Source organism: Geotrypetes seraphini, chromosome 5, assembly GCF_902459505.1.
Source record: "Geotrypetes seraphini chromosome 5, aGeoSer1.1, whole genome shotgun sequence".
NCBI lineage: Eukaryota > Metazoa > Chordata > Amphibia > Gymnophiona > Dermophiidae > Geotrypetes > Geotrypetes seraphini.
Window position 1 is genome coordinate 222,285,523 of NC_047088.1, and position 72,089 is coordinate 222,357,611.

A 72,089-nucleotide genomic window follows, 5' to 3' on the forward strand; every position below is an offset into this window, starting at 1 on the left:
CTATGCCTCCAAGTCTACCCTGGCACATCTATACAACCCATATTCTCCCTCTATCAACCAATCTTCAATAGTCTCATGAGGTGAAGAGTGGCCTAGCAGTAGAGTTGCTGCCTCTGCATCTAGAGCAGTGTATCGCAAACTGTGTGCCGTGAGACACTAGGGAGGTGCTGGCTGACTGCCTACAGGATGTTGGAGGGGGGATGTCAGGTGTGGGGGGGGGGGGGGTGTTGGGGGGTTTGGTGGGTGGGAGAAAGGAATTGGGGGGGATATCCCTGCCAGGTGTGTAAGGATGTCAGAGGGGGGTATCGAGCTCGGCAGAAGGAGGCTCACTTTGGAGAGGGCTGAGGGGAATCAGTAGGTATGAGCAGGGCCAGTTTTAAACATGCTGGGGCCCATGGCAGAAATTAAGGAGGGAGGCCTCTCTTCTACCTGCCCCTTTCCCAATTTCCTCAACCACCATTACTACCATATTCGTATAAAACAATTTTAAATGACTTCACGCATAAAACATAGAAAACCTTCACTAAATACAGAACAATGGATCACAAATTAGAAATAGAAATATGAATACCAAAACTGAACTGGAAACCTCCAAAAATTAAACTCAGTAAGCACTTCATTTTGTACTAAACACAATCAGTGACATAACCATGAGAGGGGGGCTGGGCTTCTAACTTTGACCTTAGGCCCCCTCAAAATGAACATCTCCCTTGCTTTAGCAGGAGGGGATCCCTAAGCCTCACCAACTGATGACCACCTTCTCCCCTCCTCAGATCTAGTGACCAGAACCTAAGTTCTGTAGCTTGCAACAATATTTCAGAGCTGCTGCTGCCTCTCCAATCCCTTGGCTTTCATGTATGCATGAAAGCAGCGGCAGCTTGAGGATACTGCCACTAGCTTCAAAGCTTGGAGATTTCTGGTTGCCAGACTGGAGGCTATGTATATTGCAAAGCTAACAATAAATTCAAAGTAAAACATTTTCTTTAGCATCTCTCCAAACCGGTACAGTTCACTGATTGGTAATTGCTCACCATGACCAGCAGGTGGAGAATGAGACAAAACTTTGGCTGTAATACTAATAGCTGTGCTTCCCTCTTGTCCAACCAGTCTTTGCTTAGTCTCCAGCAGGTGTGGTAAGCCTGTTCCAGTCTTCCCTAAAAATGGTTAGTGTAGGCCTGTTGAAGTTGTTTACTGGCCTTCTTGTCCCTGTTTGGTGCTGGATTGAGCTTGGGGGAACCCTTTCGGGGGTCCATCCGAATTCAGGGGGGTCATACTTGATGGGTCACGAGTCCCTCCCCAAAAGTTTTTTAGAGGTGCCTCAGCTGTAAGACTTGCCACCGATACCGGCAATGCATATGGTTTAGAGAGCCAGCGTAGTCATGTAGGGTCATGAAATGGTTAACTGTTGTTTAAAATATTGCTCTGGCCTACATAGCTGAAAACAATGTACAATCTACTGACCTCATCTGCCTGAAATGTATGTCCCTGCCTTACCACATTGTATGCTAAATAGATAAGAGTTTGAGCCATGATGTACCCTGCCCTTCTGTACATGTAACATTTAGACCTGTAAGATTTAGATAAGCAGAGAAATGAGCTAGTTTCCTATAGGACTACAAGTTGTATCCCTGAACCTATCATAAGTGCTGGCTTAGGACCAATAATAATTGTAGAAAAGTTATAGAAGTAACAAATGAAAATTGTAGTTTTTGCATATATTAATTAGTGAAAAGGGCATAAAAGTCTGTGTATTTCCTGTTTCTGACACTCTAGTAGGCAGGCTGTTAACTGCACTAGAGTCCGGTATGCTGTAATAAACCTCTCTTGTACTTTCTTCACGCCTCTGACATTGTATGTCCAAGTGACCTTTCAGTCTGTTCTGATATTAAAAAAAAAAAAATCCTGAGGCAGTGCCAGTCTAATGGGAACCTTCAGTTCATTGTTATTGCTATTTATTGCAAAACGTAAATGACTTTCACACTTTAAACAGGGCATAGAGGCGTATAACTTGCACGGCATGGCAGATACAGTTTTAGTCTTGTTAGGCAGACTGCATTTCGAGCTCCTGCCTGGTTCTGCTCCCTGAAAGGCTGCTGCCAGTTCTTGGGAAGGTGGGGAGGCAGAGCCTGGCAGGGAGTGAGGGGGGCTGGGTTCAGAGCCTGGTAGGGAAGGGGGCTGGGTGCAGAGCCTTGCAGGGAGGGGCTGAGTATAGAACCTGGCAGGGGAGGGGACACTGGATGCAGATCGGCAAGACATGGCACTTGAATATTAAGCCCCCGTCACAGTTGAGTCAATCATTTTTCCTACTTGAGGAGGAAAAATAGGGGTCTCGACTTATATTTGGATCAACTTATATTCGAGTATATACGGTAATTGAACTGCAAGTGTCAAGTAGATTTAACAAGAGGCCAGCTACAAGCAATACAATCATTGGCCCAAGACACAACAGTGATAAAATAAGCTGATAAGGGTGGGGCCTTAAACACCTGGGCCAATCAAAGCCTTAGGAAGCTCCATCGTCAGAGGGAAGGCTTTCAGTTCAGCCGTGGGACACGGCATTGTGCAGAGAAACGATAGTGGCTGGAAAGAGGAGGGAACCAGCCAGAAGGTAAACACCTGTGGGAGGGAGACACATACTTGGGGCACAGAATGGAGGGAGAGGGGCGCGTTGAGACTCGGGATCACAAACTTCGGACAAAGGATGGAAGGAAGGAGGGAGGGGGCAGGAACTTGGGACACAGAATGGAGGGAGGGAAGGATGAGCCAAAGGATGGAAAATGGAGTGGGTGAGGGAAAGAGATGCTGAGGTGGGGAGGGAATAGAAAGGGAGAATTGGGTGTCTGAGTGAGAGGGAAAGAGAAATGGTGCACATGGGGTAATGAAGAAAGAGAATTGTTGGGCACATGGAGGGAGAATTATTGGACATGGTGGTGGGACAGGAATGCATGGGGTAGAGAGATGAGGGAGTAATGTTGGATGTGGTGGTGGTGGAGAGGGAACAGTGGGATGAATGGAAAGGGATGCAAGGGGGGCCTCAAGGAAGTGGAGAAGGTGGTAAGAATTCTAGGATCTGAGTTATATACAAATTCAATTTAAGAACTGTTTAAAAAATGGAACCCGTTTTTAACCGGACTGCCTGTAGTTCAAATCAGTTTATTAGCCAACCTTGTTCACAGCTTTTTGGGATTTTTCCTGAGAAGAGGGCGAACCCACCTGCTAATACTTGTTTTCCCCAGGTAGAGGCACCCAGCACTAACCGAGTGAGGGACCGATGGAGATTGCTTTTGGGGGACTCCAGTTAAGTCAGGCCCTAGACCCAGAGCTGCCCTGAAGGGGGTATTACGTGTTAATAAGATCTCCTTATATTAAAGGAGACCCTTTAGTAAATCTAGCCCTTGGAGGCTGACACTCAAAACCACCACTGGTGTTGTTAACATGCAATTAACACTGGATTTGCATGTTATACAGCACCAAATTCTCAGCGAGCTTGATTGCCTGTGTTAATGTATGTGCCAAAGATGGCCATAAATTGTATTGAAATGGATGTAAATTAGGTCAATATCATTCCTTCCCAATGCTCACATGGAAGCGCTACAATGCCCAGAAGCAAATGATGGCTTAAATGCCACATCAGGGGTTGCAACTGCACCCTTAAAGGATAAAGCAGAAGGAAACCTGAGCAAGTCTGAGCTAAAGTGGCATCTGTTCTGTGATTATATATGAAGCTTTCAAATATTTAAGTGCAAACAATTTTTGAAAGGCTCGAATTTATAGGTGCAAAAGAACGGTACCAATGTGTTTGTGCTTCCCAGTTTTATCAAGGCGTGTGCACATGAGCAGCGCTTACTACATAACATTAAGAGCATGGTCCAGGCATGTTCCTCCCCCCTACTTTCAGTCTAATCGCACGAATTTAAGCGTGCGCGTTGTTTACACCTTGATTCCTCAAGCATCCCGGACCTATTTTTGGACGGTGTTGTTATATTGCGAGTTTTAGCCCTTAGTTTATACCCGAGGCAATGAAGTGCAATTTAAGATTGAACAAAGCATCAAGGGAATTTGAAGCCCCGCTTCACTGGTTTTTCAGCTTAGTGCTTAAGATCTGCATAAGGTTTGGGTGTGGGGCAAAAAATCAGTATCGGGCACTTTATTCCCACCGCCGAAAAAAACCCCACCCAAACAAACCCCGACCATGTTACTTTACTTGACATCAACCAAATAAAAGTGTAACTGAATGACATATTACAAAGCAGAGAAGCATATGCAAGGTACTGTACAAGGAGAAAATTCATAAAGCACCTGCGGCCCTGCCTCTCTTTCAACGCTACGCTTGCGTCCCCTCGACCTGTCCCGAAATGTTAACGCCCCCCTCCCCCCCCCCGAACGTCACTGTAATCTAGGCCCATCGGCCGGCACGAACGAAAGCAATGAATGGAAGGCGCAAAGCCGCACGCGCTACGCCGCTGTTGCTACCGCCAGCACCCAAGGAGTCAGCAGGTTGAGGCCAGGGCGGCTGTGTGAACTGCACGGGTCCCGCCTGCCTCCAAAATTTGGCTGAATGTGAAGGTTGCCATCCCGCGTACGCGCAGTAGATCCCTTCCAATACCTGTGTCAGAGCAAACCTTGCTCAGCTCAGGCAGAGAGCAAGTGCGGCTGCGCTGAATTATTGAAAGGAGGAGGAAACGGTGCTTGCACGTCTCGGAGGACTCTGGGTAGGGGAAGGGGTAAAAGGCGGATCATAACCGCACGTCCTTAAAAATCCGAGGTCCGTGCCACTTTTAGTCTCAGCCTAGGTTATGATTCTGACAAACGTCCATGACACTTTAATGTTTTTCCCTCCCTAGGCTGAGACTAAAATTGCCACAGACCTCAGGGTAAAAGTTTTGCCCCTTTTAGTCTCAGCCTAGGGAGGGAAAAGCATTAGGGTCCGTCAGAGCTAAAGTGTCACAGAGGTCTGTCAGAGCCATGACCTAGGCTGAGACTAAAAGTGGAACGGACCCTAATGCTTTTCCCTCCCTAGGCTGAGACTAAAATTGGCACAGACCTCAGGGCAAAAGTTTTGCCCCTTTTAGTCTCAACTTAGGGAGGGAAAAGCATTAGGGTCCGTCAGAGCTAAAGTGTCACAGAGGTCTGTCAGAGCCATGACCTAGGCTGAGACTAAAAGTGGCACGGACCCTAATGCTTTTCCCTCCCTAGGCTGAGACTAAAATTGGCACAGACCTCAGGGCAAAAGTTTTGCCCCTTTTAGTCTCAACTTAGGGAGGGAAAAGCATTAGGGTCCGTCAGAGCTAAAGTGTCACAGAGGTCTGTCAGAACCATAACCTAGGCTGAGACTAAAAGTGGCACGGACCCTAATGCTTTTCCCTCCCTAGGCTGAGACTAAAATTGGCACAGACCTCAGGGCAAAAGTTTTGCCCCTTTTAGTCTCAACTTAGGGAGGGAAAAGCATTAGGGTCCGTCAGAGCTAAAGTGTCATAGAGGTCTGTCAGAGCCATAACCTAGGCTGAGACTAAAAGTGGCACGGACCTTAGATTTTTAAGGACGTGCGGTTAAGATCCGCGTTTTACCCTCCCCCGCCCCCCCCCCCCCCCGGGTAGGGATTCTATTCTGTCACTGAGATGGTCGAACGCTCCCCCGTGAACGCCGCAGGAATTCCTGCAAACCCTATATTTCCGTCATTCCGTGTAGCAGTCCACATCCCAACTCGTCTTTCTGAGATCGTCCGCTACAGACCCGCAGCTTTCTTTCTCCGGGGACCCGCCCTTCTCTGACGCAAATTCCAGTTAAAGGGAAAGAGAAAGCGAAAGAGCGGTGTGGGTGGTGGGGACGTATCCAAGGAATAGGAGTTGCGTTAGAGAGGACGGTGTCGGTGCACTAGAGAAGAAAGGTTGAACCGGTGGTGGGCGACGTCAGGTATGAGTTTGGCGGCGGATTAGAAGGAGAGGTGGCAGACGGGGAGGTACAGCTGGTCCCCGAATGCGTGTGAGAGTGTAAGGCCAAGGGCACCGAATGCAATGCAACTTGGTATCTCTAAGGTCCATTTCTCTTTCACTTTTTGAATATACAATCTTGGCATACACTGATTCTTATAGATTATCTCTTGGAAAAAGTTTCTGATTCTTGCACTCAGTTTTTCAAGATCTGTGGGAGGCCAGTCTACTGTTCCAAAGTTGTATGGAAATATGGACATTGCAAGCTAAATGATGGCCTGTACATTATAGTTTGTCTCCTGTAATATTTGCAGATTTTTTTTCTCTCACTAATTTGTGTTGGATTGTTGCTTCTTAACCTTTTCCTATCGTAATAAATTTTACGTTACGCCGGTTCCAATCGTAATTATTTTAGCAAAGTTTTGTATTATTCACCATTATCTTTTACGGCTATTGTAAATAAAATGTAAATAAGTCTGTAAATTCAAATATTTTGTGTTCCTGGCTCTTTATTAGATCCATACAGACTGTTTATCCAAGATGACATTTTTGGAATGTCCCGTCATACGGGACACATGATAGGAAAAGGTTAAAGTATCTGCACACACCCCCTCTCCCCAGGAAAAAGGTAAAGGAGATGGGACATGATATACAGTACTGCTTTTTCTGTGAGTGGTTTACATATTTTAGACAGGTACTTATTTTGTACCTGGGGCAATGAAGTATTAAGGACTAGATTTGTAAAAATTTGCGTTAAAAACCGACAGGCTGCTGTCGCAGCCATTATAGTAGAGATTTTGAAAAAGCAAATCATTCTCCCAAAAACGCTCAGGTAAATGAGGTTGGCGGAGAGTAGCGAAGATTCGCTAAATATGCATGTGCTCATTGCTGCTGATAGTGATGGGCACATGCGCAGAATAAATGCACAAAAAAAAACCAAACCCAACAACAAATTGAGCCGCTGCAGTCGAGCAACCCTCCATCCGGCAGCGGGAGAGATGCACACTCTCTCCCACCACCAAGCAACAGAGCTAAAGTGTCATAGAGGTCTGTTGGAGCCATAACCTAGGCTGAGACTAAAAGTGGCACGGACTTCAGATTTTTAAGGAAGATTCTCTGAGATAGGTTAAAACCATAGCTAAACTGTATCCCATGGATCTGGGATTCCGTATCGAGGTGAAAGAGGACATCTTCTTTTTCAAAGGCCCCACGGCAACAAGAGGGCATCCGTGGAAAATCAGGGGCGGGAAACTACACGGTGACACCAGGAAATACTTCTTCACCGAGAGGGTGGTTGATCACTGGAATGATCTTCCACTGCAGGTGGTCGAGGCCAGGAGCGTGCCTGATTTTAAGTCAAAATGGGATCGCCACGTGGGATCTCTTCACAGAGAAAGGTAGGGGAGGGAGGGAAGACTTGGTGGGCCGTGGCCCTTATCTGCCGTCTATTTCTATGTTTCTATGTTTGTTATACCAAAAGTGACCAAACACACTTACTTCCCTACCCAGTGAAGGAAAGGTGTTTTTAAAAGATCTGCAGGACTGCAGAGTGGATATGGTCCTCAGGAGGCACTTTGAGGCTTTGACCTTAGGGGTCAAGACTGCAGCTGCGGCCTCCTCTGTGACATGTGCTTCACACTCTAAATCAGAACCTGATGGGCTCTGAGCCCCTGCCTCAGTTTGTGCTAGGAGGAATAGATTACTTAGCGGATGCCCTCTTTGACATTATCAGGTCATGGGGAAAGTCTTAGGCTTTTTAATTGCCGCCTGTTGCTTTGGGCAGGTGATATGACCTCTAAAGTGACCCTGAGTAGAGGACAGATGTTGTTTGGCAAGGGCCTAGATGATTTCTTGAACAGTGTAATGGATCACCGGCCTAAATCTTTATCAGACAGCACAACCCAAGCACCTTAAAGGCCAGAGCTGGAAGTCCTTTCATGGCTTGAGGCACTCTCGTCAATATTCTACAGGAACCTCCACTCGGAGATCATTTTCAGGTTCTAGACAGAAAATTACAGGGTTCAGGAGGAACCAAGGTACAATTCCTCGCTCCGCAGTACCAGCCAAAATACTACATTGACGCCACCTCTCATGACACTCCTCTGAATCACCTGGCCTATCATATGGGACAAGTGATTCTTGTAGCACCAGATTGTCCCAGGCACCCATAGTTTGTAGATCTTGTACATCTACAATAGGAGCAAAGTCTCAGACTCCAGATACATCCAGACTTGCTCTTGCAGGGGCCAATTGCCCTAGAAGATCCAGAACATTTTGGTCTTACACTTTTGAGTGCAAAGTGCTAGTCCACAAAAGGTACTGCTGAAGTACCGTAGTCATTGCTACTCTGCGTAAAGCCAAAAAGCCGACAATAGTTTCGGTATATGCTAAGGCATGGGAGACGTTTCAGCACCGGGTTAAAGCTGAGTGATGCCTCCTTTTTGTCCATTCTGGTTTACCTGCAGGAAGGCCTTAACAAGGGATTGGTGGTGGCTAGAGAGTTACGCAAGGACAAAAAGCAAGCCTGTCCCCACCCATCCCCACTGGAATCAAAAGTAATCTCTCCCATCCCCATAAACTTCGGAAGTAGTTATTTCATTTAATTATGCTACTCACTTAAAGGCTCTGGTAGAGACCCATTTACAAATAAGCAAAGACACTTTATTAAATTGGAAATATTAATTGGAAAGAAAACATACTTTGCAAACGCTGCCAGCTGAGGAGGACCCTCAAGCTATGTCAGCTGAGGACTTATTCTGAAGGCGGCTGGGGGTCCCTTTTGCCAAACTTGGCAGGCAGCAGCAGCATCCCTGAGTCACAGATGCTTGTATCACAGTGGCTCAGGGATGCTGCTAGTGACTGCTATGCTTGGTGGGGGGAAATTCTGGCTGCCTATGGAGGAGGTCCTCATCTGGCAGTGCTTGGGGAGCCCCACTAGCCACAGCAAGGGTTAGCAAGCATTTTAACACTGGAGAAATAAAACCAGAAATGCATTTCCTTTTCTATTGAACACAATACAAAGACATCTACTATATACATTTCCTAAAGTTAACATATTTCATTCAGTTTTACCTTTGTTGTCTGGAGATTTATTTTTCCATCAAGTTGGTTCCAGTTTCTCTTTTTTTTGTGCTGTCATGTCTTCAAATTCTTCTTCAAGCGGTTGCTGTCCTTTGGTTCCTTCTACCATAGTCCAGCATTACTCTCTTCCCTCCCTCCCACTGTACAGCATCCTCTCTCCCTTCTATCCTAGATCATTCTCCCTCTTTTTCCCTTCCCCTCCTCTGCACAGCATTTCTTCTCTCTCCTCCACCCCAGGTGCAAAATATCTCCCTTTCGCTGTCCACCATCTCTCTCCCTCCCTTGCTGCAAAGGGACTACCGTGTTTCCCCGATGATAAGGCAGGGCCATTAAATAAGACAGCCCCCCCTTTTTAAAAAAAAATGTAAAATAAGGCGCCACCCACCGATACCTGCGCTTACCCGAATCGGGTGGTACGGTGGGTGACTCCGTGTGGTCCCTCCGTCTACCGTATTTGCCTCCATGGCTGCGTGCCGCGCCTCGTCATGAAGTGAAGAGGAGGAAGTGACAGGACTGCAGCGCGCACGTGACTCCACGCAAGGAAACACAGGCAGCTTCCTTCATCCCTCCCTAACGGAGACTGCAGGAGTTTGTTCACGGCCAGAACATCCAATACAGGTAATAAAATTCTGGTTTTTTTCAACAATAACTGTGTACTGTAGTCTTCTTCATGGGTAAATAAGGCATCCCCCCGAAAATAAGCCCTAGAGCATATTTTGGCCTTCCAAAAAACATAAGACAGTGTCTTACCATCGGGGAAACAGGGTAGGAAAGCAGAGAGAGAGAGAGAGGGATCCAGGGTGCCTCTCTCTCTCCCCCTCTACTGCCACATCCAACATTTCTCCCTCTTTTCATCCCTTGGCCAGTATCTTTTGCTCATCCCCACCAGCCCCATGCCCAACATTTCACCTTCTATCATCCCTCTCCAGCACAATGCCATGTTTCTCACTTCATTTCCTCCACCATGTCCAACATTCCTCACTCTTGTATCCCTTTTCATCTGTTCCACCCTTCTCTCTCCACCACAGCATCTGACATTGCTTTCTCCCTCCCTCCTTTCGCAGGTCTCTGCACCTCTTTTCTCTCCCTCCAAACCCATAGCCAAGGTTCTTTCTCCTTTCCTTTTTTCTCTCTCGCAACCCACGATTTCCCCTCCCCCAAAGGAGACCTGCAGGCACCAGGTCCAGCGGGGGGGATCTTGAGGGTAGGAGCGTGGCCTTATGAGAGATGCTACCAACTTAACCCTAAAATGCCCCTGCCCCTTTCACTCCACCATATTTAAGGTAGTCCCCCCAACCTGCCGAAGTAGCTGTTGGTCCAGCAGGGGTCTTTGAGGTAGGAGCATGGCACTTTTGCTCCTGCCTACTTATGGTTGCCTTATAAAATGGCTGCTGCAACCGTTCCCAGGTGCTCGCGACATTTCCAGTAATACCGCAATAGGTCATGGCAGCCATTTTAGAAGGCAGCTGCGAGGAGGCAGGAGTGAAAGGGCCATGCTCCTACCTCGAAGACCCTCACCAGGTACTTCAGTAGGTGTGGGGGGCAAAAGAGCCATAGGTTTCTGACCCTGCCATAGTCCATGCAGCAACTTTACCCTCCCTACAACCCCTCCCAACGTATATAGCATCTTTATTTTCCCTCTCTTCCTACCCATCCCGAGCCCGTGCAGTGTTTTACCGGTGCACTCCCTCTTTTCAGGCCGCTAGCAGCATTCCTTCTCCACGCAATCGACAGCTGATCCAAAGCCCTACCTCTGATGCAGCTTTGTCAAGAGAAAGCAAGTGTAGCTGGAAGGAAGAGAAGGGAACCAGCCAGAAAAGATAAACACCCGCGGGAGCAAGGCACAAACTTGATACACAGAATGGAGGGAGGGAGAGGGACACATTGGGACATGGGAGGGAGGAGGCGTGTTGGTTCACAGAAGGAAGAGAGGGAGCACAAACTTCAGACAAAAGATGGAAGGAGGGAGCAAGGGAGGGGGCATAATCTTGGAAAACAGAATGGAGGGAGAATAAAATAACAAATAGTAGTGCTATAAAAGTTTTTCTTGATTTTTCTTTTCAGAGTTTTCATGGATTTAACAACCCCACCAACTTCCTTAGTTTATGATTTTGTAGTAAGTATGACTGCTTCCATGCCAATTTATAAGACAATCTAGTTAGATGTTTCCGCTTAGGGTTCTATATAGAAGAAATATCTCTCTTCCAGTTTTTCTTTGGTGATTTTTGCCTCTGTGTAGTCTTAATTTTCTTTGAAAAAAAAAAAAAAATAGAACTATAATAAAAGGTTTCCTTAACGTCAGCAGCAGATGAATCCAGGGACTAGTACAGTGTCTCGCAAACGTTGCCAAGCTGTGACACACTAAACATGGTGGCTTCTGCTTGAGGCATCTGTAAGTGCCCGGACGTCGACACGATGACATCACATTGACGGGGTCTTGAGCAGCCAATAGGGGGTGCTGAAAGGGAAGATGTATGGAGAGAAGGAGAGGCGCTGACCGATTGCTTACAGGCTGAGCCTCTCGCCATGAGAGGCATGTACTGTAGGCAGTCCGCTGGCACCTCTCCTCCCTGGCATCTTGCGGCACACTTGGAATCTTGGGTGGCACACAGTTTGCGATACACTGGACTAGAGGGTTAAGTCCATCAACCAGTAGGTGGAGATAGAGAGTACTGAGTTGATCTCAGCCTTATTGGATGTACAGCCTGGTCAACTAGTATACTCTTATCTTCAGCTGGCTGATGGATATGTTTCTCACAGCAACTGTTTTCTGCTTGTTAGCTTCTGTCCAGGCCTTGGTCAGTTGAGCTGAGGGGTGCTCTGGCTGTGCGGGGCCAACTTCAGTGGTTACACCTGGTCCCCCTAGGTCCCTGCCTCATCCTCCCTTTTGTCCCTGGTCTCGGCTGCTTATCTCCTGTTCTGGCTAGTTCAATTGAGCTGAGGGGTGTCTGTGTGGTGCTGTCTTTAGAGGGTACACCTGGTTTCAAAGGAAAAAATGGGAATAAACCAAAAATGTTAATCGGCAAAAGTCTATTCATTATACATGCATACCACTACAACCATAAATGAAGAAAAAGGATCTCAGAAATCCAAACCAATAGACTACATTGATGTATATTAGTTATGCCAGGATTGAATTTTCTTTCATTGATCCAACAAAGAAATCCAGTTATTAGATAGCGGTTTATCTTTTGTACCATTGGATTCTTTTGATAAATTCCAATTTAACATAGATTTTGAAAGATCTTGTCCCTGCAGTGAAGGATCTGCTGCGAGTCGCCTCCCTTCCCACCCCTCCCAGCTAGCAGCCTTCCCCCCTCCCTCCTATCATGCACCTAACTGACAAATGAGGGTCCAGCAGCCTCCTCCCTCCCTCCTATCATGGGTCCAACAGCCCCCTTCCCTCGCTGCTGATTGCGTTTCAGAGCTGGAAAAAAAAATGCAATGTTCCTGGGTCGGCCCCTTTGCGCCTCCCAGGGTGGCCTACCAGCCTCTCAGAAGCTTCGTGGATGAAGAGGCAGGCAACACCGCACGCAGAACTGTTCTGGGTTCTTCTTCTGGCCGAGTTCCTCCTTCCGATGTAACTTCCAGCAATTACAGAAATATGTAAGTTAGTGAGTCTCTTAAAATAATTAACCAGATCAAAATCAGTGGATAAGTCAAAGAAGAAGAATATATTTCTTCCCCTAATGTAATTAGTGAGACTGAGGAGAGTATGTTCATTGAGTGATGAGTTTGAAAGCCAGTTTAGTGGAGGTGTAGAGCATTGATTTTTGTTGAGGAAATCTATGAACTTTTCAGTGACAAATTTTTCAGCCACCTTACATATGAATGAGAGATTAGAGAGAGGTGAGTAATTTGCTTTGGGATCCTTTAAATACAGATAGTAGTATTCAATTGGCTGCAGTCTGAAGTCACACAAATAACCCAGGAAAATTAGGACAGGGGAAATCAAACTCTCCTGTTGTATCAGCATCATATCTGTGCTGATTTTATGTTGTGTAACATGGATAAAGCCACCTTGGAGAAATTTGCAAAATAGGTTCTAGTGGCTGTAGCATGTGATGCATCATAGAATTAATTCTAAATCACTGGAAAAGGAATCTGGTATGTGCCATGTATATTGCTCAGTTCTAGTTTATGGATATATTTTTCTGTGCTTTTTTCAGCAAATCAAAAGCGTAAACGAGCTCAAATTGGAACTAGAACACTTGCAGGTGATCTGAAAATGTATACCCTGTATATGATACTTGTACAGATGTAGTACTTTATGTCCTTTCAACTTAAAATATGTTGTTTTTTGCTTTTATTTTGCTGAAAATGAAGGAGAAGTGTAGAAGAGCAGATAATGAAAAGACTGACCTGCTCCTCCGTAAACTGGATGCTGATGACTTGAAAAGGGAAGCTCTGGAAAACGTGACCAGACTGATGTCCAAGGAAAAGGAAAATAACAATGAAAAGAATAAGCTAAAAGAATGCTTTAAGGTAAAGGAGAAAAGATACTTCCATCCTTCCTTTGAATAAAGGAGCTTTCTGTAATAATAAAATAGGACTACTTACGGCTCCTTTTACTAAGGTGTGCTAGCGTTTTTAGCGTGTGCAGAAGATTAGCATGTGCAAAGCCCGCGCTAAACGGAAAAAACTAACGCCAGCTCTCTGGAGGCGTTAGCGTCTAGCGCACGCAGCATTGTTGCGCACCCTAAGTGCGCGCTAAAAACGCTAGCAAACCATAGTAAAAGGAGCCCTTAGTCTTCACTAGAAGTCAGCTGTAAAATAAATGGCTAATAACTTGAATGCAAACAGAAAATAATGGAATTTCTAGTGCTGTAACCTCACAAACATTTAAAAAGGAGTCTCGGGTGTGAAAGATACTTGGATTCAATCCATTCCAGCTGGAAACCAACTTGGCCTCCCTTTTAGTAAACCACGATAGCATTTTTTAGTGCCGGGAGTTGCGCTGAATGCTGCGCGCTGCTCCCAACGCTCATAGGAACTCTATGAGCGTCGGGAGCAGCGCGGAGCATTCAGTGCGGCTCCCGGCACTAAAAACTGCTAGCGCAGTTTAGTAAAAGGGGGTGTTGGTGGTGCAAGTATGGTGCATTGCCATGTTTGAGTCCTGATTAAAAGTCCAGGTTTTGTTTTTTTAGGCTGGCTAAGGCCAAGGGAGCTGCTGATGAAGCATTTCTTATTTTAATTATTAAAAAAAAAAAAGTTGGTTCCAAAAATATATAAATCATAAATACAAAATAAAATCCATAATATCAAATAAACTATAATATCAAAACATGTATCATCCTGTCTAGTACTTCCTGGTAACCTCTGCTCCTAGTCTACTTAAAAGCTTCGACAAATAAAGATGTTTTCAAAAACTTTTTAAATTGCTGTACATTGTCCATCATCCTTAACTGTCCAACTCCTTAACTGTCCGACTAAGCTATTCCACAGTTTCAACTCAGCCACCAAAATGGCCTTAGTTCTAGATCAGCATATTTCATCTGCTGCAATCCATCCATTGAAAGATGCATCTAAACTAAACTAAGCCTTAAGTTTATATACCGCATCATCTCCACAGAAGTGGAGCTCAACACGGTTTACAAAGCTTAAAAAGGAAAATTTACAAGAGCATATAAACAGATTTACAAGAGCATATAAACAGAGGGGATGTAAGCAAAAGAAGAGATGTTATATGTTAGATCTTAATGAAGAAGATACCATGTCAGCTTATGATAAATACCAGGGTATACCATAATGAGTAGCCTGGAAAGTCAACACCAAAACTTTAAATATGATTCTACACTTACCCCTGGGTTGGGAGAGGGGTGGAAAGGAAAGTTTGTTTTCACTTGGTGATGACACCTGGTGGCCAGAGACACTTGTGCCGGTTTGTGGAAGGAACTGTGGTCCATGGCACTTGATGGTGTCTGTTGCAGTGATGGCTGGCCTAGATGGACATGAAGCTGAATTAAGCCTGTGACTACAGCATTGTTATGGAACTAAATAAAATATAGATTTCAGAGATGGAGGATAATTATTATTTTAGCCATAATTTCCCTTGAAATAGAACATTGTTTTCTCTAGTTATAGAGGTATTACGTGGAAGAATGGAAAAAATCTGTATGTTTTACATCAGTGGACAGCCCTTTGTTATGTAAGAAAACAACTCCCCCCCCCCCCCCCCCCCCCAACAACATAGAAATGTAGAAAATGATGGCAAAAGCCATATGGCCTATCTGGTCTGTCCATCCATACCATCTACTAATCTCTATTATCTCTTCCTCTCCCTTAGAGATCTCAGTGCTTTTTCCATGCTTTCTTGAATTCAAATGCAATCCATCACTTCTGCTGGGAGACCATTCCATGCATCTACCACCCCATTTACCTTCACGCTCAGCTTATTAATAAGTTACCTGTGTGGAACCCTATAAAAGGCTTAGCTGAAAGTAGACTATATTCACTGTCCCTTAATCCAACTCTGTGATCACCAGTCAAAGAAATTAATTAGATTTGTCTGACTAGACCTACCTCTAGTAAAACCATTCTGCCTAGGATCCTCTGTCCTTAGAAGCTTTTCCATTCATTTACGCACCCCAGAAGTCAGACTAATCTGACCGGGATCACACCTGCCCTTCTCCAGTTCATCAGGGCCAATCCTGACTTTAAAGCATTAACAAATAACTTCCTCAGTACCCTTGGATGTATCCCATCTGGCCACATTGCTTTGCCTAACTTCAGCTAGCTGCTCATGAGTCTTACTATTCAAGGTCTACCTTGTCTTCATTCCTATTGGTTTTATTTCTGTGTCCTACCTTTTCAGTTGTCCTACATTTCAATTGTGAATACAGAACATAAATACTTGTAAAACATTTCTGCTTTATCAGCTTTTACATATTCTGCTCTTCACCCTTGAATATCACAATGCCATTTATGTCTTTGTTTTCCTAACTATTTTTGTAGTGCAATAGGAACATCGGTCTTGAACCTGTGGGTTGTGTATCTCTAATCACAAGAAATGGTGTAGAGAGCCTCATTTACATTTTTTATCCCAGGACAAGCAGGCAGCATATTCTTAACGCATGGGTGACGTCACCGACGGAGCCCCGGTACGGACACTTTTAACTAGAAAGTTCTAGATGGCCGCACCGCGCATTTGCGAGTGCCTTCCCGCCCGACGGAGGAGAGCGTGGTCCCCAGTTTCTTCGTTTCCGCGGAGCGAAGAAGACGCATGTGCTTTCAACGGCTGTTGAAATCTCGGTTTTTGCCTTGCTGCTCGCGCTATTTTATTCCTTTTTTTGTTCCTTTTCCTTCGGATTTCGTTTTTCGTTCTAACTTGCAAAAAAAAAAACAAAAAAACTTTGTTTTTTCTTTATTTTTCGGGCCGGCCCCGGCGGGGCCTGTTGCCACCATACAGGCCTCCGGTTTTGATTTTGCGGAGGCCATGTTCCCCTTCATGCCCCCTCAGCCGGGCTTTAAGAAGTGCCAGCGGTGTGCACGCCCGATATCTCTCACTGACCTGCACAATTGGTGCCTACAGTGCCTGGGTCCAGAGCATTGGGCTGACACCTGCACCCGCTGTGCTACTCTTAAAAAACGTACTTTGAAAAATAGACAGATCCAACAGAATATCCTTTTCGGTACCGGATCTGCCATGGAATCGGCCGCGCCGTCAACGGCGCCGCAAAAGTCGGCACCGACTACTTCGACGCCGCCTGATCCTTCCTCGGGGTCGCTGGCACCAGGTAAGCCGGCTAAGAAGCCTTCCACTTCCCTTGAGCGCCCTCCTGCCACACCGGCGACGCCGGTCCTCCCGGCATCACGCCGACCCCGCAAACGCTCCGCCCCGATTTCGGTGAGTGCCTCGTCATCGGCATCCTCATCGCCGGGGCATGGAGCGGCAACTATGGTACCGGTGCCCCCTCTGGACGACCGCATTGCGGCCATACTCCACAGCCAATTGCAAGAGCAACTGCAACAACAACTCCAGCACTTGTTGCCTGCAATTTTGGCCCCACTCCTTCCGGTACCAGACCGGCCCGAGCATCGCACCATACCGCCGGTGTCGACACCATCGGCACCGTTGAACACCTCCATGCCGGTACTTGCGGCTGAACCACTTAATCCTCCAGTACAAACACGCTCTGATGCCGACCCTCCCCGACATTGAGACCGACACCAGTCCCCCCGAGACCAGGACCGGCATCGATCTTCCTCCCCCGGTACCGTCTCGATGCGCTTTGGCAAATCTCTCTCTAAGACTCGCCACACTGAGCCGTCCGCACCACTGTCCCGTCCTGCGCACACCGACGTCAGGGACCCGGACTTATGGGAAGAATCCCCACCCAGTACCGATGATGAGGCTTCCTCAACGGACGAGGAACCATCGATGGTCGATACCAGTTCCAAACCTGAACAGTCCTCATTCACAAAATTTCTCAGGGAAATGTCGGCGGCTCTGTCGATCCCTTTGGAATCCGACTCTAAGAAGTCCCAGGCTTTCCTGGATGCCCTGGACTTCGAACAACCTCCCAAATAATTTTTAAAGTTACCCGTCCATGACATCTTACGGGAAACTTTTTACAAAAACTGGGAAAATCCTCTCACGGTACCGGGTGCTCCTCGAAAACTGGATAGTTTATACAGGGTCATTCCTATCCCGGGGTTCGACAAACCTCAACTACCCCATGAATCCCTTCTAGTGGAGTCCACCTTGAAGAAAACCCAGGGCTCTAGTGTTTATGCCTCCACCCCTCCTGGCAGAGAGGGCAGAACAATGGATAAATTTGGCAAGCGCCTTTATCAGAATTCCATGCTTGCCAACAGGGCTAATAATTACACCTTCCACTTCTCATAAGAACATAAGAAGTTGCCTCCACCGGGATCAGACCAGAGGTCCATCGCACCCAGCGGTCCGCACCCGCGGCGGCCCATCAGGTCCATGACCTGTCAAGTGTTCCCTGCCCTAAAAAAACCTATCCTTACTTCTATCTGTATCTTTCAATCCCCTTTTCCTTCAGGAATTTATCCAAACCTTCTTTGAATCCCTGTAGTGTCTTCTGCCCCACCACAACCTCCGGGAGTGCGTTCCATGTGTCCACCACTCTCTGGGTGAAGAAGAACTTCCTGGCATTGGTTCTAAACCTATCCCCTTTCAGTTTCTCCGAGTGCCCCCTTGTACTTGTTGTTCCCCACAGTCTGAAGAATCTGTCCCTGTCTACCTTATCTATGCCTTTCTCCTTCTATATGAAGCATTTGGTGCAACAACTCTCCTCCTTACAAAAGTACCTCCCTGAGCGTAAGATCCCGGTTTTTCAACTACAAATCTCCAGTTTGCTCCAACTCCGGAAATTTATGGTGCGATCCATTTATGACTCTTTTGAGCTGACCTCTCGAGCATCTGCCATGGCTGTTGCCATGAGGCGCTTGGCCTGGCTGAGAGTTTCTGACCTCGACATTAATCACCAAGACTGCCTGGCTAACGCACCTTGTCTTGGTGATGAACTATTCGGGGAGTCCCTGTACTCAACTACCCAGAAACTTTCAGCACACGAGACCAGGTGGGACACCCTAATCAAACCTAAAAGGAAGACTCCACCTGCTCGCCCCTACAAACAGCAGTCTTCCTACCAACGCAGGTTCTCGGCCAGACCTCTCAACCCGCCTCAGCAACAACAGCCTCGCCGGCCTCGTTAGCAGCACCAAACTCAGGCACGTTTACAGTCTCACCAACCTGCCAAGCCTCCCCCACAGTCAAAACCATCTCAGCCCTTTTGACTCTTTTCTCCAGGGCATAGCCAGTCTCCCGCCATCATTGCCTCTTCCTCAGCCGATAGGAGGCCGCCTTCAACTCTTCCTCAACCGTTGGGAGGTCATTACATCAGACCTGTGGGTCCTCAACATCATTCGCCACGGCTACTCTCTCAACTTCCAGACTCTTCCACCAGACAATCCTCCCATAGAGTCTGTTTCTCACTCCTCTCAACCCCACCTCCTCCTGAGGGAGGTCCAATCCCTTCTTCTTCTCAATGCCATCGAAGAGGTACCCCCAGACCAAAGGGGTCAGGGATTCTACTCCCGCTACTTCCTGGTTCCCAAGAAGACAGGAGACCTCCGTCCCATCCTCGATCTTCGGAACCTCAACAAGTGTCTGGTCAAGGAAAAATTCAGGATGCTCTCCCTTGCCACGCTTTACCCTCTTCTCTCTCATCACGACTGGCTATGTTCCCTAGACCTCAAAGAGGCCTACACTCACATTCCGATCCATCTGACTTCACGTCGCTACCTCCGATTTCAGGTACAGCACCACCACTATCAGTACAAAGTGCTACCCTTTGGCCTCGCATCATCGCCCAGGGTGTTCACCAAGTGCCTTATTGTGGTGGCGGCCTTCCTCAGGTCTCACAACCTCCAGGTGTTCCCATACTTGGACGATTAGTTGGTGAAAGCTCCTACGTCTCCGCTTGTGCTACAAGCCACTCAACACACCATCTCTTTCCTCCATCTCCTGGGGTTCGAGATCAACTACCCCAAGTCACATCTCCTTCCCACACAGCGACTTCAGTTCATTGGTGCCGTCCTCGATACCACTTTGATGAGGGCGTTTCTCCCCTCAGACCCTGCTCCATCTCTGCCGTCAGGTGCTCCTTTGTCGCTCTATTCCTGCTCGGCAAATGATGGTCCTGGGCCACATGGCCTCGACAGTCCATGTGCTTCCTCTGGCACGACTCCACCTCAGGACACCTCAATGGACTCTAGCCAACCAATGGTCACAGACCACGGATCCTCTTTCTCATCCCATCTCTGTGACATCGTCTCTTCAGCAATCTCTTCAATGGTGGTTGAACTCCTCAAATCTTTCCAGGGGTCTACTCTTTCATCTACCCCCTCATTCCATGATCATAACCACAGATGCCTCCCCCTATGCATGGGGAGCTCACATGGGAGATCTTCGCACCCAGGGACTCTGGACCCCTCAGGAGCGTCAACATCACATCAACTTCCTGGAACTCAGGGCCATGTTCTATGCTCTCAAGGCCTTCCAGCACCTTCTCTATCCTCAGGTTCTTCTCCTGTGCACAGACAACCAAGTCGCCATGTACTACATAAACAAGCAAGGCGGCACCGGATCTCCCCTCCTCTGTCAGGAGGCCATCCGCATCTGGACCTGGGCCACGGCCCGCAGTCTCTTCCTCAAGGCCGTCTATATCCAGGGCGAACAGAACTCCCTGGCCGACAACCTCAGCCGCATCCTTCAACCTCACGAGTGGACCTTGGATCCTCCCACACTCCACTCCATCTTTGCTCTCTGGGGCACTCCTCAGGTGGACCTCTTTGCAGCTCCTCACAACCATCAGCTGCCCCAGTTCTGCTCCAGACTCTACTCTCCTCATCGTCTGACCCCGGATGCATTCCTGCTCGACTGGACGGATCGGTTCCTCTATGCCTTTCCTCCACTGCCTCTAATGTTGCGGACGCTATTCAAACTCCGCAGGGACAGAGCCACCATGATTCTCATCGCTCCTCGGTGGCCTCGCCAACACTGGTTCTCCCTCCTGCTCCAGCTCAGCTCCAGGGAGCCCATTCCTCTTCCTGTGTTTCCTACTCTACTTACGCAGCAGCATCAGTCTCTACTTCATCCCAACCTGTCATCGCTCCACCTGACAGCTTGGTTCCTCTCGGGCTGACCTCTACAGAGAATCTGTCTCAGCCTGTCCGTCGCATTTTGGATGCCTCCAGGAAACCGGCCACCCTCCAATGTTACCATCAGAAGTGGACCAGGTTCTCCTCTTGGTGTCTCCTGCATCACCACGACCCCACCTCATTGGCGGTGGAAACTGTACTGAACTATTTGCTCTCTCTGTCCGACGCTGGCCTCAAGTCTACCTCAATCAGAGTCCACCTCAGTGCCATCATTGCGTTTCATGAGCCTATCCTCGGAAAACCTCTCACGGCTCATCCACTGGTTTCCCGGTTCATGAGAGGCCTCTTCAATGTCAAACCACCTCTGAAGCCTCCTCCAGTCGTCTGGGACCTGAATGTGGTTTTATCAGCCCTCATGAAACCTCCATTTGAGCCTCTTGCCACTACTTCACTCAAATTTCTGACGTGGAAGGTGCTTTTCCTCATTGCCATCACCTCTGCCAGGAGGGTTAGTGAGCTGCATGCACTGGTGGCCGACCCACCTTTTACTATTTTTCACCGTGACAAGGTGGTTCTGCGTACCCACCCTAAATTCCTTCCCAAGGTGGTCTCGGACTTCCACCTCAACCAGTCCATTGTATTGCCTGTCTTTTTCCCTAAACCCCATGCTCATCCTGGGGAACAGGCGTTACACACGCTAGACTGTAAGCGGGCCCTGGCATACTACCTGGACCGTACCAGGGCTCACCGCTCTTCACCTCAACTCTTTTTGTCCTTTGACCCCAACCGTCTGGGGCACCCTGTTTCTAAACGGACGCTTTCTAACTGGCTTGCTGCCTGCATTGCGTTCTGTTATGCTCGGGCCGGTCTCTCACTGGAAGGTGCTGTCACGGCCCACAGGGTCAGAGCTATGGCTGCTTCTGTGGCTTTCCTCTGTTCCACGCCCATCGAGGAAATCTGCAAGGCTGCCACTTGGTCCTCGGTTCACACGTTCACTACTCACTATTGTCTGGATGCCTTCTCCAGACGGGATGGACACTTCGGCCAATCTGTGTTACAAAATTTATTTTCCTAATGGCCAACCATCCCTCCTCCCTCTCTATTAGCTTGGAGGTCACCCATGCGTTAAGAATATGCTGCCTGCTTGTCCTGGGATAAAGCACAGTTACTTACCGTAACAGGTGTTATCCAGGGACAGCAGGCAGATATTCTTACGACCCACCCACCTCCCCGGGTTGGCTTCTTAGCTGGCTTATCTTAACTGGGGACCACGCTCTCCTCCGTCGGGCGGGAAGGCACTCGCGCATGCGCGGTGCGGCCATCTAGAACTTTCTAGTTAAAAGTGTCCGTACCGAGGCTCCATCGGTGACGTCACCCATGCGTTAAGAATATCTGCCTGCTGTCCCTGGATAACACCTGTTACGGTAAGTAACTGTGCTTTTTCTGCTTCCCCTCCCCTCACTCTGGGCTACACTTATCACCTCCGGGTTTTTTTTCTCTACATGTGAGATGGTAGGAACCTGTCTCCTGCATGTGTTTAATTTTCCATTTTTTTCAGCTTTTAATCCATTCATGAGGCTTTTCGGTGCTGCATAGGACCCTGGTTCTCTGGGTTTAGGCAGAAGTCTGTAGCTAGTAGGCTGCCTACTCTGCAGGGCATCTGCATAGCCAGCCTGCACTAACAGTTCAGGAGCCCAGGGACCCTTCTCTTGGGAGCAAGGCTTGCTCTAGTTTTTGTCCACAAAGAGCTTGAGCACAGGCTGAATGACCCTGTGGTGGTGTTTATACCTGGATTGGGTGCCAACTGCATTTCCTCCTCTGCCAACTTCGTATTCAGTCCGGTGTGGGTCTGAGATCCCAGTCCTACATGAAGCCTGTGGAGGCAGTCTGAAGAAACAAGCTTACATGCATTTTCAGGCTTGTCTGAGACAGAAGTCTTCTTATTTCTATAACTGCAGTCTGTCTGCTAATTTTCTTTTTTTTTAGACTCTCCAGAATGCGAAAGTCCCCACCCTGTCTGCCGCTTGGTAGAGGAGAGGTACTGCTAGACAGGGAGAAGGGGTACTGCTGGACATGGGGAGGAGAGGTGCCACTGGACAAGGGGGAGGGAAAAGGAAGGGAGAAGAGGTGCTGCTGGACCTGGCAGAAGGGGAGGGGAAGGGAAAGGTGCTGCTGGACTTGAGGGAGAAGGGGAGGGAAAAGAAAGGTGCTGCACGCTGGAGGGGAGGGTGAGATGGTATATGGGGAGAGAGCATATTAGTTGTGAGTGGGTATGGGGGGAGGGAAGGAAGGAAAATTGTTGCAGGATGAGTGAGAGTGATGAGAGGGAGAAATGGATATGGTGTGGAGGAGAGGGAGAAATGGGGCATGGGGAGAGAACATGTTGTGAGTGGGGTTTGGCAAAGATGGACTGGGAGGTGGGAAGGAGGGATTTCACACTTTGAGGGAAGGGGGCGAGGAGAAAGGCAGAAAGTGTTGGAGCAAGCCTATTGGGAAGGAGGTGAAGTTGAAAGATGAATGATATCATTCTGCAAGCAACTTGCAGGTTCAGATGCATAACCCTGGCATTCAGGACTACTAGACACATCTAAAAGAAAGATCAAGCTAAGAATCTAATCTTTTATTATTTCCGTTATTGTATATTTTTCTTGTGAGTAAAATTATTTTAAGTGTCCATAAGCAAGGGTGTCCTGAGGCTTCTGTATCTCTAAATTGTTTTTTATTTTTCAGAGAAAATTAGATGAGGTAAACAGAAAAAATGCTGAACTCAAAAAAGAGATTAAAAAACTTGGAGATAAGCTGGAAGAAAAATATTCAGTGAATGAAGAGATGTCAAAGGAGCTAAAGGTATTGTGAAAGAAATCCAGGAGCTAACTTTTTTTTTAATTTTAATTTTTTTTAAATTTCTAGCTATTCGATCAGCCTAGTTAGCAGTGTGATGATTAATGCCCCAAGTTCAGATAAGCACTGTCCTCCAGATCTGTATAGCTTATCCAGATTTGAGCACAGATCCTAGATCTGCGCATAAACTAATTAGTCAAGCGTTAACATTTAATTGGGTTAACAAGCACTTAATTGGCATTAATTAGGAGTTACGGGTAGATCTGCCCTGCAGTCGTTTCTAAAAAAGGTGCTCCTAAATTTCATAGTGGCAACTCAAAAGGGACTTGGCCATGGGAGGGGTATGGGAAGGGTCAAAGGTATTCCCAGAAATTAGGCGCAATGTTATATAATGACTGCATTTCCGCACCTAACTGACATTATTTGGAAGTGAGCATTTACACCAGCATTTGGCAGGCATATGTGCTCACACGCAAAGTTAGGTGCGAGAAGTATGCCAAGCTATTTTTTTGTAAAGGGATTTGGAAAGCTGCCTTTCTGTGGTACAATCAAAGCTGTTTACGTTCATTATATGCAGTTACTTTCTCTTTCCCTGATGGGTTCACAATTTAGGTACTGTATCTGAGACAATGGTGGGTTAAAGTGACTTGTCCAGGGTTACAGGCAGCTGCAGTGGGAATTGAACCCAGTTCCCCAGGATCTCAGTCCACTGCACTAACCATTAGGTTACTTCTCCATTAAGCTACTTTGGGTCTCCCTTCATCCCCTCCCTCCTGCTGTATTTCTTCCTCTACCCCTCCCAGCTCCCTCCCTGCAGATGCCAGCATTGCTGCAGTTTCTACTTCCGGCTGATGACACTGACGAAGCAAGCCATCTGCTGGGCCTGTGCATGGCCTTGGCAGCAAAACATGGGGAAGAGGAGGTATGGAGGAAGAAATGCTGTCAACTGTGAGAAGTGCGTGTATATGTATGTGTGGTGGGGAGGGGTGTGGTGGGGTGGGGAGGAAGAAATGCTGGTAAACTGTAGGGACGTAAGGTTGGGGAGGAAGAAATTCTCGTTAGGGTTGGTTGACAGGGGTAGCTGATTGTATACTTGAATATAAACTTTTGATGAGGAGAGGAAACATCTCAGTTTATACTCTAATAAGTTTATATTTAAGTGGGAATGTGGGGCGCAAGAGTTAGAGCTACAGCCTCAGCCTCAGCCTGAAGTTGTGGGTTCAAATCCCTTGCTGCTCCTTGTGACCCTGGGCAAGTCACTTAATCCCCTCATTGCTCCAGGTACACTAGATAGATTTTGAGCCCACTGGGACAGTTGGGAAATACTATAAAAGTACCTGAATGTAAAACAACTTAGGATATAAGTGGTATATAAATAAATAAATTTATATGGTCATTATCTGTTGGAGTGTGACATTGGCAGGGAGTGGGCATGGAAGTGTTAGCCCGTGCGTTATATTTACACTAACTGGTAACTGGCTAGCTCACAGTTAATGCCAAACTCGTAGAGGATGACAAGGTGACAAAATTCATCACCGTTTCCCCATGGAAGAATTGGAGTATGAATGGGCGCACAACCACAGACCCTCAAGAATTGCATTGAAGAATGCTGGTGTAGATGGACTGAGGTTGAGATAGACACTAAAGAATGACAGTCTCTGGTATCCAGAGCAGATATTGTGATGTCATAATGTCTCATTCCACCAATGCCTAAGAACCAATTTTATCAGTGATGTCACCATTGCTTCATTATCCTATACTTGGGCTCAAATAAGAATCAGAGTATGAATGGGCACAGCCACTGACCCTCAAACCTTGCATTGAAAAATGCTGGTGTAGAAGGACTGAGGTTGAGATAGATACTAAAGAATGACACGGGATAGTTTCCTGCGGTTATCCACAAGGACGGTAAAAGTAAGGCAGCCAGAGCACTTAGTTCTCCCTTGTTAACTGTGCAGGTTCTGTGTGCTAATGGTTACATTTAATGAACAACTTGAAATAAAAGAAAATAGAAGTAAGGCCCTCAAAAACTGCCACATTAAATCTGACTACTTTCTTGCTCTGCCCAGGATCTAACACCAAAAATGCCTATACCTCCAGTCACATATAAGTGCATGCATTTCTTGCTTACTTTACCTGGGAGAATTTTGTAAGTGGCATTTTATACCTTCTTATATGCTTAAAAAGTCCTTGATAAACTTACCCCCTTCAAGCATCACAAGGCTCTGATTCCTTCTGGTTCCACCCCCAGCAAGTCTTGTGATGCTTGAAGGGGGATTTAAGCAAATGGCAGTCCTGCAAACTTTTTGATGCCATGGCACATGAAACTCTGTGCTGCAACTGTAGGGCATCCAGATGCGCGCGGACGTTGATGCGATTATGTCATGTGTACGCATTATGATATCATGTTGATGTGCGCGGAGGCCCTCCAGCCGCAGCCCTAAGCCTATTTCTATGCCGGTAGGGGTTACTGATAGAGGAGGAGAGGTGCCTCTCACCGCGAGAGGCATTTCCTGTAAGCAGTCAGCCGGCATGTGGCGGCATACCTGGAATCTGCTAGTGCGCCATGTCACACAGTTTGCGATGCACTGGTCTAAACCCTGCAGTTGAGTTCTTTTATAGCAAGGACATTTCAGCTAATATAAAAATTACCACCTTGCAGCATTCCTTGGTAAACTGTGTGGAAGACAGCAAATTACTGTTCTGAAAGGGACCATTGGCCGGTGAGCTTTGCTTTGTGCCATAGGTGTCAAAGCCATTTGGTGCATGCTTGCATTATGAACAAAATAACTGGGTACTTGCTTTCTTACAATTCAACATATTTTATATTTGAATTAGTTTGTAAAGGAGCTGCCTGAAAAGAAAGTGAAGTTTACAAAGGTGGAAATTGTCAAGAAGGAAGACACTGAGAATGAGGCCTTCTACAACACTGACTGCCAGTTTCTTGTCAACGCAAAAATCCCATTTGTTCTTCAGGGTGATCAGGCTCTGGTGACTTTTGAAGAAGAAGGAGGTCTGATTAACCTTTTTTCTGTCGCCTTTTAATGTTTGTACTTTTCTAAATAAGCATCTGGGTTTGATTATAACTGTAGTTCTCATAGTTGTTGGTATGACAAAGCAGTGGTGAGCAGTAGAGAGAGAGATATAATTAATAGTAGTAGTCTTTACCTAACCCCCCTCATCCAATGCCTGTGTGATTAAAAAAGAAATGTATACTAAGGCCCTGATTCTCTAAAGTGCATCCCAATTTTAGGCGTCCTACAGCTGTCTAATCAGCTAATCGGGATGCACGTTTTTTTAAAAAAAAATGCTCCCCAGGCAAGCCTGAAGGCACCTCCGGGAGCCTAGGGAGACCCGCAAGATGCCTAAGCTCGTCTAAGGGCCTTAGGCGGGCCTTAGGCTGAACCTAGGCGGCCCTACGCGTCTCCCTAGTATAGGAGAAGCTTAAAATGTAGGCCAGCAAAATGCTGGCCTACATTGTAAGTAGACGCGGCCGCTATACTTATCGCGGCAAGGGATCTCTCTGCCGCTATAAGTATAGCGGGCCACGGCCCCCTGACCAGGAGGGAGCCCAAACCCTCTGCCCGAAGACGCACCCCCCCGACACTACTGACCGCCCCCCCCCCGACATTACCGATCCCCCCCCGACAATATCGATAGCTGGCAGGAGGGTGCCCAATCCCTCCTGCCCGAAGACGCACCCCCCCCGGCGCTAACCCCCCCCAAACCTCCACTCCACCAAACCTGTTCTTAGATGGGTCTTGCACGTCTTGAGCCGGCAGGCACGCCTCGTCGAAATGAAGCGGGCCTGCCCCTTCCCGGCCCATCCCGCCGAAGCCTAAGGCCTGATTGGCCCAGGCTCTAGAAGCCTGGACCAATCAGGCCTTAGGCATAGCGGGTCCGCCCATCCCCACTTAATCTAAGGTCTGTTTGGCCAATCAGGACTTAGATTAAGTGGGGATGGGCGGACCCGCTATGCCTAAGGCCTGATTGGTCCAGGCTTCTAGAGCCTGGGCCAATCAGGCCTTAGGCTTCGGCGGGATGGGCCGGGAAGGGGCGAGCCGCTTCATTTCGACGAGGCGTGCCTGCCGGCTCAAGACGTGCAAGACCCATCTAAGAACAGGTTTGGTGGAGTGGAGGTTTGGGGGGGGGTTAGCGCCGGGTGGGGTGCGTCTTCGGGCAGGAGGGATTGGGCACCCTCCTGCCAGCTATCGATATTGTCGGGGGGGATCGGTAATGTCGGGGGGGGGGCGGTCAGTAGTGTCGGGGGGGGGCGGTCGTTAGTGTCGGGGGGGGGGTGCGTCTTCGGGCAGAGGGTTTGGGCACCCTCCTGGTCAGGGGGCCGCGGCCCGCTATACTTATAGTGGCAGAGAGATCCCTTGCCGCGATAAGTGTAGCGGGCCATGTCTAATCTAACCCGTTTCTCTAACCCGCGACTGTAACATGGACGCCGGTTTCAGAATCGGGGTTTAGTTTAGGCCGATTCTGAATAGGACGCCTCTCCCGGGCGTCCTATTCAGAATCAGGGCCTAGGTGTCTTGCGGGCCTCGCCTTCAATATAGGCGGCCTTCCTGGGGAGCATTTTTTTAAAAAAACGTGCATCCCGATTGGCTGATTAGACAGCTGTAGGACGCCTACAGCTGCCTAAAATCGGGACGCACTTTTAGAGAATCAGGCCCTAAATGTATGTTGAACTAGATCCTTTGTATATGTCAAGTTAGGATGAATTCATTGTATTATAAGTTTGGCAGTTCGACTAGTATTATGTATATTAACCTGTAACCTGTTCTGAGCTCCTTGGGGGAGAACGGGATATGAAATGAATTAAATAAATAGTAGTAAAAACTGACAAAAAGAAAAAGGAAGTGGTTTTTCCTCTGTATAGGCCAGTGGTCTCAAATTCGTGGCACGGGGGCCACATGCGGCCCGCCAGGTACTATTTTGAGGCCCTCGGTATGTTTATCATAATCACAAAAGTAAAATAAAACAGTTTCTTGATCATATGTCTCTTTAGCTATAAATGACAATATTATTATTAAGACTTGGCCAAAAGGAAAGATTTATAAACTATAAAGAGTTTTACCTCACGCAACATTGTCATTTCTTTAATAAGACATTAACTATTTTTTCTGAGGCCCTCCAAGTACCTACAAATCCAAAATGTGGCCCTACAGAGGGTTTGAGTTTGAGACCACTGGTCCTGGTCTGAAGGTTGCATTTTCAAAAGTTGTAGGTAACGTAGAAGCAGACCAGAAGAAGGCTACTAAGATGGTATGGAGAAGCATTTTTCCATAGATAAGACATTCAGTTATTGTATTATCTCATTTTATTGAATTGTTTTATTTTCCATTTTATTATACCTTAGTTGGTTCAATAGTTAGCCGGTGGTGGTGAATATTTTTTTTGTAATGCTGACGACCATTGGCTAATTTAGACCTGGTTATTCAATGCTGGGACATGGCTGGGCATTAACATTGAATATCTGGGTTAGTGAGAAGATCTGGAAGTTATATGCAGGTATGGCCGATATTCAGTTCTGTACTTGCATAGTGTCACTTGCTCTACATACCTACCGTCATGTGGGATAAGTATCCAGTATATATTTTTCTCTTCATGACCCCTCACATTGGTCAGCGTAGATGTTTGTGAAGCCTATGCATTGTCAGGGAGTTGATTATTTGCTTCCATTTTATCCTCTGTCTTCTTTGGAGTGTGTTTTTGAGTAGAAGGGAGTTGTTTGTGTATTATGTTATCCTTCCACACTTGTGTTTGGTGATCTAGATCCCAAGAAATAATCATTCTCATAGCTCGTTTCCATAAGTGATAGCTTTCCCAAGTTTGTCTGATAATCATGTATTTATGGACTTTTTCTCCAGGAAATTGTCCAGATCTCTTTTGAATTCTGTTGTGTTTTGAGTAAGCAGTGATGCACTTACTAACTGTAACTCTGAGGTCCCACCTACTCTTTATTTATTTAATTTTAATGTATGCATTTTAAACAAAGCAAGCATTTTCATATTACTTGAATACAGACCAGAAAATATAAAGTAATAGTCTAAATAAGAACAAAGAAAGCTAAAATTAATTTAGTCTGAAATGCCTAATGGGGGCCAAAGAAATAGAAAACTATAAAGAAAATTTCATGCTAAAACTGTTATTGAAAAAGCAGTGAGCTAAACTCCAAATCTCTCCCCTTCCATTTTAGGTCTAGATACCCAGACTGCTTTGCGAGAGTAGCATGCACACATGCATTTCAGAATCATAGGACTAAGCCAGGGGTAGGCAATTCCGGTCCTCGAGAGCCGGAGTCAGGTCAGGTTTTCAGGATATCCACAATAAATATGCATGAGATAGATTTGCATCTCAAGGAGGCAGTGCATGCAAATCCATCTCATACATATTCATGGTGGAGATCATGAAAACCTGACCTGGCTACGGCTCTCGAGGACCGGAATTGCCTACCCCTGGACTAAGCTGAAATAACACTTTGAAAAGAGTTGCACTGACCTAGTGATGCTCATTGAGGTGGAGTGTCACAGTATTTGCTTTGCCTCTTGCAATGGTCAAGCCCTGTCCCTGCTCAGCCCTAGTGTCAGGAACTTCAGACTTCTGTTGTTATATACTTAACCCCTAATTCTATTTTAAAAAAAGTGCTAAAAATTGTATACACAATTGGCATTTTAATAAGTAATTATTGTTGCTAATTAGAATCAATTACAAGTTGTGCATGTAAATTTAGGCGCAAGTTAAAATAAAAGGGAGCACAGAAATGGGTGGGTCATGGACAGACCTGGGGCATTTGTTATGTACGTGATTATAGAATTAGGGCATCCACGCCTAAATTTAAGCACAGGCATTTGTCACATTTTCAGTGTAAAAGGCCATACCTAAATTTAGTCGCAGTTCCCTGGCGTTAGCATTTTTCTATAAACTGTGCCTAATTTTAAACACAGTTTATAGAATGCCACTTTTTTCAGTGCCAAATTTTTAGGTTATATAGTATTACATTACATTACATTAGGGATTTCTATTCCGCCATTACCTTGCAGTTCAAGGCGGATTACAAAAGAATTATCCAAGATGTATTACAGCAAGATCTTACAAAAAAAAAAAAAAAATTGGTTATTTTCAAAAAGAGTAAGAAATGGGTAAGGTTATCTGTTTGGGTAGTTGGCTTTAGTGAGAGGTGGAGTTTGAGACTTGCGGTATTATTTCTTTTTTCAGAGTTTTCTTGAAGAGTATGGTCTTTATTTCTTTTCTAAAAGTCTTGTAGTCGAGGGATGCCGTCAGTAGATTGGCGATTTGGTTGTCTAGTTTGGCTGCTTGAGTGGCCAGGAGGCCATCATATAGTTTTTTCCGTTTGACCTCCTTAATTGGGGGGTATGAGAATGGGGTGTGAGTTTTCCTATGTCTGATTGCGGTGTTGTGGATGAGGCGGTTATTCAGGTAGTTTGGACTGTCTCCGTATAAAGTCTTAAATAGTAGGCTCTATATATATATATATATATATGTTGTTTAGATATGTCTACGCTATATGTGGTAATCGCAGGGAAACAAGATTTTATGTATGTGATATGGAAACTGCCTAGCTTTATGCGGTATATAAATTTTTAAATAAATAATAATAAAAAATAAAATAAAAATTCAGATTGGTGACAATTTATTTTCTTGCAGTTGCCAAAAACATACTTAAAAAGCAGAAGCATACATTAAATGTGGATTCCAATAGGATAGAATTGAAGGCTGTCCCTGTCACCCTGAGTGCGGGGTTGAAATTTGAGGTGAGTGTTAAGTGTTTTAGAAATTGTTACTGTTATAAAGAAGAGAACATTATTTCTGGACACTAGTCATATTCCATATGAATTAATACCTTTTCCTGTGTATAGATCCATACAAAAATTTCTCAGAAGAAAATCACTGTATCTCACCTTCCGGTTGACATTCCTGAAGAGTCTTTAAGAGATAAGCTGGAGCTGTACTTCTACAAGTCCAAGGTGGGAGGTGGAGAAGTTGATGATGTGACGTACAACAAGCAGACCCACTCAGCAGTTATTACCTTTCTGGAAACCGGAGGTATGCACAAGGTTTGCTTGCAGTTAGCAGCTATAGAGTTCAGTCATTCTTTTAAGAGTCCTTTTCATTAAGTCCCTAACAACTAGGTCATTTGATCTTAAAACACATGAATGTGAGAAAAGTATTGCTGAGTCAGACCAAAGTACATCATTCCCAGTATCCTGTCCCCAAAGGTAGCCAGACAGGGGTCACAGATATCTGACATATCCCAAAAAGTAGATCTGTTTTTCATAGCTCATCTTGAGATAAGTGATGGCTTTCCCAAGTCTTTCTGGCTAGTCATATATTTATCGCCTTCTTCTCCAGGAACTTGCCCAAACTTCCTTTGAATCCTGCTATAGTAGTCATCTCGACCGTGTCCTCCGACTAACATAGTGGGGCTCAAAAGAGATTTGGACAGCTCTACTGTTTTTGCAGTGTATTTTCCCAACAAATGCTGCACATTTTGGGTTCAATATTCAGCCAGTGGTGAGCAGCGTTTTGCTAACTGCCGCTGTTGTTTAAGTCTGTAAATTCAGCATTTCCAAGTTTCCAGAGAAGGCTAAGACATAGTTGGTTAAGTGCAACCTTGGGGATGCTACACTCAAAAGTGTTGAGTCTCTCCCCCTTATTTCCCCCATCTTCCCCCATCTCCCAGGCACCAGCACCTCCTGTGGTTTGGTGCTGCAGATGGAGGTAAGGCTTCAGTTTGGATGGGCAGGCGTTCGCGAGGCGGGGCAATGCCAGTTAGCTAGGGGGTGGTGTTTGCGGGCGGGGGGGGGGGCAATGCTGGTTTACGAGTGGGGGGGACTCGCAAATCGAGTCAATGCTCGGTTTGCGAGTCACTATTTATGAAAATGTTTTTCATATAGCAAAAATAACTGGATTTTCTTATTTTGTTTTATAACTTTCTAGTTGCTGATCGTGTTGCAAGCTGTACTGTGTTCCCTTTTCGTACAAGTACAGGCTGTTGTGAAGTTAAGGTTTCTCGATGTTTAGAGACAAATTTGCACAGATTCCAGGTAAGCTATTCCACTCTTTGGAAAAAGATCTTCCAAGATCACTAGAAGGTTGATGCACTTGTCCAAAAAGTAGGAGGATCCCTGCTAAAGTGCTTCGCAGTGGGGCAGAGTCCCACAATACTTGTGTGGCATCTCGTGTATTAGTTGCACTTGAGTTAAATGATCTCCTAAGTGACAAAGGGGCTCATTTTCAAAGCATTTAGACTCACACAGTACCATATGTTTCTATGATACTTTGGGTGTCTATGTGCTTTGAAAATGAGCCCCAAAACCAATTAACTAAAAGCATTATATTACAGAATTTCTCTTTTATCATTCAAGATCTGCCAGACAAATCTTCCTTTTCTGGTTAGACTGTTAACTCCTTACACCTCTAATAGAGCTTTACGATCGACCAATCAAAACCTTCTTTCAATACCCTCCTTAAAAATCATCGACACAAGATGTAACAAAATATTTTCAATCACCGTTCCCCAGTTATGGAACTCGCTTCTAGATTATATTAGAGAAGAATTTGTATTAGATAGATTGAAGAGTTCCTTAAAAACTTTTCTTTATAAGGATGCGTCTGGAACCTAGAACCACTAGATTCAGCTTATCCAACCACCAATGAAACTTAATCATTAATTCCTATATACATTACATAGGATCTGTAGTAGAGAGCTGCACGGGAACGGGGACGACGGGAATCCCGCGGGACCCGCGGGCATCCCGCGGGTTCCTCCTTCGGGTCACGGGGATCCAGTGGGGACGCCCCATTAGGGTCGTGGGAATCCTGTGGGGACGCCCCCTAGGGTCGCGGGGTTCCTGTGGGGCTGGATGTAAGTTCAAGTTCAATTTTATTTGATAAATCGCCTATAAACAGAGTTTTCTAAGCGATGTACAGTTTAAAAACATCTAATGAGTGAACAAACAGTCATAAAACAAATTTTATCACATTTTTAAAAACAATAATATGTCTAACAAACATTATTAAAACTTAAGAGGTTCATGACTAACTAGATACACTAGGAAAGAGAGGGCAAAGTTACAATTTTCTTAATCTAAGAGGGAAGAAACAAAAAGGGTAAAAAACATTTAAGGACGGGGCAAAAAAGCAACAAATAATGTACTCAGTCGCGCGGCTCCTCTTCTCCCTACCTGCTCTGCTTGCAGCACAGAGCCGAACGGAAGTCTTCCCGACGTCAGCGCTGATGTCAGAGGGAGGGAGGGCTTTGTATAAGCCCTCCCTCCCCTCTGACGTCAGCGCTGATGTCGGGAAGACTTCCGTTCGACTCTCTGTACTGCAGGCAGAGGAGAAGGAGAGTAGCCTCGCGGCGTACCAAGGGAAGGGGCGGTCCGCCCCGGGTGCAGCACAGCCGGCCAGGTCACCTTACTTTTGTGGCGCTTCCCCGACCGACCGACAACAGCCCTGGTCCGACAAACCTCAGCTGTAAGAAGGTAATTTAGATTCGCGGTTAAGGGCAGGGAGGTTTGTCGGACCAGGCCTGTTCTGTTGTTGGTCGGGCGGGGAAGCGCCACGAAGGTAAGGGGGCAGAGAGAGAGAAAGGGAGGAAAGGTGGAGTGGAGAGGAAAAGACGCTTACGGGAAATGGGTAAAACTGAGGTGGGAGAAGGACGCTGAAAGCACTGGGGAAGACAAAGGGGTGGAGAAGGACGCTGAAAGGCCATGGGGAAGACAGAGGGGGAGAATGACGCTGAAAGCACATGGGGGAGATGGTGGGGGGGAGAAGGACGCTGAAAGCACATGTGGAAGACAGAGGGTGGAGAAGGACGCTGACAGGACATGAGGAAGACGGGGGGATAAGGACGCTGAAAGCACATGGGGAAGACGGGGGGAGGAGAAGGACGCTGAAAGCACATGGGGAAGACAAAAGGGGTGGAGAAGGATGCTGAAAGGACATGGGGAAGATGGGGGTGGTTGGAGAAGGACGCTGAAAGGCCATGGGGAAGATGGGGGGGGGGGGGCGAAGGACGCTGAAAGGAAATGGGGAAGAGAGAGTGGGGAGAAGACGCTGGCAGGGAAGAAGACAGAGATGCCAGACTATGGTGGGAGCGGAGGGAAGAAGATGGGTGCCAGACCAATTTGAGAGGCACAGTAACAGAGCAAATGGAAGACGCAGAGGGAAGAGAGACAGTGGATGGAAGGAATTTAATGAGAACATGAGGAAAGCAGAAACCAGGCAACAAAGGTAGGAAAAGAATTCTATTTCTTTCTTTTTTTTTTCTTCAGGATAAAGTAGTATATTAGTTATGTTGATAAAAATTTATAAACATTAGAGGCTCTGGTAGAAACCCGTTTACAAAGTATGTATTCTTCCCAATTAATATTTCTAAATTAATAAAGTCTTTTTGCTTATTTGTAAATGGGTTTCTACCAGAGCCTTTAATTCAGTAGCATAATTAAATGAAATAACTATTTCTGAAGTTTATAGGGACGGGCGGGGACGGAGGGATTCCTCACGGGGACAGGTGGGATACCTCACGGGGACGGGTGGGGACAGGTGGGACTTTGGCGGGGACGGGTGGGATTTCTGTCCCCGTACAACTTTCTAATCTGTAGCTCTTATCTTTCCCCCTACCTTTCAATATACCCCTTTTTTTTGTACCACTTTTCTTAAAACTATTGTAGTTGTACCCCCTTTCCCTTTTTTTCAATATATGTCTATGTTTTAAGTTTGTCTCAGTTTGTACTTTTAACTTTCTTGTTACCCCATAATTTTATTATGTACATTGCTTAGAAATTTTTATAAGCGTTTGATCAAATTTTAAAATAAACTTGAAAAAAACTTAAACTTAAAGAGTGATTCAGATTGTAGTCTTGGTTAGGCTAAACTAATGATACGTAAATGTAAGTTATTGTGGACCTGATATTCAGCGCTATTTAGACTGCCAGGATTGGCTCCTGGCCCTCTAAATAGCACAGGGGACTCAAACTGTGGGGGATTGCCAGCTGTCTCACGCTGAATATCTCGGTCTCCGGATTGGCTGGTAACTGGCTGCATCATGAAACATGGCCGATCGCCAGTATTCAGTAGCTCGCCGGCAAAGTTTGGCAGCCAAAGACTGTGAAAATTTACCTTTTTAATTGATTACGATGCTATACCGTTGCTGATATTTGCTTACAGAACTGTGAATGTAACTATCTGTAATCTGTTCTGGGCTTTTTTGGGGGAGGATAGGCTAAAGAACTAAGAAAATAAATAAAAGGGTGATATATCTTTGGGTTCTGAGACTTAGTCAGCTAGCTGCTGAATATTTGCATAGCTGGCTATGTCCCGGCCGGGCAAAAATAGACTTAGAAATTCAATACTGGTGCCCGGAAAGTAATGAAATCATATTTTTCTCTTACCACAGAAATGTCTCATTTTATCTTAAAAAAAAAGTTGGGCTGGATGGAGCACAAAAGACACTCATACAGGACAATGCTTAAAATTAAGTCCTTTATAAATACTTTTTAAGAACAGTTTTGTATAGAAAAGTCTCCCATAGAACACCTGTCGAGTGAATTTTCCCTTCCTTTCAAAGGAAAGTTGAGCACAAATGAACTCAACAGGTCTTCCAGGCACTGCAGCTCTTACCTAGTGCTGGAAAAGATTGGAAAATAAAATGTATACGTTTAAAAAGATCTCTCTAATTGCTTTTACTGGTCATTTCTCGTTACCCTCACCCATTTGTTATGAAGGGACAGGGAGGTCCATTTTTGGGGAGGAACACCATGAGATATTTCTGAGAGCACAGCCTGTTAACTATATTTTAAGGAACTTTGGGGCAGCATCTCAGGTGTGCAAACACACTTCCAAAATGAATCAATGGCAGCCATAAGATTGAATTTTGTTTCTACAGACATATTCTGGCATTTCAAGAAGGACAATACTACTGACAGACATCAGAGCAGACCAGGATGATGAAGAAAGCATCCAGGATATGATTGAAATTCATTTTCAGAAGCCCAGCAACGGAGGTGGGGAAGTGGAGAGCATCAGATACCTCTCTGTGGGCTGCAAGTTGGCATATTTTGAAGAGGACAACGAGATGCCACAAAATATTGCTTGATCCATGCACTGCTATTTCATTGCCCTTCCTTGTCACTTTGGGGGTCTTTTACTAAGGTGCGCTAGCTGATTTAGCACGCACTAAATACTAACGCGTCCATGGAATATAATGAGCGCGTTAGCATTTAGCGTGTGCTAAATCACCTAGTGCACCTTAGTAAAAGACCCCCTTTCTGCGGTTTGATGTTTTGTATGAAGGACAGAATTCCAAATCTCAATACCCCCACCTTAAATAAATACATATATACATTTGTTTAGTATTGTAATACTAGTTTCAAATTTTAATTTTTTTTAAATAATTATGTATATGTTAAACGGTGTCAGGTCAAAAGCGCGCCGGGACAAAGGCGTGCCCAGACAATTGAGCGCAGCGCGGAGGCGCGCGACGCTCAAAATTACTGTTTTTAGGGCTCTGACAGGGGGCATGGGGGGGGAACCCCCCACTTTACTGAATAGACATCGCGCCGCGTTGTGGGGGGTGTGGGGGGTTGTAACCCCCCACATTTTACTGAAAACTTCACTTTTTCCCTGTTTTTAGGGAAAAAGTTAAGTTTACAGTAAAATGTGGAGGGTTACAACCCCCCAAACCCCCCATAACGCCGGCGTGATGTCTATTAAGTAAAGTGGGGGGATTCCCCAACAAAACCCCCTGTCGGAGCCCCTAAAAACTGTAATTTTCTTTGGCGCGTGCCTCCGTCTTGTGCTCAGTTGCCGGCACGCGCCTTTGTCTTTCGCGCCGTTGTCTATGAACCATGTTAAACTGTGTATGCTTCTGCAATTCATGAGCACTTTCATACACACAAAATATCTATATATGGAAGCTTGCCGAATAATGTGAAGCAGGAGTGACCATGTATCTCTCCCACCCTAGTAGACACCAACAACCCCCCCCCCCCCAAAAAAAAAAAAGCCCAGTGGCTGACTTTTTTGGGAGGAGGGGCATTTACTTAAGTTGAGCCTTAGGGGGAGGAAGGTTTGGTCTGGAGGAGGTTGCAACAGGTAGGAGCCTTCACTGGGAGTGGGAGGCTGAAATGGGTAGAGTTGAGTGCTGCAGGGAGAGTTCTTGATTGGAGTGGGGGTGCTGTGTGGGGTCTTGATGGGGGGGGGGGCATATCACAGGGGACTCAAGAGGGGGCATTGATTGCAGGGAGAAGGTAATTGAATTAGGGATGGGGCTGCTATCTGGAGGAAGACTGCCTAATCTGAGAGCAGGGCCATTTGCAAAGGGTTCAGTGTGTATACATATTTATTTTTTAATTTTTTTTGGTGGGGGGTGGATTCTATATCCATTTTCTTCATACGTGGCTTTCTAAAATCACTGTTCCCTCTATAGGGGAAAGGGACTTTGACATGCAGTCATTCACAAGCTTTACTAGAGACTTTATATTTGGCAGTCACTCGTAAATTGGCTCATAGAAATAATCTCAAAGTGCCTTTATTAATATTTTATATTTTCTGGGCTGCTGAAAACAAATCAGAGGGAAGTAATCCATCATGCCCTATCTGGAACTGTAGAGGAAAATTCTTTGCTCTGTCTAATAATTCAATACCTGAGACTGAATAGACATCAGAGGGAAGGTTTCTGGGTCAGTGAACCGTGTTCAGGAGCCACCAATTGCGGCTTTGCAAAGACCAGTGGACCGCATGGAGAAGCCACCGTTCACGGCTTTGCCAACAGAAGTGCGGCTGGGAGGATGGAGCCTGCCAGAGGAGGTAAATGTGGGAGGCACAAACTTGGGATGCGGAACAGAGGGAGATGATGAGGGGTGTGTTGGGACATGGAAGGGAGGAAGAGGGGGACTGCATTGGCATAGGAAGGAAGAATAATTTTCAAGGTTTATTTATGGTATAGTTTGTTTTTTTGCGGGGGCAGAGAGGGAAAAATAAAAATTGACGGTGTAGAAAACTAAATGTGCCTTACTGTTTTTTGCCACAAGAGGGCAAAAGTATTTCATGAAATAAACCTCATAGAAGAAAAATTGATCTTGTATGTGTGTAGTTCCTCACTGAAAACCGAATGTGTTTAGTAGATACAGTATATATACATGCATGTAATTGTTCTTTTAAAAAACTTTTTTATAATAAAAAGAGGTTCTGCTTAGACATACCGTGGTTCAAGCCTAACACCCTCTTTTACTAAGGTGCGGCAAACGCTAACGCGTCCATAGACTAGTATGCACGCGTTAGCGTTTAGCGCGCGCTAATCGGTTAGTGCACCTTAGTAAAAGAGGACCTAAATGTAGGATCCTCAGTTTGGTTTAATGTTTTCCTAAGATTAGGTTTCTAAAATGTAGGCACCTAATTTAGGATCTCAGGATTTATTTTTTTTTTTTTTAACATTCTATGACAAAGTAGAAAACCTCATTACTAGGAGAGACCCTTGAATCTCTGGTAATCTAGCGCCTCCTACCTTCCCCCTTGATTCTGACCTGGAGCTCATTATCCTAGTATAGAAGTGCCACATTCCCTGGGGTGGGGGGGGGGTCCATCCCCCTCATGCCTTGTAAAGGGAATTTTGAATCATTGTCAGAATGCTATTGGGAAATCCACTGGCTCATCAGGGAACTAAAAGCAGAGGAGTAGGGGGGGGGGGGCTTTGAATCATGGCAGCAGCTCCTTTTAAGACCTTCCATTACCTTGCAAAATATGGATTTCCACTGCAACCAAACCAATCATGTGGTCATTATCCCTAATCTGTCTCTTACCCCACTTTGTATACTGAATTATTGATACCCCACTTTCCTATCTACACATTGTGGCGCAGTGCTTAGAGCTGCAGCCTCAGCACCCTGTGACCCTAGGCAAGTCACTTAATACCCCCATTGCCCCAGGTACATTGGATAGATTGTGAGCCCACTGGGACAGATAGGGAAAAACACTTGAGTACCTGAATGTAAACTATTTAGACTATAAGTGGTATATAAATTCTAAAAATAAACATTGGTATTCTTTTTTAACTTTGTTGAACTCTTTTCTATTTTTTTGTAAACTGCTTAGATCTGCTTAGTGCAGTATAGCAAATGTGAAATAACATTATTTGGACCAAGAAATAAAAGTAATAAATATACCTCATTGAGGCCAATACTAGCCTGCACAGTTTTTTGCAAAATTGCACATTACTAAGCTACTTTGGATGCATTTACATCACAGCAGTTTATTAATATGCAATTTCCATAAACTTGTGTGACAAGCTCTTGTGTGAATTTACCACAACTCCGGCCTCTTTAATGACATTTTTCAGCAAGAGGGGCATTACGTGTGGAATAGCGTAAAATTCCTGACAATTTTATACCATTTGAGAGATTTGCACTTTAGTATATCGGTCAAATAGTGATACATGCATAGAATTATATTTATGGTTGGCACTGCACCATGGTACAGTAAGCATCTGTGTAGCAGATGCTGAACACCTGCATTTACCACATATTAATTTTTGCATTAAACTTGTAGCTACAAAATCTAGTGGACTTTAGTAAAATGGGCCCTTCTAATTGTGGAGATGCACACCATTATGAAATTTAACACAGGAAGCACCAGATACATGTCTGCCCTGTTCACGAAGAATAAACATTTAGTTTTTTAACTAAATGTTTTTATTAAAGATCAAAAGCAACACTAACCCAAAAAATCTTCAATACAGACCAGCAAAACAGCACATTGTGGTTCTTCCATCAGCTCACCCTTATACACAATCAATACAAATCAGAACCCCCACAGATAACTTCCCAATTCCACCTCCCTGCCCATATACCTCAGTCACCATCAATCTCCCTTACAGAAAAGATCTTTTTCCACAATAAAAGGCTCCTTTTACTAAGCTGCGATAGCATTTCTAGCGCACGCTAAACCGCTATGCAGCTAGAAGTAACGCCAGCTAAGCGCGCACTAAAACCGCTATCGCAGCTTAGTAAAAGGAGCCCAAAAAGTAATTACATTTCAATATAGCTACAGTATACCTTATTGAAGTGTACTTATAAGATATTTGTAATTATAAGTTGTGGTTTTTTGGGGGGGGGTTTTTGCAAAATTATTTGAAGCAAATCAATGTGCTATTTTTCTACAGAGCTTGAGTATATGTAGAAAAACAGCATGCAAACTTCTCAAATCGTGCAGAAATGTGCATTTTAGTGCCTATACCTGGATGTTTCAGAGTCTAGATGGACTGCACTTACAACGTATTGGTGTTCATCACTTCATGTTTCCTTTTAATCCTCTTATCTGATAAGAACACCCAAACGGCACGAAGGAAGAAATCCAACTGGACTGCAGTAGATGTCGAGCAACAGAAAACCAAAGTAAAATACTGCAGAGATGACGTACTTAATGTCAAGTCTATCATCAAGGTGGACTACTTTGCAAAAACAGCGTTCAATAACACAAATAAAGACTTGGCATCAAGTACATCGTCTCTACAAGAACACCCAACCACCACCTGAAGGTTTATTTAGTCTGGTCATTTTCCCATCCTCTTGCAATAATAGTCTCTATTTGATCTTTAGTTGTAAGTAATCTCACTTTGCCACTTCTAAGAATCCTTTGTGCTTATTCCTTGCAATCTTCAATTCCGATATTGGCTTTCTCTCCATCGCAAAGCATCATTACTCTGTCCTTCATATTTCCTTCCTGTGATGCAGTGGCATGGTATGGGAGGTTGGCGCCTGGGGTGGTGGCACACAGTATTGCCAGGCTGTGCGCCCTCAATCTTTCCTGCTGCTTGGTGCCCCCCAACTCTTCCCTGCCACTTGAGCATCACCATCCTCTGTGTACCTCTTGAAACGTTCCAAAGCTCGAGCAGCATCTTCCACCCACTGTTCATGTCGGCGTCGGCTCCCTTCTGATGTCACATCCTGGAAGGGAGCCAGCGTGAGCAGCAAGTAGAAGATGTTGCTTAAAACGGTGAACATTTAAACAGGTACACGAGGGACAGAGATGGGGAGAGGTACTGGTGCCGGCACTCCCTGTGAAGATGGCATACCGGGCAGTCTGCCCCCCCAGCCCCACCCCCTTACTACACCACTGATGTGATGTAATACATGTGAACCAGCTCTGCCAACCTGTACTTGTTCTCTCATCTCTTAGCTCTCATCTCCAATGCAATTAAAAAAAACTCAAGCCAATTTGCCTCATATTAGAGGTTTTAAATTTCAAGATGGTTCATTTGGGCCATCAGCAGGAGCTGTCTGGCTTCTAGTGGCACTTTCTTGCATCTTAAGATCATAAGAATTGCCATACTGGGACAGGCCGAAGATCTATCAAGCCCAGTATCCAGTTTCCAACAGTGGCCAACACAAGTCCCAAGTACCTGGCAGAAACCCAAAGAGTAGCTGAGATTGTGATGTCATAATGCCTCATTCCACCAATGCCTAAGAGCCAACCCCATCTTCCTTCTCGTGTGCTTCACAGCCACAGGACTTCTCTCAAGGGCTATATGCAGATTATTTAAAATTCCCATTGAGCATGCTTACATTTCTTTATTGATCCTCATCATATTGCCCCTTTTTCTCATTCTCCAGGGGTTTACTCGGAGCACATTTTTGCAATTTTAATCTCATGCTCTTTTTTTAAATGTTAAGTTTATTTTGTTAATTTATGCATATTCACATGTTCAAGACTGATGTATGTATAAATAGGATTATATCTGTGTAAAAAAAAAAAACCAACAGACTTGTATAAATAATTTGAATTTATTTTATTTTCAGATACATTGCTATTAGAAGAAAAACATCATACTGATAAAACAGTAAACAAAATTGAAATCAGCTTTTACACATAACACAAAGAAAGGAAGTTGCATAGAAGGAAAAATAGTTAACAGGACAAAAACAGATAACTGGTACAGAAGGGCAGGGGTACAAAAAAGAAAAATTATAAAGAACACACTACCCTGTTATCAGTCTCTAGTTAAAAAAAAAACCTCTTTGCATGTGTGCTCCATTATTCTCCTTTCTTTAATCAGTTATTTTGTTAACTCAGGAATTTTTTTATCTTAATTATTTGGCAATTGTAAAGGTATCCCCCTCCCCCCTCCTCTGAACACTAATAATTTTCCCTCTGCAAATTGATGATTAAAATGCCAGACACTAACTGAAATGTCTGAGAAGAAATGATGGGGAACAGATATTTCCTGGAAAGGCTCATCAAAGAGGCCAGGCTGGGGCACATCCTGCTCTTAAAGTTCTACCTTTCCTTATGTATTTTTTCCTGTATTTCATGCCATCTACTTTTATCTTTAGAGAAGTCAGTCAGTTTTATAATGGCTATTTGTCTTGTTCTAAAATCAATCAAACATTGTTATCTTGTTATACAGCCAGAGGATTAAGAATAATTGCTCACATAAAAGTTGAGTTTCACAGGTATTATATAGTACACATTAAGTGGGGTTATGAGTTTTTAGCTTCATTTTCCTTTGAATCAAAGATGAAATTACACATAGGCAGCATGGCTATCTTTAGCTGATCTAGGAAATCCTATGTACAAGATTTTATGCTAGGAATGGAATACCCTAAGCAACATTTATCAAAAATAACTCTCAATGTTTTACTATTGTAAAAGGCTATTAGTATTTTCATTCCTTTGGAATATATATGATTAAGAATCATTCATATGATATGAGATTTGGGTTTCTAAAACTTTTAGCTTTAAAAGAAAAGAGACAAAAGTATAACATTTGGCTGCTCTGACTGCATGGCAGATTTTGCAAGCAGGGCCTTGTTCTTTATGATGGGGTGATGAATAGTGCTGCCTGATTCAGGGAAAATTTTTTCGATTTCGATTTAATTCACTTTTCCATAGCAAAGCAGCAGATGAATCCAGACTAGTGGGTATAGCTCACATCGACCAGCAGGTGGAGATAGAGAACTGATTAACAGTTGGCCTTAAAGCCTGGTGTTCCGTCTGTTGATTCAGTTTTGCTCTATCTCCCAGCAGGGACTGAGCTAGCCCTCTAGCTCTGGGATTCTGGATGCTGACGGAGATATTGGTGTTCGGTGGACTTCCTCTGTTGAGACTCTGTCTCTTCAGTAGGATAGGGGTGCCTGGCTGAGTGGTGCCGGCTTTAGGAGTTACACCTGGGCCCCCCCAGGTCCCTACTCCACCCTCCCCTCCGGGTGATTGAGGGTTTGTTTGTCCTGCAGGAGTCTTCTTTCTTTCTTCATTCCAGTAAAAAAAAAAAAAAAAAAAAAGAATCGACTTCCTGTTTCTGGCTGAGCTTGGCAATCTGTGCTTTGCTTGCAGTACACTTACCAGCTGTGTCCTGGCGTCTGGGGTCGCGGGAGCAGAGGGGTGAGTGTATTCCCTGCCTCGGGGCTTGGGTGTCGCGTTCCCGACTGTAGGGGCGGTTAGGGGCGGTGTCGGGAGTCGGCGGCGTTTGCCGCGTGTAAGAAAAGAAAAAAAAAAAAAAAGACGCGGCATGGCAACGGAGGCCGGTCAGCGGTGTTCGCGCTGTGGAGCGCGCAGAACACCGTCGGGCCTTTGCTCGGCCGAGTGTGAGCTTGCACTGGCTGAAGGTGCCTTGTTGCAGGCCTGTGAGATAGCGATTACCCGGGTCACAGAGGCACGGGACATGTCCCCGGCACGCAAGGGTGAGTCAGAGCTGCGAAGCTCTTCCTTAGCAGGGGGGAGTTCAGCGGCAGTGGGGGAGGCGCGGCCCCGCTCCCCGGCCCGGAGCAGGGCGGTTCAGCGGCCCTTCAGTGGGGTTCATTTTCGCCGGAATTTGTGATGCTGCTGCACCGGGCGTTTTTGTTACAGGGTGCGCAGCCCGCCCCGCCGGTACCGGTGGTCGATGTGTCCCTTCCGGTGCCCTCGATGTCGGCGGTGGTGCCTGGGGAGACAGGCAAACCGGCTGAGGGCACGGTGGGGTCGCCAGCGGGGGCGCTGGGTGTAAAGAAGCGCAGGCTGGCGACCGTGGAAGCTGAGGATATTCTGGCGAGATCCCCGTTTTCTCTTCCAGAATCGTTGGAGGAGGGGGAGGTCCTGGATTGGGATGCAGGGGATCCCCCGGGTCAGGAAGTGGATGACCCGTCTGCTCTACGGTTATTTCATAGAGAGGAACTGTCTTCCTTAATTTCAAAAGCTTTACAGGGGCTGAATATTTCTCAGGCGGATACTGCGGTATCAGGTAATCCCCTGATGGCTGGCACGCGTAGGCCACCTAAGTCTTTTCCGGTGCATGAAGCCATGCAGGAGCTGATCTCGGCGCAATGGGATACGCCGGAAGCCAGTTTAAGGGTTGCAAAAGCCATGCGGCTCTTGTATCCGGTTGACCCGGCGGAACTGGATAAGTTTAGATTGCCCAGGGTAGATGCTTTGGTGGCCGCGGTAACCAAACGGACTACCTTACCGGTGGAGGGGGGAGTGACGTTGAAGGATGCGCAGGATAGGAAGATTGAATCTTCCTTAAAAATGTCCTTTGAGGTCGCGGCAGTTACCTTGCAGGCCGCCATCTGCAGTTCTTATGCGGCACGAGCATGTCTGCAGTGGGCGCAAGGGATGTCAGATAATTTAATGGAGTCTGGAGATTCGGTCCATTCGGAGCTGGCAGATTTGGAGTCCGGCTTGGCTTATTTGGCTGACTCCTTATATGATATTATTAGGGCGTCTGCGAAGCAGATGTCTCTTTCAGTGGTATCTCGCAGATCCCTATGGCTACGGCATTGGGCGGCCGATGCTGCTTCTAAGCTTCGGCTGGTAAGGCTCCCTTTTAAAGGGGGTTTCTTGTTTGGTGAAGATTTAGATAAACTGGTGAAGGATTTTGGGGATACCAAAACTCAGCGTTTACCGGAGGATAGGGCTAGGCCCCCGGTGAGGCCCTCATCGTCGAGACCGCGCTTCAGGGATGTGCGGAGATCCAGGTCGGGTAAGCCTTTCTTCAGATCGGCTGTTGGTTCGTCCTCTGCTTCGAGACCAAGGTTTCAGCAGAGGGGTTCCTTTCGTACGACGAGACCCTCGTCGGGGCAGTCCACACGTACCCCAGGCACTCGCACTCCACAATGACGGGGGCGTGGCTCCCTCCGCCTTTCCCTTAGGGGGCCGGCTTTCGGAGTTCCGGGCGGAGTGGGCCACGATCACGTCAGATCAGTGGGTGTTGGACATTGTTCAAGAAGGGTACAAGTTAGAGTTCGCCTCTCCCGTCGTAGATTCTTTCTTGGTGTCCCCGTGCAATGGGGCGGCCAAGGGAGACGCGGTCCGGTTGACTCTTCAGGGGCTGCTCGAGCTAGGGGCAGTGGTACCGGTGCCCCCGGAAGAGGTAGGCACCGGTATATATTCCCTTTACTTCATTGTGCCAAAGAAGGGGGGGTCCTTCAGGCCGGTGCTGGATCTCAAAAGAGTCAACAGATTTCTCAGTGTTCGCCATTTCCGGATGGAGACGGTGCGCTCGGTTATTGCGGCTGTACGACCGGGAGAGTTCCTCATGTCCCTAGATCTCAAGGAGGCATACCTCCATATTCCGATCTGGCCTCCGCATCAGCGGTATCTGCGGTTTGCGATTCTGGGCCAGCATTATCAGTTTCGGGCAATGCCCTTTGGCTTGGCAACGGCCCCCCGTACCTTTTCCAAGGTCATGGTGGTGGTAGCCGCCTTCCTCCGCAAGGAAGGGATTCGGGTACACCCTTACCTAGACGACTGGTTAATCCGCGCCTCGTCCAGACAGGAGAGTGTGGCGGTTACTCAGCGAGTGATTTCTCTCCTACAGTCGTTGGGGTGGATTGTCAACTTTCCCAAAAGTTTTCTGTCCCCGTCGCAGTCGTTGGTGCATCTGGGGGTGCGGTTCGACACGGCTCTGGGGAAGGTGTTTCTACCCCGAGACCGGGGGGAGAAATTACAGGCTCAAATTCGCCTACTTCTCGGTTCGGCCAGACCACGAGCTTGGGATTATGTACAGGTGCTGGGTTCCATGGTGGCGACTCTGGAGGTGGTCCCCTGGGCGCGGAGCCACATGAGGCCCTTGCAACAGTCTCTGCTCTCTCGCTGGTCCCCAGCTTCTCTGAACTACAATGTGCGTCTCCCATGGAGTCGTCGAGCAGCTCACAGCATGCAGTGGTGGCTCCACGAGTTGCATCTGTGGAAGGGCATGCCGTTGGCCACGCCGGACTGGATAGTGGTCACCACGGATGCCAGTCTGCGGGGTTGGGGGGCCCAGTGCCTGCAGGCGTCAGTGCAGGGGAGGTGGTCCGTCCAGGAGGCCCAGTGGCCCATCAATTTGTTGGAATTAAAGGCGGTCAGGCTGGCGCTGCTGGCTTTTCAGTCACTGATTCAGGACAAGCCGACCAGAGTCTTTTCGGACAGTGTCACGGCGGTCGCCTATGTCAATCGGCAGGGGGGCACCCGGAGTCCGCAGTTAGCAGAAGAGGCAAGAAATTTGTTTCGATGGGTGGAGAGGCATGTGCCGCTTCTGTCGGCGGCATACATTGCAGGTCACGAAAACGTGCAAGCGGACTTTCTCAGCAGAAATCTTCTGGATCCGGGAGAGTGGGAGTTGTCTCCTCGAGCGTTCAGCCGGCTAGTCCGTCGGTGGGGCTTGCCGGAGATGGATCTCATGGCCTCGTCCCGCAATGCGAAGTTGCCTCGGTTCTTCAGCAGACGCAAGACAGAGGGTTCGGAGGGGGTGGACGCGTTAGCTCTCCCATGGCCTCCGAATTCCCTTCTGTATGTGTTCCCGCCGTGGCCCATGATAGGGCGAGTGTTGCAGCGCATCTCTCGCTTTCGCGGCAGAGTCATCCTGGTGGCTCCGGATTGGCCGCGTCGGCCGTGGTACGCAGATCTGATTCAGCTGTCGGTAGGCGAGCGGGTGACGTTCCAGGTAACGCCGGACTTACTGACTCAGGGGCCCATATGGATAGAAGATCCGGCCCGCTTTGGTCTTATGGCCTGGCTATTGAGCGGTCAAGGCTAAAAAAGAAGGGCTATTCAGAGAGGGTGATCGCCACTCTGCTTAAAGCCAAGAAACTTTCGACGTCAGCCTCCTATGCGAGAGTCTGGAAGATTTTTGAGGCATGGTGCGGTCGCCAGGGAGTGGCGCCCTTCAAGGCTTCTCTGCCGGCTATTCTTGCTTTCCTGCAGGAGGGCGTGGAGAAAGGGTTAGCCTACAACTCTTTAAAGGTTCAGGTGGCGGCCATTGCCTGTTACAGGGGCCGGGTGGATCGCTCGGCTCTCGTGTCGCAGCCGGACGTGGTCCGTTTCCTCAAGGGGGTGAACCATATCCGCCCGCCGGTAAAGCGTATTTGTCCAACGTGGGATCTGAAACTCGTCCTTGGGAAGTTGCAGGGGGCACCTTTTGAGCCCCTGTCAGCGGCCACGTTGAAAGATGTCACACTGAAAACAGTGTTTTTGGTGGCGATGGCTTCAGCAAGGCGAGTATCGGAGCTGCAGGCGCTTTCTTGCAGAGAACCCTTTTTGCGTTTTTCGGAGACGGGGGTGTCGGTGCGTACGGTGCCGTCCTTCCTGCCGAAGGTTATTTCTTCCTTTCATGTGAACCAGAGTTTGTTCCTGCCTTCCTTTCGGAGGGAGGATTGGGGGAAACGTTTTGTGTCTTTACGGCTGCTAGATGTACGCCGTATGCTTCTCCATTATTTGGAAGTGACGAATGATTTTCGTCGGTCGGACCATCTCTTTGTCGCTTTCGCGGGTAAAAACAAAGGGGTGGCGGCGTCTAAAGCGTCCATTGCGCGTTGGGTCAAGGACACTATTGCTTCGGCGTATGTGTTGTCAGGGAAGAAGGTACCGGAGCACCTTCATGCTCATTCCACTCGGGCTTTGGCGGCCTCTTGGGCGGAGTCCGGGGGGATGTCTTTAGAGGAAATTTGCCGAGCGGCCACTTGGTCGTCGACAAATACTTTTTCACAGCATTATCGTTTAGATGTGGCGGCCCGTGAAGAGGCGAGTTTTGGCGCGGCAGTGCTGACAGAGGCGGCATTGGCGTCCCACCCAGTTTGAGTTTGCTTTGCTACATCCCACTAGTCTAGATTCATCTGCTGCTTTGCTATGGAAGGTAAAATTATGGTCTTACCTGTTAATTTTCTTTCCTTTAGAAGCAGCAGATGAATCCAGAGCCCCTCCCCAAAGGCACTGGTTGTGTGTAGGGTGTTTAGTTGATTGGGTTGGTTGGGGCTATGGTTGGTAAGTGTATTATTTCATTACTGAAAAAAAAAAAAAAAAAAAAAGGTACAAGAGAGAGACATATGATCATATTAAGAAGAGAAAGACACATTTTCTACTGGAATGGAGTTTTGTTGCGGCTCATTCTCCTTTCGGGGTGCTTGGGCAGAGTGCATAACTGAATCAACAGACGGAACACCAGGCTTTAAGGCCAACTGTTAATCAGTTCTCTATCTCCACCTGCTGGTCGATGTGAGCTATACCCACTAGTCTGGATTCATCTGCTGCTTCTAAAGGAAAGAAAATTAACAGGTAAGACCATAATTTTACCTTCCTGACCAATCGGGTGATTTTTTTTCAAATGGCCTAGCGGGTTTATTTTTGTAGCCTCTCCAACCCCATGCTGGTGCTGTGGTGTAAACAAAAAAGACTTTTCCTCTCTCTGTTAGGCCTTAGGTCACGTTTGCTGTCTAACACAAGCTCTGGCAGGATACACATTTCAAATCTGACATATTGTAATCACAAAACAGAAAATAAAATTATTTTTCCTACCTTTTTTTGTCTGGTCATTTTATTATTCAAATCATGTTGGTCCCAGGCTCTGGTTTCTGTTTGTCTTCTGTTAAACTCGCTCACCAGGGTTTCCTGCCCATTTGACATTTTCTTCTTTCTCAGTGCTCACCATTCATCTTTCATCTCTGTACCTTTCCACTGCCATATCCAACATTTCTGGTTCTTTTCCACTATCTACCATTTATCTCTCTCCCTGCCTTCTACCCTATGTCCAACATTTCTCTCTTTTCTCCATGCATGTTTCCCTCAGCCCTTTCTACCTCTTTGTTGCACCTCTCCCTTCATCTCCCCCCCTGGTCCAACAATTCTTCCTTTCTCTCTGCCCCATGTGCAGCAGCTTTCCAACCCTCCCATCCTCCTGGGCAGTAGCCTTCCATACCTCCTATCCTGTGCAGCACTTCCTAATTGACCCCCTTCCCCCCCCCACACACACAGTGAGACCTCAATTTTCAGACCTCCCAAAGCAGCAGAAGCAGTGAATAGGCTGCCCACAGCCTGCCTGCCAGGGCTTCCCTCTGCTGCTTCATCAGTGATACGGCAAAGGGAAGGCCCCAGCAAGGCAGGCCAGGAGCAGCCCTTTCAGAGCTCTGCCTCTGCCTGCTGGACACCACCGTTGTTGCTGCTGCTTTAGGAGGCCTGAAGGTATTGTCAGGACTCACTGAATTGATGAGTCCGATTTTTCCAACATATGAATCGATTCAATTCGATTCAACAAAGTGAATCAGTGAATCGATTCAAATCGGTGAATCAGTCGGCACTAGCGCTGAAAAGTTCTTAAACCAACCAACTTCCTAAATTCTGAGCGTTATTTTGCCACTGTAGTTGTAAAGCGTGTTATCTTATTTTGTTAAGTGCCAATTTGCAGAAACAAAATTCTATGGTTTTGACATTGTTTCACATCATTGATTGAACTGTATATACGTCATTCTCTTCCTGGTTGGGCTGAGAACTTCACATGCAATACATACACATGCAAATTTTCTGGGTTTCAGAAAAGGCCTCATTTTCATTAATGGGAAATCCCACCAGCAGGGGACTGGTTAAATCTGGGACAGGCAGAAACTTGAGACTGTACGTTCTTTTAGTAAAATAGTCCCAACAGGGGCATAGCTAATGGATGAACCCGGCAAAATGCCCAGGGTTGACCGGTTGTAGGGGCTCCATAATAATGTAGTACATGATAGCAGATATTTATGGCTCATCCAATCTACCATTGGGATGGTCATTTCTTTTTTCAGGGCTTAGCAAGGCTGAAAGTTCTTTTCAGGATATCTGTGCTTCTGCGCAGTCCCGCTGTGCCTTGGACTGGTCTGATCTCTCAGAAGTTTGGCCTCTTTAGGCACGTCCTCTTCTCAATCAGCTGCTGTTCCTGAGTTTGCTGACCCTGATTTGGGCGATGCTGATGATCAGCTTGCGGATCTCTTGTTTTTCCAGGGATGGCTTTTCCAGTGGCAGGGTATTTGGGAGAGTATGCCAGATCTTTGAATCCTTTTCTGGCTTTAGAACCTGTGGACGATCCCACGGTTCTGTGTTTATTTAAGTCTGCTGCTTTACCTGATTAGAGACTCTGCAGGAGTTGAATTTAATCACTTTGCCAGCTCCTTCTACCTCTTCCTCTCTCTGAATCTTCTGCTTTTCCCTGGCATCCAAATATGGGCATTCTGATCTTGGAGCAATAGGATTCTCCAGAAGGTGCTCTCAAGGGGCGAGGGCTATGTCCCATTTCTACCCTATGCGCAATGGACTAAGCACACCTCCTTTCCCAGTGAGGATGGTGTGGTGCTCAAGGTCATGCAGGACCGCCATGTGGATGTGGTTCTCAGGAGAGACTGAGGCAGTGGTTTTGGGAGTCAAAGCTGCCTTGGCAGCGTCCTTTGTCATGCATGCTTGTTTGTCCAGGCTGCATACTCTGGAGAGTGACGCTGTCGAGCCTCCTCCTCAGCTTCTTTTGGCTTAAGTAGATTATGTCGCTGACGCCTTGTATGACCATATGCGGGTCCTGGGTAAGAAGTCGGCAATTTCGATATCTGCTCGTAGAATGCTCTGGATTAGACAGGGGGCCAGTGATTTGACCTCTAGGGCTACTCTTGCTAGTCTTCACTTTAAAGGGCTATTGTTATTTGGCAAAGACTTTAGCGATCTCATGCTTTCTGTAGTAGACCGTCACCCTAAGACTATGCCTGACAGCAGACTCAGAACCTCTAGAGCAGTGGCTCCCAACCCTGTCCTGGGGGACCCCCAGCCAGTCAGGTTTTCAAGATATCCCTAATGAATATGTATGAGAGAGATTTGCATACCTGTCACTTCCATTATATGCAAATCTCTCTCATGCATATTCATTAGAGATATCCTGAAAAACCAACTGGCTGAATCGAATCAAAAAATTGATTCAAGAAGCTGAATCGAGTTGAATTGAAAATTTTTTCCCTGAATCAGGCAGCACAGTAGTAACTACAGGTGGCAGTAGATCTCTCAGGGAATTACTGGAGAGTCAGAGAAAAAATCCGGAGTGGATTTCTTCTGCAGATGGCTCACGGCCATTGGGAGATAACCCACTTGTCTCAAATGTCTCATTTATCTGCTGGAAAAGATATTATCAAGGTAAGGACATAATCTCTTTTTACTGCCCAATTACTGGTGCTAATTGACGCGCTCAGGTAAATTGTGTGTGCATATTGGCCTGGCCCAGGCCCACATTTGTGCACAGAATCTTGAGCACCATCTATAGAATCTGAGGGCTTAATTTTTAGTGCTATCTCTTCCCTGCCCCTAATATCCAGCCATTTCCCCAAACAAATAACATGCTTTGAATACTGGCTTGCACATACCGTAGTTTTCAGACAAGGTTTAACGTGGTGAATGAGAAACATTCTATGTTAAAAACAATTGTGGTTTTATCTGCAAGTGAGGGATCTCCATGTCTGTTATGTGTCTTTCACCACTGTTCCCTCGAAGCTGAATGGGAGTCTTCCAACTGCATTGCTACCTGTAGGGAGTGGTGCTTCAATATTGTGTTTTTGATCTCTAGGGATAGGCAGGTCCTCTGAGATCCTACACAACTTGCCATTCCCTCACTATTGAAAATGTGATAGTGAAATAGCACCCCTCCCACTGGCAGGACTGACTACAGGTGGAGGACTCCTCAGTTTAGAGCAGTGGTCTTAAACCCGCGGCCCGCCAGGTACTATTTTGAGGCCCTCAGTATGTTTCCACACATTGGAAATTAAAAACCATAAAAAAATACTTCGACCCCCCTATCTTTCAGACTCCTGGTACAGTCGCTGATTCTATCCACCCTGGACTACTGTAACATTTATGTGGGTATACCTAAAAAAACCATGAGAAAATTAAAAATAGTTCAAAACACAGCCGTGCGCCTAATATTCAGTCTAAAGAAAAAAGACCATGTCAGTCCCTTCTACAAACTGCTGCATTGGTTATCAATTGAGGCTCGAATATTATTCAAATTCTCTTGCTTTTGCTATAAACTGGTGTGGGGAATGGCCCCCAACTATCTACTACCTCATTTCGAACTTTTCTCCCCCACAAGGATAACCAGAAATCACAACCTCTTTGCCTACCTGAAGATTACAGGCTGCAGGTACCGAACCTTTCTAGACAGAACATTCAAGTTTCAAGCTGGTAGGCAGCAAACTTAGTTAGGTTACTTCATTGATGGCACCAGGTTGACATATGGCACTTTTCGGAAAGAATTAAAGACCACCCTGTTCAACAAATTTATTTCATAGCCAGTCTTCCTCCCCCCTTTTTTAAAGTTACCGCTCATCATACTGAATCCACTTTTTCCCCTCTCACGGTATTTTGTACTTCGTATTCTCTGACTGCTCAATGGCTTCTTCTCCATTTGTATTCTGCTATTTGCTGGTTTTACAACATTTCTATTGTAACATGTTAAAACTATATTGTAACCTATGTACTTTATATCTTTCTTCTTACTAATCTGTACCATGTAATCACAGGCCGCTCTGTGACCTCTTCTCCATCTGTATGTTGTAATCGCTGATTGTATAGCTATTCTTCACTGTGAACCGCCTAGAAGTCGCAAGATTATGGCGGTATAGAAAAATAAAGTTATTATTATTTATCATAATCACAAAAGTAAAATAAAACAGTTTTTTGATCATATGTCTCTTTAGCTATAAATGAAAATATTATTATTAAGACTTAGCCAAAAAGAAAGATTTATTAACTATAAAGAGTTTTACCTCACGCAAAATTGTCATTTCTTTAATAAGACATTAACTACTTTTTCTGAGGCCCTCCAAGTACCTACACATCCAAAATGTGGCCCAGAGACCACTGTTTTAGAGCAGAGGTATCAAAGTCCCTCTTCAAAGGCCGCAATCCAGTCAGGTTTTCAGGATTTCCACAATGAATATGCATGAGATCTATTTGCATGCACTGCTTTCATTGTATGCTAATAGATCTCATGCATATTCATTGGGGAAATCCTAAAAACCCGACTGGATTGCGGCCCTTGAAGAGGGACTTTGACACCCCTGGTTTAGAGGGAACAGTGTCCTTTGTGATTATCCTTAATCCAACTCTGTTTTGGATACCCTTTAAGTTTGGGCTTCAGCAGGGTTGCCTTACTTTTCTCTGGGAAACCCAGGGGACACATGACCTCGCCCTGTTCCGCCCCCACAAAACCTCCTCTCGTCTGGACGAGCTCCATCTGCGTCTGGAGGGCCTGGAGCATGTGTGGATTTGCGTGATGTCATCCGTGCATGCTCAGAGGCCCTCCAGCTGCGGCCGCACAAATTCCAGGTTTTGGAAAGTCCGTCCGGGAGCCCGGAGCCCAGAGCCCAGACAATCCTCTAAAAAAAGGACATGTCCAGGTTTTCCCGGATGCTGGTAACCTTAGGCCTCAGGAACTCCCATTTAATCTGCACTGATTGTTACCAGAATTGTAATGTAAAATAGGATCTCTCGCTGTGGCGTCTAAAAGCCCTTCAAGGATTAAAGTCCGAATGCCTATTTTCTTTGTGTGCTATGGATGGTAGCTTCTGAGAAACACAAATGATTCTGCTGCTTTGAATGTCTGAGAACCAAAGACCTGAATGCATTTTCCCTGTAGGTGACCTGATCCCACAAATTGCCAAGGTGGCACGCTGCTAAAATCGATTCATTTAAACTCTCCATATCGTTAAAGAATAACTTTGTTAAAAGAAAGTGTCACCTGTCTAATAAAGATAGTGTCGTCTTGTACTGCTGTTTAATTGGACTTCAGGCACTACACAAAGATGCCAATTTCAAGACCGGGCTAAAGTCAGGTGCTAGCTAATGTGTGTATTGAAAGAAAACAGCAACGGACTTTTAAATTGTGGCACCAGACGGCAGCAAAGAGCTTTTAGGTGCCAGCACCTTGCCTGAATAGACTGCCAGACTGCACAAACCACCCTTCTCAGGGCTCATTAGTGGAACACAGCTGTTTTCTCAGTTAGAGAAATTGTCAACCTCTTGAAGTAATAGAGACATGGTTAGGATGATTGCTTTAATTGCCAGCTCAAAAGTGGAATTGCAAGTATCTCCAGTCGCACTGAGCAAACTCCTGGAAGAGCAGCAGGGGTCTGCTTTTAATAGAATCAATTGATGCCAGCCGGGAATCTCTACATTTGAACTGTTTAAAGCTAAAATGAGCTGCTGCAAATATGTATTTTGCCTGCTGTGAAATGCATGAAACAAATGGGCATGTCTATAAAGGTAAATAGACTTGTTTCTTTCATTCAAAAGAATCTATATTCATTATGCTTGTGTTTAAGCTATCAAAAATACAGGAAATAGCAAATAATTAATGATCACACAGGAAAAATGATCATCGGAAACCATAAAAGGCGCTGAAAAATTAGATTTCCGTTTGGCAAGCACCGAAGAGATTCAGACTATTGTATTGGGATGGGATTTGGGATTTAGCTCGCATCTTTTTCTGGAGTAGTTGAAGGAGGGTTACATAAAGTTACACCAGGTACTTCCTTGGCCAGGAGGGCTCACAAATCTAAGGAGCCTTTTTCCTAAGCTGTGCTAAAAAAGTGGCAAAACAGTCAGTGCCGTAGTAAGGGTGAGCAGCGCCTGGGACGGTGGTGCCCCTCCCCCACCCCACCCCTTTCCCTGTACCTTTTAAGCTTGTCCGGCGTGAGCAGCATGCTGCCCACGTTGGTGTCGGCTCGCCCTTTAACGTCACTTCCTAGGTGTGGGTCCTGGACGTGAAGTCCGTGAAAGCGCTGATGGTGACACGGGCAGCAACCTTACGCTGGAGAAAGGCAAGGGGCACATGTGTGTGGCAAGGCGAGAAGCAAGGAGCAGGGAGTGAGGATGGGAGGAGGGGGAGGTGGAGAGGAGGGCTGCGGACTGCCCTACCCCCGCACCCTCCTTACTATGCCACTGCCTACAGTAGCCCCAATGTGGGTCTTTCCTGTGCACTGAAGCCACTTTTAGTGCTGCTGGTAAAAATCCACATTTTGATCTTTTTCCAATAATGGCCACTTGCTAATTTCCTTGTTAGCTTGGCCATTAGTGCATGATCCCCTGGCGTTGGTCAAAGGCTTTGCTAAAATCTAAATACACCACATCTAGCGCACTCCTCAGTCTATCCAAGTCTCTGGTCACCAAGTCAAAGAAATTGATCAGATTTTTCTGACAAGATCTACCTCTAGTGGATTCATATTGCCTCCAGTACTCTAATCTACCGGATTCCAGAAACTTCACCATTCTCTGTTTTAAAAACGTTTTCATTAATATGCTTACCACAGAGGTCAGACTTACTGGCCTGTAATTCCCTTCTTCCTTATTTCCACTTTTGTGGAGAGGGGCCACATCCGCCTTTCTCCAGTCCTCCAGTACCACTCCTGACTCTAGAGAAGCATTGAAAAGGTCAGTCAGCGGAGCCACCAGAAGTTCCCTAAGTTCCTTCAGCTCCCTCGGATGTACACCATCTGGCCCTATAACTTTGTCTACTATTAATCTTATTGTAAGCTCTAATGAATCTTTGCTAACACTTGCAGAGTATAAGAAACTATATGGCATGGTAAATCAGGGTGACATACATGAAGAAAAAGACCTCAGTAAACCCTTGCAAATAAAAGCATCAATGGCTACCAATTTAAAGCAAGGAAGAAAACAGCACAGGCCCCCAAAAAATCCAAAGCCCCTCTACACATGTCAAACAGAAATTTTCCAAAAACAAGTTTACCCATATAATATATACAGTATAATGTTTCAAATGGCAAAACATGAAAGTACTTAACTTCCAAAGAACAGAGGGGTAAATTCTCCATTGTAGCTCCATTGACAGCACTCTTCCTTTGTCAAAACATAAAGATGGCAGAAATGGTAGGCCTCTGCTAAAAAAAAAAAAAAATGCTCCACAAAACTAACAAGATAGATTCCCAACAAGCCATGGCATAGCGAGGATGGGAGGTGGCTGAGGCGGTGGCACCCCTCTTGCCGCCTTCTCTCCCCCTGCTCCTTCCTCACCCCCTCCTGCCGCATGTGCTCCCCTTCCCTTCCCCTGTACCTGTTAGCTTCCTGGTGTGAGCAGCATCTCTAACGTGCTGCCTGCACCGGCTTTGGCTCCTCATGCCGGCATGAGCTAGGAGGTAAGGGGGCAGGGAATTGAAGGCACATGTGGCAGGGGAGGAGTGGGAAGGAGCAGGAGAGGAGGAGGAGAGGTGCCGGTGCCCCCACCATGATGGTGCCTTGCGACCCTGTTTTGTGACTGCTGCATCGGGGGAGCCTATGAAGAGAGCTTTCAAACAAACTATGCCATTCGAAACATTTAAAGATGGCCGTTATTAGTGCATGGCTCCCACGACAACAACGCAATATCTTCAAACAACTAGTATTAGTGTTTAAACGCTTTTACGACATGACACCTGATTATGTAGCGAAGAAACTCCCAATATACCACTCAGCGGTCCCTCCATTTGCAACGGGAACTCAGACTTTCTAACCTTACAGCAAACAGCCTCCACTGGGAGACAGCCTGAAATCGATTGTATTCCTATAACATACCTAAATTAGGGAATCAACTCCCTCCTGCCATTAGAGCAATTGATAACTTACTGACCTTCCGAAAAGCAGTAAAGAAGCTTCTTTTCATGAACTGGATCAATTCTGGTCTCAAACTTTGACAGACCTCGCTTCAAAATACCTTACCTCAGAACACCTGTGCCTGCTAACCAGTTCTTCTACTGTTCCCTGCAGATATGTTAATACCCATTCGTGACTCTATGATTTATTTTCTTAGATTCTGCAAATCATGTGTTCTTCATTACATTCTCTATAAGTTGTAAGTTATTGATTCTATAGCTTTGTGTTTTGATCCTGTAGTATGTTATTGACTGTGTATGTATTCTTGTAGCCCATTCTGGGCTCCTGGGGAGGACAGGCTATAAAAATGAATAAATAATAGAAAAAAACACAGAGAAACCATTTTTATGGCTGCAGTAAAAATGGCCTTAGTGCCCAGGAAAAAACTGTGTGAGGGTGTACTAAGGCCACTTTTTATTACAGCTTAGTACAAAGACCCCATACTCCCTCATTTATCAAGCTGCGCTAGAGGTTTATAGCGTGGGCCAGTGAGGTAAGTGCTCTGATACTCCTAGGAATTCTATGAGCATTGGTGCATTTATTGCGCTGGCCTGCACTTAGCACTCCTAACGCAGCTTGATAAAAGTCGGCCTTAGAGATTTGCCCAAGATCACAAAGAGTCGTGGGTTTTCAGCTGGACCTCTATGGTTCTCGCCCTGTGGCTTTAGCCATTAAGGCTACTCCTCCACACATGGCAATTTTTACACGTGTTCAAAGTAACACATAAATGTCAAGATTTACTAAAAGATGTTACCACTTGCTAACAGAAATGTACAAGATGCCAAGTCTTGAATCAAAAAAATGAAATGTTAAAAAACACAATGCTTCGAACAGTAAATAGTTTGTATCCAAATTATGGTCCTAGTGCGTGTCTGCGGTGTTCTTTGCTCACATGTTTAAAGACAATAGACTGTTTTCAGTCCAATTCTTTATATGTGAGTTTGCAAACCATTGGACCCCTGAGGAAGGCATGTTTGCCGAAACATGGACCGTGTAGGGTCCGGTTGGATTTTTATCACAGTATTTTTTTATCATTGTACTTTTTTAATTGAATTTTTATGGTGTTATATGTCAGTGTTTAATAAATTATCTCCAGAACATCTGTATCCACAGTTTTTGTTTTTGTTGTCACCATCTTGATCTGCCATGGCAGTTACAATGCGGTATAGCAAGTGTAAATTTAATATAAATACATAAATAAACAAACAAGTATACACACGCAAGATAAATTGGGTTACTCTACACCTAACATATCTTCAGGCAATTTCACCTGTTTCTTAACATGTGAAAAATCAACTTGCTGTTTCCACTCGTAACATTTAGAAATCATCTGCAGTCTACATTGATCAGAAGCATACATGTAAACACCTTTTCCGAGCTGTTGAAAATAGTGTTCTGTGTGCCAAACTGCAAAACTTATTACTTATTTTATGCACTGGACATGACAAAGATTTTTTAAAAAAATTAGCCCTCACTGTCTATAATCACGCACAAGACTGTAAATAGCCTGCCGACAAAGGGGAAGTATCTGAATGTCTGTTTCAAGATTTCCATTTGGGTTTGCTCTTCTGCAGCCTACTCGCTCCCACACAAACATCGGTATTGCAGGAGACTTGACAATTCCTGTACCGCCCACCTTTTCACGAGTCCTATTGTACTTTACAGGGTATATAATTACCACACAACACAGCAGACACAAACAATTCAAAAAGGTAGAATAATGAAAGTGACAAATAAAACCTATGTATAGAAGTCATCCACTGATAGTTTGTTGGTTTAATATTTATTTTTAAACACAATCTCTGATTTTTATTTATGCATTAATGCTATAAATGTGAAGAAGTTCAGTATGACAAAACAAAAATGATTAGAAAGGTGATATACAGAAGAAAGGCAGGCAACTAGAGATAATTAAACAGCTGACAGTAATATAGGCTGCTTAAAAAATGGAACCAGTAAAGGTTTGGTAGCTTTTCAGTCACCAAAACAATTATTGTGAAAATAAGTGCAAAGGAAAATATGACATATAATAACGTGAGCTGAATTTGAGTCTTTTCATCAAAAAAGACATAAGACAATTGCTTTTGTAATAAGACATACCCAACACCCCATTGCAATTCAGAAATAATTTAGGTTTAGCACGATGTAACTTATTTCAATTTCTTGCTCTCAATTGAGTCATTACACTCATTTTGCCAATTTTGTGTCAGTGTAATGTGTTTTCTGTGCTAGGGCAGTGAGTGCGTGTAATATACTTTATCAAATGCTAGCGTGACTGCATGCTTTTCTGATTGAAAGTGTGAACTTAAGCACTCTTGCATTTCAAGCTTGTATGACCATATGACTCATGCCCGTGTTGTGCATGAGTCTGTCTGAGCTATTGAATGATTACACTGAATGATGGTGTGCTACTGTGCCATCCTTGATGTATAAATTTAAAGGCAAAGGTCTATTCTTGGTTTGTCATGTATGGAAGGAAATGCTAGTTATCAATCAACTGTCTGATCTTTTGTTCATTCTTAAGTTCTTCACAGGCCTGGATTTAGGCAGAAGAACATAGGCAGATTCCTAGGGTGCCAAATTTTGAAGGCATCAAGGCCCAGATTCTGTAAAGTCCACCTTAAGGTAGATGCCGATATTGGCACCGATTCTATACAACTTAAGGCACCCATTATAGAATTGTGATTATGTGATGTCTAACACTTCGACTCCCCAAATTTATGACAGGGTTTTCTTTGCCTAAAGTTAGGTGCCAATATTGGAGCCTAATGGCACTTAATTCACAAAGAAGCGCCTAACATGAAAACACACCTATGATCTGCCCCCTAACCACGCCCACTTTTAGTGTAGGTGCTTTGGGCAAGGCACCTACTTTTTCCAAAATTGAGTTTTCAATTAAGTCCAGTTGAAGCCAGTTATGAGTTGTTAAATGCCAAAATTGGAACTGATTTAGCCAATTGATCTATTATATTAGACACCTATATCAGCACCTAACTTTAGGCGGACTTTATAGAATTAAGGTCCAAATGCTTAGCTCAAAAAGGAGCCAACTCTAGCCTACATTAGAACCATGTGCTGCTTCAAAGGGCCTTCTGGCTTGAGGAGTTTCTTATTTCATGATAATGCTGGATGTTTCGGCAGCGTTTGATACTATCATCATATTCTGTTGGCTAAGTTACATGCTTTGGTCATGGAAGGAGGGGGGTGATATAAGATTGGTTCTGCTCTTTTCTCAATAATACCTCTATGTAAGACACTAAGGGACTTGGGTTTAAATTTTTATCTTTATCGATATCTAAATTTTTATGTTCAAAATCATTGAATATCTTAATTCATTCACTTGTAGTGTCTAAATTAGACTACTGTAATGCACTATTTACAGGCTTGTCACAGAAAGAAATTAAACGATTACAAATAATCCAGAACGCCGCTATTAAATTAATTTATAAGGCTAAAAAATTTGATCATGTCACGCCCCTACTTAAGAAAGCCCACTGGCTCCCAGTAGCACATAGAATAGTATTTAAACAATGTTTACTCATTTTCAAAGCTTTAGAACACAAAACTCCTGCCTTTATATTTAGACTTTTAATACCCTATACTACCTCTAGATCTCTTAGATCTCAAGACCAGCAACTTTTAGCTATTCCCTCATTAAAAGTTATTAACACAAGGCGTAACACTATTTTTTCCATAACAGCCCCTCAATCTTGGAACAATCTTCCATTGTACCTAAGACAGGAAAAAAACTTAACAAAATTTAAGTCAGAACTTAAAAGTTTTCTATATATTGACGCCTTTAATAACTAATTCTTCCTTTTTTCTCTCCGCATCCATAACTTAAAAGGTCAATTGTCCTTGTCCCCCTTCCTATTGTTTTTTCCCTGAATTTAATTAAATATTTTAAATTTGAATTAGTGATTGTATTATCGAATGTAACCATTAAATAATTTTTCCTTATGTTTCACTATAACCTATTTAAATTACCTTTAAATGTAATGTTATATGTGTTATTTGTATTTTAGATAATTGTTTGTTTAATTTAATAATTGCAAGTGTGTTACCAACTATTTTTATTTGTACATCGCCTTGAATTTTGAATAGGCGATAAATCAAAAATACCTAATAAACTTGGAAAACTTGGAAACTTGGAAACTTTACGCTGATGATATTCAATTTTTTATTTCAATTTATCACTCCATGTCTGAAGCCTTGAGTGAGCTCCATAAGTCTTTTCAGGTTATTCAAAATTGGATGTGCACAAAGCAGCTGAAATTGAATATAATTTAGTTAGGTTGTAAATTGTTATTTGTATGTCCTCTTGTATTTTGGATGTCTTTTGTAATCTGCATAGAATTGTAGGATATGTGGAATATAAATGTTTAAAATAAATAAATAAATAAATTAAAAGGGCTGCTTAAAAGGGTCTTCCTTTGGCATGAAGGGCCTTCTTCTGGCTTAAAAGGGCCTTCTGGCATGTGTTGCTTAAAAGGGTCTTCTTTTGGCATGAAGAATCAAGGCTGAGGCACTCAAGCTGTTCTGTCCATCGTGCAACAAAAGGAGAATGTTCCTGGCATAGTCAGCCCTGTCTACCTGATGATCTGTACTCAGAAAGATAGGGCAGGCTCAAGATACAAGGAACTCATTCCAAGATGCAAAATGAGAGAAAACCGGAAGTTAAATCTCCAAAACAGGCATGACGTCCTCTCCACAAACCTTTAGACGCAGCCTGGACTTGGAAACATTTCTCACAGTAACCATACTTCAATAGACCATTTACCTCTCTGCATTGCCGCAGATTGACCTCATTAGCATTCACTTCATGTAATGTGCACGAAGGCCTTCTTCTGGTCCCCTCTTGATTCTAACATCTTTGGGATTTCAGGCACCAATGTTCCCACGCTCTCTTTCTCTCACCCTCTCTTTTGTTTTTGAGAATTTAAATTTTTATTAAATAATGGAGGTGCCACATCATAACTATTTTTAACAAAACAGGAAGACTACTGGAATATGATAGATATAAAACCTTGTGTGAACATAAAAAAAATCTACCCATACTCAATGCTAACATAATACATCCCTTCTTAACCATTTTGACTTACAGACCCAAATTCCAAAAGTAAAATTTATTCTTCACCTCACTCATAGTTCCAATTTCTAGATCATAGTTTTAGATTTCTAGATCATTTATTTATGTCTGATGTTTTTTCTCTCTCTCTCTCTCTTCTATCCTTTGAAAAATGCCACTCTACATCTAGCAACCTATATGGAATGCAATCCCTTACAAACTTCTCAAAACTCATTTATTCCATGGACAGAATCCCTAATCCCCTTTCTTCATCTTCTCTCCCCTCCCACCAATGATCTGAACTCTCACTTTACTCCTTCTTATCGCTCTCTTCCAACCGAACTCCAATGACTTGTACAACCCCTTCATGTATACCTCAACGACCTCGTTGTTTGTAAATCTTTTCAATTGTAACTCTTTTAAATTTTGTTTAATTGATGTTAACCACCTAGAACTCCCTGGATATGACGGTATACAAAAATAAAGTTATTATTATTATTACACAGTTTATTTATAACATCCTTCTGGTAGTCTCAAAGTTCTATGCTACAAACATGTTAAGGCCCTCTTTTTCTACAGCGGCCCAGAATGCTAAATGCTCCGACGCTGCTCATAGGAATTTTATGCTCATTGGAGCATTTAGCGCTCCAGGCCGTGGTAAAAACCTCTACAACAGCTTAGTAAAAAGGGGGAGGGGGTTGTAAATGACTTAACAGCTAATCTCTTCTTAATAGGGAGTTTGATCTATGGATCTGTCGAAGTGCAGATGCCCATAATTCAATTACTATCCAGAAGAGAGTTTTATTCTACCACTGGTGTCAGCAATGATAAAAAGGCGACCCAGATTTCCTGAAGCCACTTGAGTTTCCCTTATAAGGTCCAAGTTAACATTGGATGCTGTTACAACTTTATATTCCATATTTATTACGTATTCATCAGAATATTGTTGACCCCCGAGGCAGGCGGTTTTCTCTGCCGAAAAACAGCCCATGTTGGGTTTTTTTTAAAAAAGTTTGGTGTTTTATTAAGAATAATTTTTTTAGTCCCGGGCTTGTGGAAATCATTTGGTCTACTCCAACTTTTTTGTCTTTTGGATTTGGCTCACGTGCGGTATTTGATTACCTTCTTCTGCTTTTTATTCCCACGTTAACTTATCACATACTTCATTATCTACCCCCATACAGCTAACCACTCATTTAGGGGTCCTTTTACAAAGCCGCGCTAGCGGTTTTATCGCATGCACCGGATTAGTGCGCGCTAGCCGGAAATCTACTGCCTGCTCAAAAGGAGGCGGTAGCAGCTAGCGCGTGCGGCAATCTAGTGCACGCTATTCCGTGCGTTAAGGCCCTAGCGCGGCTTTGTAAAAGGAGCCCTTAGTTTTAACTGATCTGGGGATTTCCAGTTTCTAGCTATTACCATTTTTGCTGCCAACAAAAGGCAGCAGGAAAGACAGATCCAGTGAGAAGCTGAGCTAATTGTTGTATTTTATATCTGACATGCATCCAAAATCTCTGCCTCTTTCACATTTCTACAACATATGGTTAAAGGACCCTATTTACTCACAAACTTTCCTGCTAGAGAGCTGCACGGGGACAGAAATCCCACCCATCCCGCCCGTACCCACCAGGATCCTCTCCGTCCTCACCCGTCCCTGTCAGGATCCTCTCCGTCCCCACCCGTCCCCGTCAGGATCCTCTCCGTCCCCACCCGTCCCCGTCAGGATCCTCTCCGTCCCCACCCATCCCCGTAAGGAATTACCTCCATCCCTGCTCGTCCCCATAAAAAGCAGCAATTACTTCTGACAGGATCATCAATTCCACAGTTTCTTTTGTGTTTGCGTTGCTGTTTTCCTTGTGGAATCTCTTTGGTAGAACCCTTTTTTGTTTTCTGTTCAGGTAATTAACTTATAAACCCCCCTCTTTTACCAAGGTTGACATGTCCATTATATTATATGGATGAACCCTGCTTCCAAAGCCTTCCACCCCCCTGGGAGTCCCGTTGGCTAGAGGGGGGTCCCCGTGGGAGTCCCGTGGGCCAGAGGGGGGTCCCCGTTGGAGTCCTGTGGGTTAGGGGGGATTCCCGTGGTACCCCCGCAGAACCCGCGGGATTCCCGCGATCCCCATTCCCATGCAGACCTCTATTTCCTGCATCATTCTCCAACTTGGCCACTCATTTTGGCCAATTGGCTAGCTGTCGTATATAACTTACAAATAATATTATATTGCAACTGCATATAATTTGAAGTAAAGAAGCATTTGTGAGATTAGAGAAGTACTCTTCAAGTTTCATGTATTATTAATATTCGATATACCACCCAATGAATACCATATATACTCAAATATAAACTTTGCAGTCTTGTGAAGTTTTCCGGGATCTCACAGCAGTCATTTTTTCACTACGGAGACTGCCGGGCAGGAGCATAAACGGATCACTCCTGCCCCACCTCACTACTGGACCACCGGGGACCTATGTAGAACTGGGCCGGGGCGGGCTAGTTGCACAAAGTCACCAGGAGGGAGGGATTGAAGGCAGATCTGGTTCCCCGCTCCACTGGACCACCAGGGCAATACTGGAAGCCCGCAGTGGGTCCGAGAAAGGGGGAAGACTGACTGTCTCTCTGTACCACTGTACCACTAGGGCAGTACTGCGGTGGGTTGGGGGGGGGGAGGCTGTTCCGGGAAGGGGGGTCGGATTAGCTGGGTGTTTGGCTGCAGAGCCCAGCAGACAGGACACCAGGGAAGGGAGGAAGGGTCGCTTATGCCTGTTCCATTACTTGAATATAAACCACCAGTTTATATTCAAGTCAACCTTTTTTCCTCCTTATTTTGGGGAAAAAGGTTACCTTAGTTTATTTTTGGATCAGTTTATATTCGAGTATACTGTATATGGTAACCTTTCTGAGCAGTTTACAACATAAAATCAAATATATGAGAAAAGAAATACAATATTTGATAGGACAGTTTAGAAAGGTTCAGTGTTCAAAGTACTTAGTCTAGGATGCTTTCTCCACAAACTAGCCATCTAAGGAGCAGTGAAGGGGCAAATTAGTGATCATAGGCATCTCTAAAAACGAAGGTTTTAAGGCTGGTTTTAAATTTAGTGTGGGATTATTCTAGATGAAGACTAGAAGGGAGTACATTCTAAGAATAGGTCCTGACACACTACGGCCCAGATTCTCTAAATGGCGCCATTGTCGGTGGCTGCCTTAAAAGCGGCAGCCGATTGTGTGTCAATCATGCGACGGTTACAGAATTGCACCTCCAGGAAAGATATGTGCTGGAAATGTAGGCCACGGTTTTCCAGGCCTACATTTCTGGTACCTCCCTTTGATGTGAATCATGCCTCTGTAGGTGCTTTCGGCCACCTAATGCCACTTGCAGCATTAGTGGCATTAGGCGGCCTAAAGCGCCTATGGAGGTGTGATTGTGGTGCCAGTTTTTTTAAGGCGCCCTTAGGCACCTTGAAACTCAGTTAAAAACTTCACTTAAACAGCATTTTATACTGAGCTTAGGTGCCTACCGGCGTCTAAAAAAACCAGCACTGTATACAGAAACCAGGCCCATAACATTTTGAAATAGATAAAGTCATAGCAAATGTTATAAATATGATGGCGCTGCTAAGCAATTATTTTGTTTTGAATGAAGGATTCTAGAGGGACAGTAATGTATTCATGTCTGGAAAAGGTATAGAGGGGCACCAGAATGATGTCATATGTAATATGTACCATTGTGAGAAGTATGAATAACGTGATCATTTATTTTTTTCATCAAAACGGGACATCTATTAATTTTCAGTCCCGCCCTAACCCCGCCCCAATCCCATCATAGCCCTGCCCCCAGTTCCGCCCCCAATTTCTTCCAGCCCTGGACCTTTCTTTTCTGGGTAGCAAGCAGCGGCAGCAGCGGCGGACTCGGGGGGAGGGTTTGAATCGTTGGTAGACCAGGCTTCGGGCACTGGAGGGAGGGAGAGAGGCTGGCTTTGGCGTGGCAGGGAGGGAGGGGAAGTGATCGCCTGTCCCATTGTCCCCGCGCACAGCTTTGGGACGGTGTCTCTGAAAATGGGACTTTTCGACATCCTGAAGCTATGCGTGGGGACAACGGGACAGGAGATCTAAAAACGGGACGGTCCCGTTCAAAACGGGACGTATGGTCACATTAAGTAGGAATGTCATTTCATCTGTTATGGGTAGCCAATGTTCCTCACAAAGAAGGGGTGTAACATCCTCGCATTTCTTGGATCCTGTAATCAATTTCATGGCCGAGTTTTGTATGACTTGAAGATGATGAATATCCTGAATACAGACTCCATAATTGCACATGTACAGTAGATTATAGAATATCTACAGTTATTTGCCAAACTTAATTGAGAAATCTGTTCTAATTGATACGAACAACCATTTATTGGTCATAAATGGTACCAACTGGAAGAAACTGATATCTATCTGCATTACGTGCTTAATTGCACTTATTATTCTATAACCCTAGGGTAAATTGTATATCGTGTATCAGCAAGGTGGTAAGGACATGGGAGGGGCATGGGTGGGTCAGGGGCATACTTGGATCTTATATGCTAAGGTTATAGAATACCAATAGTTACATTCAAGTGCCAATTTATGCCTGGTTTTTTTAATATGTCTCAGTGTTTTGAAAATGCTCCTAACGGTCACTCAGAGAGGTGATAGTAAAAACAAAACACTTCATATTCAAAAGAATATTAATTCCTGTTCCCTTCACAGGTGTGACAAATTTAAGAATAAAAGTCTCTTGGAATTAGGGTTACCAGATTTTCTGGAATGAAAAGCCTGACCCATGGCCCGCCCAGTCCCACCCTGTACCACCTGAGTCAAGCCCCGTTCCTCCCCCAGCTCTGCCTCTCAACCTGTTCGCTTGTCGGGAGGGCATCTGTGCGTGATAATGTCACATGCATGCGCGTGACATCACCGCATTCCGCGCATGCGCAGATGCCGTCCCGACATCGCTGCTAGCTGGAAGCTTTCAAAAGCCGGACAAAGTGCCGGGTTTTGAAAAGCCATCCAGAGCCCCGGACATGTCCTCGAAAAGGAAGACATGTCAGGGGAAATCCGGACGTCTAGTAATCCTGCTTGGTATACAATTAATCTTCCTGCAGCCTTGTCCTTGTCAGTGCCTTACAGTCTCCATATGAACTAGTCTTTGTCTTCAAGGTTAACCAAAATCAGGCCTGGCCTCCAGGATAGGATTTTACAAGTTTCTACGGTAAAACTTGATGTCTTGCATTAAGCTTCTGCTGCTTGCACATCTATGTTGAAGGGCATAAACTGGAGGGCTGTTCTTGTCTTCCCTGGGCCTTTCTGGTTTGCCTGTGCTCAGAGTTTTTATCTGCCTAACTTAACCAACCCCTCCCTACTTTGCTTTGACTGAGCCACCCTTTTTCTGCTCTGCATTGAATGATTTAACGTGGCTTTGTGAGGATGTATATGCCAAGGGGAATTAGTAAGTTCCTATGCACTCTTTCAAACCTTGATATGATGTATTTCCTTTGTCTCTTTATGGAATGTATAAATTAAAAAATTTCAATTAAAAAAAAAAAAAATAACTCATGCTTCCTTTTCTGTACTGACTCCAGCTCGCTCCTTTGGTGATGCAAAGGGATATGATGCCTTGTGGAGAGACTTACTGCAGGGCCTGAACAGTGAGGCAATGTGCGGAGAAACTGACTTAATCTGTTTTAATTTCAGCACATTTCTGTAGAAACAAGACAAGGGATTCCAAATGACTCCTTTTAAACTAAACACAGCAGGTGGGCACATTTTTAAATACTCATAAACACTATCATTTCAGAAAGATGTGATTTAGCATATTTGGATGTCTGTTTTGAAAATCCAGTCTCAGAGAATTTGTGTCAAGAGTGGCTAATGAAAGCCAGAGTCTTTGTTTCCAGTCTGCTTCAGACATAAAAATGCCCCAGAGGACATGTTAGTCTTCAAATCCTGAATACAAATATGTGATACAATTAGAAAAGGCATATAAATAAATAATATGCAGAGAGAAACAAGGTTTTGTCTACTCTGGGATAACGAAAGGCAGGTGTTTATGCGTACTTTCAGCAATATAATTCTTGCATACGTTTTACATTTAATACAAATGCCATATCATGAAGTTTGCCAGAGTGATTTCCACTTTCATTTCTAGAAACAGTAGTGAGAAGCCAGGAGCTTCACAGTCTTATGTACAATCATGACCAGATTTGAATTCAGGTACCCATAGATCACTGGCACTGGTTTCAAAGTGGAACCAGTGACCCTTAGTGGTAGTCTCATGGTACTACTACTAAGAATCAAACTACCTTATAAGGGCAAAAAGGAAGTATAAAATAACTTCAATGGTGTTTGGAATGAAGTTGCACAAAAGTTATTTTTTTATTTTTAACAAGATTTTGTGGTACTTTATTTACATTAAAAAAAACTCTTTATAAAGCATTGAGGGGGTATAAATGATTATATGTGACATTCTCTCTTTGAGAGATTATTTAATGATAATCTCAATAATAACATTTCTTTTGCTCTTTTACTGTTTTATAACAGAAGTTTTAAGATTTGTACATCAATCCATCTTCTTCACTTTGCTCAATATCTATAATTAATCTAACAAAAAGAGGTTGCATGATCTACATATAGATTAGATGGGTAAACTTTTCTGAACCAGTTACTGAATCTGTAATATTTTTGAAGGTTTATCAGATTAGTTTGTGAAACATTTTTATAAAGAGTTCTCAAGGAAGCTTCAACAATATACCTGATTATTTTTGGAAATTCAAAACAGATTTTGTTGATTTGTACATCTGCTTTAGATTTTTTATTTTGAAAGACTCGTAATAACTTGATTTTTCCTTTTTTTTTAAATTTTTTTTTTTTTACAAAGTCTTCCTATATTCCAGGGGTGCCCAACGCGTCGATCGCGATCGACCAGTAGCTCAGGAAGGCAACTCGAGTCGATCGCACTCGTGTTGCCTTCCTGATCTACGGGCCGATCAGCCTTCCTCTCCAGTGTTCTCCCTAGGGCCTTTTAGCTGGGCGGTCCGCCCAGCTGTCATCTGCCGCTGCTGAACATTAAAAAAAAAAACCCAAAAAACCGGCTTGGAGATTTCAGTCCCTAGCGAACTTATGCTCCGGGCTCTAACGTGTGCGTGCAGGCTTCTCTTCTCTTCCCTCCGAAACCGGAAGTTATGTCCGGGGAGGGGGGGGTGGAGAAGGGAAGCCTGCACGCACATGTTGAGAGCCCTGAAGCAAGCGTTCGCTACGGGCTAATACGGGAGACAGGTTAATGAAGCATTTGTTCTTGTTCCTGCAGGGTCCTGCCTACTTTCTGTTTCCGCGAAGGCAGGACCCGGCAGCATTTCCCCCAATAGGTTGATCACGATCTTGGGCTGATCAGCCTTCCTCTTCCCGATGGCAGAATTGACGTCGGGGAGAGGAATGCTGGTTGGCCGAAGCAGGGAGAGCTTGGGGCCTGTTATTGGTGGCGTTTGGGTCCTGGTCCCCGATGGTAATGGCAGTGGCAGTGGCAGTGGTTTGGGGGAGGGCAGGGAGAAAGAAAGAAAAAGGGCAGGCAGGGAGACAGAAGGAAAGAAGAGAAACAGAAAAAAATGAAAAGGAGGCAGAGAGAAAGAAAGGGCAGGGAAGAGGAAGGAAAAGTTGGGGGGAAGGAATGAGGTCTGGAGGAGAAGAAGCATACAGGCTAAAAGAAGGGAAGAAAGATTGTATGCACAGTCAGAAGAAGAAAGTGCAACCAGAGACTCATGAAATCACCAGACAAGGTAGGGAAAATGATTTTATTTTAAATTTAGTGATCAAAATGTGTCTGAATTTATATCTGCTGTCTATATTTTACACTAAGGTCCCCTTTTACTAAACCGCAATAGAGGTTTTTAGCGCAGGGAGCCTATGAGTGTCGAGAGCAGCGCTGGACATTCAGCGCAGCTCCCTGCGCTAAAAACTGCTATCGTGGTTTAGTAAAAAGGGAGGGGGTATATTTGTCTATTTTTGTATGATTGTTACTGAGGTGATAGTGCTTAGAGTCATCTGCTTTGACCTCTTTGAAAAACCCTGGAATAGGAATGATGATTAACATTTTCTATGCATACAGTGTGCTTTGTGTTTTTTTTTAATTTTATTGTTGGTAGATCATTTTGACTTGGTCATTTAAAAAGTAGCTCGCAAGCCCAAAAAGTGTGGGCACCCCTGCTATATTCAATAAATATTTCCACTATGACTGCAGTATGATAAGTATAAATGGCTGCTAGGCAGCCTCATTTTGAACTACACAGGTGATCATTGCAGGGTACATTTCTTGTTCAGAGATGTGGGAAGATGTCTGGAGGCTTAGTCTGTTATTAGGGGAGAGATTTTCCTCTTTTGGATTATTGGGATGGTAGGATTGGTTGGGGAGTCTGGAGTCCTTGTGGGCCATAACCCTTATGTATTAGATGGAAGGTGTTTGGGGCAGAACCTTTTTATGATTGTCGGGGAAGTAGTGGTAGGAGGGATTGCAGAAGAAATTGAGGCCATTTTATATTTTCAAATGAGTTGGGGGAGCTCTCCTATAATAACTGAACTTTGTACTTTTACGTTAGTTAGTACAGGAGATTATGAACTTCAAAATGCCTGCCCATTAAAAGGCTGACATTTCTTTGGTGTAGCCTTTTTAACATATGCGTATCCTGCATCTCATTATCTTAGTGACTAGGTTGCTGATTCTAACTAGCACAAAAAAATGTTTTTACTGGCTATGTGGAGGGTAATATATACAGTAGGCTGGATGTTGAGTGTCTGAAAAATGGGCTGTTTCAAGTTGCTCCAATATCTTATAAATAGTGCAGAAGGAGCAGTACAGTTTATAAAACAGACATATCTCTGACCCTGGAGTATGTGGCTAGAAATATGTGTGTACACTAAAATATGACATGACATACAGGCTGATGTATTTGTGTGGGAACATAAGCAAAATAGTATTGAGGGCACTTGTAAGTCCATCTTTGAAGAGGAGGACACAACTTTATTAAAAATTTTATGGTGTGCAAAATAGAAAATATTTTTGTTGTCCCTGGCCAAAGGGGTAACTATGAGCCAGGCCTAGTCAAGACTGAAGAGGTGATATAATTGACTCATATCCTATGCCACCAAAGTAAAAGCTTACAAGAGGATGCCCTGAGAAGCTATGTGGTATGGGGTTAGAGCAGTGATTCTAAAACATGTCCTGGGGGACCTGCAGTCAGTCAGGTTTTGAGGATATCCCTAATGAATGTGCATGAGACAGATTTGCATACTTCCAGGTGGTGGTCCCTCAGGACAAGTTTGAGAACCACTGGGTTAGAAGGAAATGCTGATAAAGATCCAGATGCAACTACTGTTCTACATTAGAATACAGCTGCCAGGGGGCACATTATGCACTTAGCATCTTGTTGACACTTTGGCCATGACAGAATTAAGATTGTTTAAATCAACAGATCAGTTATGGTCAATATTTTTTAATTTTTCAAAATTCTTAAAAATGTAGCTCAAACACATCAGTGGTCAAAAGACCTCCATAGATAATTATGTGCATTTTGCAATTTGCAATTATGTGCATTTTGCAATATTGTTCAGAGGAACTTAT

General features: G+C 45.0%; 1 protein-coding gene across 1 annotated transcript; it reads left to right on the forward strand.

Moving 5' to 3' along the window:
• The first annotated feature begins 2,586 nt into the window (after positions 1 to 2,586).
• On the forward strand, positions 2,587 to 36,998 carry NMI (N-myc and STAT interactor). Its single transcript, XM_033944946.1, has 10 exons — positions 2,587 to 2,608; positions 11,076 to 11,127; positions 13,181 to 13,228; positions 13,338 to 13,496; positions 23,376 to 23,492; positions 26,325 to 26,499; positions 31,161 to 31,267; positions 31,373 to 31,559; positions 32,454 to 32,560; positions 36,406 to 36,998. Exons 2-10 carry the CDS (start codon positions 11,083 to 11,085, stop codon positions 36,613 to 36,615), a joined length of 1,155 nt encoding a protein of 384 aa, XP_033800837.1. The 5' UTR covers positions 2,587 to 2,608; positions 11,076 to 11,082; the 3' UTR covers positions 36,616 to 36,998.
• The last annotated feature ends 35,091 nt before the right edge of the window (positions 36,999 to 72,089 follow it).

Bases quoted from the DNA above. Each gene is read 5' to 3' on its own strand.
- NMI (XM_033944946.1), top strand. From the start codon at position 11,083: ATGGATTTAACAACCCCACCAACTTCCTTAGTTTATGATTTTGTA. The intron at 26,500-31,160 runs GTCTGATTAACC...ATTTTCTTGCAG, and splicing joins GACTTTTGAAGAAGAAGGAG to TTGCCAAAAACATACTTAAA. The intron at 31,560-32,453 runs GTATGCACAAGG...ATAACTTTCTAG, and splicing joins TACCTTTCTGGAAACCGGAG to TTGCTGATCGTGTTGCAAGC.